Here is a 60,948-nt window from a genome sequence, read left to right on the forward strand (position 1 = left end):
AAAATAAAATACACCAACCAGAGAGAACGAAGTAAAGAGTGGCAAAGAATATTTTACCATCATTGCCCAAGTAAAAAAGATATACCAAGGGGCCGAATTACCACCTAGAAACACAACTTTATTGTACAAAAACACTTCACGGATATTGAATTACATGAGATCAATCAATCAATTTCAATCAATTTTTTTTTATATAGCGCCAAATCACAACAAACAGTTGCCCCAAGGCGCTTTATATTGTAAGGCAAGGCCATACAATAATTATGTAAAACCCCAACGGTCAAAACGACCCCCTGTGAGCAAGCACTTGGCTACAGTGGGAAGGAAAAACTCCCTTTTAACAGGAAGAAACCTCCAGCAGAACCAGGCTCAGGGAGGGGCAGTCTTCTGCTGGGACTGGTTGGGGCTGAGATGCAGCAAGAGGCTGAGCAAATGGTCAAGGATGGCATTTGCCCCCTTACACAACCCATTGCACCACCAAAAAGAACATCAGATCAAGCCAGCCTCACACACCAAAGGAGAAGTCGGAATCAGGCACCAACACAACAAGATTGGACTCAAACACCACCCCCACAAAAAAGAAACCAGGCATTGTCTCACCAAAAAACAAGCCATACACCAATTTGCCCAGAAAACAATATACAGACTCATTTGGACATAGAGCAACTAGAGTTGGAAGAAGAATTGGCAAATAAAATTGAGGAAACGAGAATTGAAATGGATGAGCGCCCTAAATTGATAAAATTAAAGGAGAATAAAAAGTTCAAAAGTATGCTGCAGTCAATCCCAGTTTAGTCAACCTGGGATTGACTAAACTGGTTCCACAAGGAACCACATTATCAGAAATAAATTGTGTAAATTATGGAGTGGCATGGTACATACAAAGTAAATTAGTCCCCCATTATTCGGACAGAACAATCAAAATCAGGAAAAGGAATAGCGTGCTGCGGTGGAAAAAGACATTACAACAGAAAATTAGTCGCCTCAGAGCAGAGATCTCCCTGATGTCGATATTTCTGGGAGGCCAAAGTCATAAAAGGAACCTTCTTCGAAAAGTCTATCGCATTAAAAGAAAATACAATATTGAAGATAAACAACTGGCTGCGAGGCTGGCTGAGCACCAAGCCATAGTGAAAGCATTAACCGCTCAAATTAGAAATAAAGATAAGAAAATAAAGGCCAAACAGATAAACAAGCAGTTTGCAAACAACCCTAGACTAGTCTATAGAAATATGGCAAATGATACAGTAGAAGTACAACAGCCACCTGAGAGAGAAGAAGTTGAGAGGTTCTGGAGACCATTGTTTGAAGACCCTAAACAGCACCAAGAGGCTGAGTGGATTGAAATAATAAAACGGAAAAACAAAGACAAACAGCAAATGCCAGCAATGATCATAACTGAAGAATTGATAAGAAATAAAATTCATGAATATAGTAACTTTAAGGCACCTGGCATTGATAAAGTTCCAAATTTTTGGTTAAAAAGACTGACAGCATTGCACCACCATTATGCCGCGGCTTTCACAAAAATATTGAATGGAAAAGAGGACACACCAGACTGGCTGTCGACTGGGAACACAACCCTACTCCAAAAGACCAAGGAAACGCAGCTTCCCAACAAGTATAGACCCATCTGTTGCTTAACAACAACTTACAAATGGCTGACAGAAATTATAGCCGATGCCGTTTATGAACATTTGGACACTGGTGGCTACCTGGAGAATGAGCAGAAAGGTTGTTTCAGAAAAAGATTAGGAGCTAAAGACCAGTTATTGATAGACAATGCTATCCTGGAGGACTGCAAAAGGAGGAGGCGAAACCTCAGCATGGCTTGGATTGACTACAGAAAGGCATTTGATAATGTCCCACATTCATGGATTGTGAGATGCCTAGAACTTTATAACATCAATAAGGAAGTAAGATCTCTCTTGAAAACACAAATGAATAAGTGGAACACCACCATCACTCTAAACCATACAGAGGGGCAGATAATAATCCCAGACATAAAAGTGAAGCGAGGGATATTCCAGGGAGATAGTCTCTCTCCACTCCTTTTTTGTCTTAGTATTGATCCATTAAGCAAGATCCTCAAGGAATTTGACATCGGGTATGATTTAGATGGAGGTAGAGGAAGAAAACATAAACAGGTGGTGAGCCACCTTCTGTTTTTAGATGACTTGAAGATATTTGCAGATTCAGAGAGGGGACTCAGATTAGTGGAGGCAGTCCATACGTTTTCTAAAGAAATCGGTATGGAATTTGGGCTGGATAAATGCTCTAAATGTACAATCGGAGGTGGTAAGAAGCAGGTCACAGAAAATATACAGTTGGATGAGGGGAACACTATTGAAGAATTGGCTGAGGATTCCACATACAAATATTTGGGAATTGAAGAAAATACTACAATAGAGCATAAAAAAAATGAGAAAGTAACACAAGAATACTTAAACCGCTTAAAGAAGATTTGTAAATCAGAATTGACACCAAAGAACAAGATCACAGCCATAAACCAGTTTGCCTTGCCTGTGGTAAACTATGGCTTTGGCATAGTAGACTGGCCACAGGGTGAGCTTAACAAGTTAGATACTAAAACTAGGAAGATGCTCACCCTGCATAAAATTACATACAGAAACCAATGCATGGATAGAATATATCTCCCCCGTCGAGAAGGCGGCTTAGGTCTTATGGAGATCAATCAGGCTTATAGAGCATCTATAATAAGTATTGGGCAGTACTTAAAGAGTTCTCAAGAAGAAGTTATGAAAAAGGTTATGCAACATCATATTAAGACTATGCCACAACAGACCTCTATTATTAAATTGGCAGAAAACTTTGGAGGAGATCTCTTGCAAGAGAGAGAGAAAGCAATGATCTGACACCTGCAACAACACTAGCAAGACAGGCCAGGGAAAAATACAGCAAAAGAGAACAAAAACATCGAATGAACAGATAGAAACAGCACAAAAGGGCTGGCCGATTCCAAGAAGAACTCGAAAAGGAATACATAGACAAAGAAGGATCTATGCGGTGGCTTACAAATGGAGAACTTGGTTTTGATGGAGAAAGAATTATAGTTGGAGCGCAAGATCAGGGACTACTAACAAATGGCTTCAAAAAATGGCAGGAATTTCACAGAATGATCAATGCCGATTCTGTCATGCAGCTGTTGAGAGTGTAAACCACTTAGTATCAGCATGTCAGATCCTCATGGCAGACGGACATTACACAAGCCGGCATAACAAGATCTGTAAATATCTACATTGGAAAGTATGCAAGGAACTGGAGGTGGAAGTAGAGGGACACGTTTGGGAGTATGAGCCAGCACCAGTCTCATCCAATGGAAAAGTGACTGTCTTTTATGACAGAGATCCTAGCAGGAAGACATATCGAAGGAGGTGCAGTAAAACCTGATATTGTCATTTGGAACAAGCAAGAGAAGACAGCAAAAATTATTGATGTGACAATCCCCAATGACTATGGCCTGAATAGAGCTGAAAGAGAGAAAATCACGAAATACCAAGACCTTAAAAATGGTCTACGAATAACGTGGTCATTGAAAGAAATTGATATCATACCAGTTGTGGTGGGAGCAACAGGGCTTATGAAGAAGAACCTGAAGAAATATCTTGAGGCAATCCCTGGTCACCCAAGTGCCCATGAGGTGCAGATATCCGCAGTTAAAGGAACAGTTACCATCTTGAAGAGAGCCCTCGGATACAATGCCAGTAATGATTAATGATTAGGATGCAACTGTAGACCCCAGGTTTGGGGCCCATTGCACTCTGTAAAAAAGAAATTGAAGAGAAATAAACTTAGGGTGCAACTTTACAGAATCCTGGTTCCTGCCTGTATTCACCTTTCTGTTCTTTGTCTTATACCAATTTCTTTTTTAAAGGAATATATATATATATATATATATATATATATATATATATATATATATAAAAGAAACAATGGCCCAAGGACTGAACCCTGGGGCATCCCACAAGTAGTCTTCAAGAATTCAGAATTTTTCCCACCAATATAGACACAGTAATACCTATTGTATAAGTAGCTAGCTGTCCAGTCATGTGCAGATCCCCTGATCAGGGTTCTAGCTACAGTGGGCGGGGCCGGGCGGTACCGCCTGGTACTGCAAATTACCATCTGGCATTTGATGTGAAATTTCCTCCCGCCCGGCACGGATATTCCAAAAAATAAACCAATTCGATGATATTGCAAGCTTATAGTGTCGTACTTTTGTTTTATTTTGCAATTTTAACCCAATAATTAAAGAAATAACAAATATACAGTTGTGCTCAAACGTTTACATACCCTGGCAGAATTTTTGCTTTTTGGGCCATTTTTAAGAGAATATGAATGACAACACAAATTTTTTTTTTCTTTTCATTTTGCATCGCTACTCTTAGCTTCATAGTGGAGTAGAGCAGAGAAGGATTTTCTTTCACCAAAACAGATCAAATCCAGGCTTGCATCTCAGATGTACCTTCTGGCAATTTGTAGCTAAACTTTCAGGTCTTCTTTTTAAGAAAATCCTCCTCTATACCACTTCATCATGAAGATGGATAACTGGTGATACAAAATGCAAAGCTTGCACTGTGCATAATTTCTCCAACCACAGCCACATAAGCCTATAACTTCTTCTGGGTTGTCTTGGTGGCTTTCTGCATTCTTCTCGTTCTTGCACAGTCAGTCAGTTTTTGAGAACTGTCTACTCCATGCAGATTTACCATAGAGTGCCATATTGTTTGTATTTCTTTGTAACTGATGTAAATAAAGTCAGAAACATATTCAGTGGCAGCTTTACCATCAGAGAGCCTCGTCCACAACTACCACAAAAGACTCCAAGCTGTCATTGATGTTAAAGGGGGCAATACACAGTATTAAGAACAGGGGTATGTAAACTTTTGATCAGGGTCATTTGGGTAGTTCTCTTGTCATTTTGATTTAAAAAGAGTAAACACTGTTTGACAATAAATGGCTTCACCCAACCACTAACCATGAGTGGAAAAAAAGTTTTTGTTATTCATATTCTCTTAAAAATGGCCAAAAATCAAAAATTCTGCCAGGGTATGTAAACTTTTGAGCACAACTGTATTTCTTATTTTCTTTATCTGAAAGCGAGGAGTAGGAGGAGCTGCAGAGAGCATGCATGAAAGAGAGGGGAGGAGGGGGTTCATTCAGCTCTTGTTCAGACAAGACAATTAGTGGTTATATTGTTTTTGTTGTTTTTAAGTCACACTATCCCACTCAAATATGTTGGAAAAAAACTGTCATGACAGAAAACTGCCTGCTTCACTGAATGAAAGAAGAATGCTAGTATATGCCCAACAAATATTCATGTGTTTTGAACCTTTTCAACATTATTTATTTTATTAACTTAGACTTTGACAGAAACATTTTAAAAAGAACTTTGGTTTTACAATTATTGCAACATAAATGTCACTTTTTTGTCTATTATTCTTGCTTTCAATGCATCTAAAGCCACTCAAAATTGGTTAAAACAGGGCTTGCCAATAACATTTAGAGGTATAAAACCTTATAGCTTCAGGGGGTTTTGCCCCCTTGACCCCCGCCAGGGGCCCCTGTACCCCTGGCCATGAGCCGTGATCATGTAATTTACCTAGCACTAAAAGCCAGCCAGTGAAGTTGTGCCATTCTTTCTAAAATTGTATTGCTGCTCACTAAGTATATCATGTTTAGTTATGAAATCATTTAACCACTTTACAAATACCTTTTCCAAAATTTTTGAAAACTGTGGTAAGAGTGAAACTGGCCAATAATTTGACATTTGTCACCAGATTTAAACAGCAGTATCACTTGATATCACTTGATATTTTGAAAGGATATTTCCCAGTTATTAATGCCAAATTACAAATATATGTTAAAGGTTTAACAATACAATCAGTAATATTTTCAGTCAAAAATATATCAAACTTGTCACTGTCAGCTGATTTTCCCCCCTTGAGTTTATGAACTATGTCAATTATTTCATTTTTATCTGTTTCTTTAATGAACATTGAATCCAGAATAGTATTGTTTTACTGTAATCCAAAGAGCACATTTGAGAACATACAATTGAATTTTGCAAATTCTTACCCACATTAACAAAATAATCATTAAAATGATCTGCATCTGTAGCTTTTTCTTTATCAATTTTTCTTTATCATATTTGTCTAATAGATTACAGTTTGTTCATGTAAATGGGGAATCTTCTTCACGGACTAAAGTTAATTATGGAGTTCCACAAGGTTCTGTGCTAGGACCAATTTTATTCACTTTATACATGCTTCCCTTAGGCAGTATTATTAGACGGTATTGCTTAAATTTTCATTGTTACGCAGATGATACCCAGCTTTATCTATCCATGAAACCAGAGGACACACACCAATTAGCTAAACTGCAGGATTGTCTTACAGACATAAAGACATGGATGACCTCTAATTTCCTGCTTTTAAACTCAGATAAAACTGAAGTTATTGTACTTGGCCCCACAAATCTTAGAAGCATGGTCTCTAACCAGATCTTTACTCTGGATGGCATTTCCCTGACCTCTAGTAATACTGTGAGAAATCTTGGAGTCATTTTTGATCAGGATATGTCATTCAAAGCGCATATTAAACAAATATGTAGGACTGCCTTTTTGCATTTACGCAATATCTCTAAAATTAGAAAGGTCTTGTCTCAGAGTGATGCTGAAAAACTAATTCATGCATTTATTTCCTCTAGGCTGGACTATTGTAATTCATTATTATCAGGTTGTCCTAAAAGTTCCCTAAAAAGCCTTCAGTTAATTCAAATGCTGCAGCTAGAGTACTGACGGGGACTAGCAGGAGAGAGCATATCTCACCCGTGTTGGCCTCTCTTCATTGGCTTCCTGTTAATTCTAGAATAGAATTTAAAATTCTTCTTCTTACTTATAAGGTTTTGAATAATCAGGTCCCATCTTATCTTAGGGACCTCGTAGTACCATATTACCCATTAGAGCGCTTCGCTCTCAGACTGCAGGCTTACTTGTAGTTCCTAGGGTTTGTAAGAGTAGAATGGGAGGCAGAGCCTTCAGCTTTCAGGCTCCTCTCCTGTGGAACCAGCTCCCAATTCAGATCAGGGAGACAGATACCCTCTCTACTTTTAAGATTAGGCTTAAAACTTTCCTTTTCGCTAAGGCTTATAGTTAGGGCTGGATCAGGTGACCCTGGACTATCCCTTGGTTATGCTGCTTTAGACGTAGACTGTGGGGGGGTTCCCATGATGCACTGTTTCTTTCTCTTTTTGCTCTGTATGCATCACTCCGCATTTAATCATTAGTGATCGATCTCTGCCCCCTTCCACAGCATGTCTTTTTCCTGGTTCTTTCCCTCAGCCCCAACCAGTCTCAGCAGAAGACTGCCCCTCCCTGAGCCTGGTTCTGCTGGAGGTTTCTTCCTGTTAAAAGGGAGTTTTTCCTTCCCACTGTAGCCAAGTGCTTGCTCACAGGGGGTCGTTTTGACCGTTGGGGTTTTTCATAATTATTGTATGGCCTTGCCTTACAATATAAAGCGCCTTGGGGCAACTGTTTGTTGTGATTTGGCGCTATATAAAAAAAAGTTGATTGATTGATTGATTGATCAATTGTCAGTATTTGTATAAAATAAGGAGGATATTCTTTAACAAATTTTTTCTTATTTATGATTTCATTTAAAACTAAAAACTTATTTGTTTTATTTTTCCAATAAATCAGTATAATACTGTCTTTTACAAGATTGCATAATGCTAGTTAGTTTGTTTTTGTATGTCTTATATCGTTTCTTAACTTCATTTGTTCTGAGTTTTAAAAACTGCTTATATAATTTTGTTTTCTTTTTACATGCATTCTGAAGCCCATGGTGATCCATGATTTATCAATGTTTTGCTTATTTACAACTTTTGATACAAAAGGGCAATGTTTATCCTATAAACTGAAAATAATAGAAATGAATTATTTGTAAGATTGATCTATATCCTCAATATAAGTGTCACTCCAGTTTTGATGCATTAAATCCATTCTAAGAGTTTCCATAGTTTCCTCTGTTATTTTCCTTGTGAAATTTGTAATTTCAGTATGGTCAATTTTATCAACAAATTAATTGGAATGAAATAAAACAGCAAATTATCACTGATATCACTGAGTTGTCCACCTATTATATTTTGCACAGTAACATTTGTCAATATATTGTCAATAAGTGTTGATACACTCAACAAAATATAAATGCAACACTTTGGTTTTGCTCCCATTTTGTATGAGATGAACTCAAAGATCTAAAACTTTTTCCACATACACAATATCACCATTTCCCTCAAATATTGTTCACAAACCAGTCTAAATCTGTGATAGTGAGCACTTCTCCTTTGCTGAGATAATCCATCCCACCTCACAGGTGTGCCATATCAAGATGCTGATTAGACACCATGATTAGTGCACAGGTGTGCCTTAGACTGCCCACAATAAAAGGCCACTCTGAAAGGTGCAGTTTTATCACACAGCACAATGCCACAGATGTTGCAAGATTTGAGGGAGCGTGCAATTGGCATGCTGACAGCAGGAATGTCAACCAGAGCTGTTGCTCATGTATTGAATGTTCATTTCTCTACCATAAGCCGTCTCCAAAGGCGTTTCAGAGAATTTGGCAGTACATCCAACAAGCCTCACAACCGCAGACCACGTGTAACCACACCAGCCCAGGACCTCCACATCCAGCATGTTCACCTCCAAGATCGTCTGAGACCAGCCACTCGGACAGCTGCTGAAACAATCGGTTTGCATAACTAAAGAATTTCTGCACAAACTGTCAGAAAACGTCTCAGGGAAGCTCATCTGCATGCTCGTCGTCCTCATCGGGGTCTAGACCTGACTCCAGTTCGTCGTCGTAACTGACTTGAGTGGGCAAATGCTCACATTCGCTGGCGTTTGGCACGTTGGAGAGGTGTTCTCTTCACGGATGAATCCCGGTTCACACTGTCCAGGGCAGATGGCAGACAGCGTGTGTGGCGTCGTGTGGGTGAGCGGTTTTCTGATGTCAGTGTTGTGGATCGAGTGGCCCATGGTGGCGGTGGGGTTATGGTATGGACAGGCGTCTGTTATGGACGAAGAACACAGGTGCATTTTATTGATGGCATTTTGAATGCACAGAGATACCGTGATGATATCCTGAGGCCCATTGTTGTGCCATACATCCAAGAACATCACCTCATGTTGCAGCAGGATAATGCACGGCCCCATGTTGCAAGGATCTGTACACAATTCTTGGAAGCTGAAAATGTCCCAGTTCTTGCATGGCCGGCATACTCACCGGACATGTCACCATTGAAACATGTTTGGGATGCTCTGGACCGGCGTATACGACAGCGTGTACCAGTTCCTGCCAATATCCAGCAACTTCGCACAGCCATTGAAGAGGAGTGGACCAACATTCCACAGGCCACAATTGACAACCTGATCAACTCTATGTGAAGGAGATGTGTTGCACTGCATGAGGCAAATGGTGGTCACACCAGATACTGACTGGTATCCCCCCCAATAAAACAAAACTGCACCTTTCAGAGTGGCCTTTTATTGTGGACAGTCTAAGGCACACCTGTGCACTAATCATGGTGTCTAATCAGCATCTTGATATGGCACACCTGTGAGGTGGGATGGATTATCTCAGCAAAGAAGAAGTGCTCACTATCACAGATTTAGACTGGTTTATGAACAATATTTGAGGGAAATGGTGATATTGTGTATGTGGAAAAAGTTTTAGATCTTTGAGTTCATCTCATACAAAATGGGAGCAAAACCAAAAGTGTTGCGTTTATATTTTTGTTGAGTATATATCCCTAGTTATCGTAGTTGGATGTAATGAGTGCACACAATCCCATACAAAACACAGAATTTAATGTCTATGTTGCGGATATGAACAATCGAAGCTCTTCAGCATCTCATCATATCATTTAGATCCTTCAGACGTTTGAGTAAATGCTTCTGGGGAGCATTAGCATGGCTAAAAACCTAGAGCTTGTGGGGGGCTTCGCATCTCAGATGTACTTTCTGGCAAATTGTAGCACGCGCAAACACACACATTAAATATGCCACCTGGTGGAAGGATATGGTGTCACATCTAAGAATACATTTTGAAAAACAAAAGAAACCCCTGAATATCATTGATTTTGAACAATATTTGCTGAGCCAGAGCTATCAATGATAAATTATTTCAAAGTGTTTTACATAAACAAAAAATGTATAATTTGACTTTTTAAACGTCCACCTGTAGACTAATTCCACGAATTATTAGCACATTAAACAAAAGCATTGCATCTTGAGACTGAAGAGCATCAGCTGGTACATTAGACTCAATAATTCCCAGAAGATACAAGGGTGCACCTCCAAGAACATTACAAGAAGCTTTAAAAACTGGCTGAACTGAGCTCTGGGTGAACTGGATAATCTCATCACCTGGCAGCTATGTTGGGTGTTCTCGGCTGTTCCACCTTTTCACGCTAACTTCGCCTTTTCTTCTTCTTCCGGTTTACTGTGGACCTCTGTGCTTCTGGAGCTGTTCAAAAACACATTTGAGGGTCACAGCGTGAAGTTTGATCTGTTCAGAGAAGAGTTTCCAGGGGGTTCAGCTAACTAGCTTTTGCCACGGAAGCTAACAGAAGAGAGTCCTTCTTCGTTGGATTTTAATGATGGTGACGAACTTATCGTTGAATTACTGCCACCTACTGGACCTATGGACAGAGATTCGCAGAGATGACAAAAAAGAAACAACAACAAAAAAACAACTATATTTTCTCCTTTAGTCCTGTAATTTAAAGATGTTGAACTGTTTGGTTCTTCAATGTGCTCTTCACACTGCTGTCATTGTCAGAGTGCAGCAAATCAATAAATGAATGTGACGTCACTCCTGTGAGCTGTTTTCCTGCCAGTCAAACAAACTGAAGGCTGTGTGTGAGTTTGTTCCTCCATTATGTTAAGACACGTTAGTCCGGTCTTTATGTGATGCAGCGTCAACAGGTTATGGAGCCAGGAAGGCGTTTGGAAGCTGATGGAACCGATTATGTTACGATGGAGATCCTTTCAAAAAGCTGTTAATGAGAGCATTACAGATGATATTATTCATGCAGGGACGGTTGTCACCACACTGAGGAAGGTCGAAGAGACTTTAAGTGATGGTTTATTGATTGTGATGATTGTGAGCCAGACACATTTACTTAATTCTTCATCCCCATTAACCAAAGTGATGAAATATTGTCCTTTACCGAGTTTTAAAGTTAAGGAGCTCTGAGAGCACAGAAGAGTGCAGGCTCAGGTGATGACAGCGTGATAAAGGTAAGAGGAAGACTCGGCTGTGATGTGAAGCTGACCTGTTACTAATGCAGCCAGAAGGGACATAAAGACAAAGGGTGTCCTGGTAGTGGTGAGTGCAAAGAACAGAGACTGTGCTGCAGTTTTTGGAAAAATTCCACACGCAAAGATGGGGAGAAGGTAGATGAAACACGCGGTGGATGAGGAAGACCACATGTTCACATTGAAGGTGGGCCAGTGGGTGAAGCTCCCATCAGTGGACTGACAGAACGAGGGTTCATGGTCAACACCGGAGCCACGTCGCAAAATTCAAGACTTCTGATTCAAGTTTCAAGCCACAAAAGCATATATTGGAGCTGGCTGATGGACAGAGGACCAGCAGCATTGTGTTGAAGAGGGGTGCAGCCAATGTTCACTTGATTGACAACAGAGGTCATGCGGTGGACACAATACTGATGATACTTCTAGAGGTGTTGTACATCCTATCATGTCACCCAAGACATCTTCTCCATCAAGGCAGCAGCCGGCCAAGGAGTGACCATCATCTTCAAGGAGGGACAGAATGAACTCATCCATAAGGATGGTCTGACATTTGACATTCAGGTGTCTGATTGACTTAACTATTTAAACACCATTCAGCCTACAGATGAAAGTGATGTTGATCAATGTCATGGATGTTACCATCTTCAAACATGGCACCAAATATTAGGTCACTAACTATGAGGACAAGTTAAAGTTGGAAAGTTTCACACAGGGTGAAAATTAAAGGTAAAACTGATGATCAGTTTTACCTTTAATTTTCACCCTGTGTGAAACAGGGGTCATTGGTCAGAAGCAGTCTGAACGGAACTGGAATAGAATGTTGCAAGATTTTCAATGTGAAAATGGTTCCAGCTTGGGACTCAGACGAGGGCGGTCGCATCTCCTCCACTCTCCCTTATGCTCTCTGCTTTAACCTTCAAGTCCCTACTTCACCAGACTGTGAATTCCTCAAATTATATTGGATACTGGATCTATTGGACTACTATTGGATTACCCATGGAATTGAGCAGCTTTTCTCTGAACGCTATTGACACCATCTTTTCTACAAGAAGGTCAGAACCGGGGGATCCTACCTGCCCAGATGGAACACATCCTGTGGGCTATGTTCTCGACTCCTGGGGGTCTTGGCGTATTGCATGCTTGGCGCCTTTCTCAGTTGAGGATGTCGAGGATTTACTTATATTTGGTCTTATGGTAGCAGGGCTGGTACTCTCTGGCTTATGTGCTGCCCTGATCTGTCGGAAAATTGGCAAGACGGCGGCATCAAGAACCACGGCCCCTCGCTTGTCCGTCATGATTAACGAGGTGGGCAAGGCATTGCATTCTCAGACTGCGATGACTCTTGAACTCAGACGCAAGTTGGATGACACCTTGGAGCAGATGTGTGCCTTGCAGATGAAGTTGAATATTTCAGAGGCCGGGGGGGATTCTTAATTCATAATTGGGGATATTCTTAATTCATAATTGGGATTTAGCTTGTTCAAGTGGAACTGTAAAAAGTGTTTTTCACTGCTCAAACCACAACATTACAGGCTTATCAAGCCTGAAGGACAAATTGCCCGACTGTTTTCCTCCAGAGGAATGTCTTCTGGCCTTGGTGATTATTTGGCTCCTTCTCATCTCAACCTACAAAGACAATAACTGTTTTTCAGAGGACTGAAGCATGCTCCACTCCCCCCCCCCCCCCCCCCCCCACACACACACACACTCTGGCTTCTGCTCACGTCACACCCTTTCCCTTCTGCGGGTGCGGCGTGGTTTTAGCTGCAGCTGGTCCCCGTTTCCCCCTCCCCCCCTCCCCACCACCAACCTAACGGCGGCGCAACTCAGGGTTGCTGCGCGACCTTTACCCACTTGCCTCAATTCGGATAACGGACTTCTTCAAATTTAGTGCACATAAACAATGTCAAATGTGTATGTGCAGTCTTTAATTCAGATGTGTGCCATTATTACGGTGAACAAGTAATAATTGTGAACTAATTGCTGTCTGAGGTAACTAGGGTGTAAATGTAATTTCTCCATTGTGAGATCAATAAAGTATATCTCATCTCATGAGGATAATCTTAAATGTGAAGTGTAAGTCCAGAGCAGGAACAGAGAACCAGATGAAAGAGTAAATGTCACACTTGTACATAGAAATTTGTTAGGACCTACAGAGCCAGCAGCAAAGGGTGGTTTCAGGTACACATTAGCACTCACTGATCACTATTCGGGAGCTACTTTTGTCTATTTTTTTGAAAGCTAAGTGTGACAGTTAAAGCTACAGAGTGTTCATTGCTGATGGAGCAGCATCTTATGGAAAAATCAAGTGCATCAGATCAGATAAAGGCACAGAGTTTACATCTCCAGAGTTTCAGTCACTGCTTTGTCAAAACTCCATTCGACATGAGAGCTCAGCTCCTTACTGTCCCCAACAAAATGGGACAGGCAAGAAGCCTGACCTTTTCAATGATGAGAACATTAGTGTTGTGCCCACAAACATAAGAAAAAGCTGGACTCAAAATGTGAAAAGGCTTATTTTTGTGTGTTATGACAAAAAAAAGCTCTGCATATCTTGTCTTCTTCCAGACGCATTTGTGAAAACTGAAAGCCACCTACCAAAAACTGACCTCATAACACCAACCACACAGGAGCCTAAAGCAGAGATGAGTGACACGGACACAACTACAGGGGAGGGTGAGAGTCATCACAATCCACGCTATCCAAGAAAGGAGGGGAGGAAGGAGGAAACTGATTCTCTGGAGAAAAATGACAACTTCACTCTGACCACACTGCCAGAGGGTACAAGCAGTGGGGGGCTGATGGGTTGACACAGTCAAAGAAAATCCAGATGAGACAAACACATACAAAGCCATGCAGGTATCTGGCCAAAGGTTATAGTCAAGTTGCTGGGATTACTGAGACCATGTCACCAACTGCTATATGATGTCTGTACGCTGTCTAGTGCAGCTTACAGCACAACATGATTTAGACTTGCATCAAATGGATGTTAAATCCACATATCTGCACGCACCCATTGACTGTGAGGTGTATATGAAACAGCCTGAAGGATTTGAAATCCAGTCAGAGACAGCTAAATAAAAACTAGCAAACTAGTAAACTTAATACGTAAATCATTGTTCGGTCAGAAGCAGTCTGAACAGAATTAGAATTGGCGGCTACATCCGCGGCTAGCAGCGGCTACATTCAGGCCCGCGGTATCGGCAGAGGTGGTTCATCGAGGCCCGCGGCATCGGCAGAGGCGGTTCATCCAGGCCCGCGGCATCGGCGGAGGTGGTTTATCCAGGCCCGCGGCATCAGTGGAGGCGGTTCATCCAGGCCCGCTGCATCGGCGGAGGCGGTTCATCCAGGCCCGCGGCATCAGTGGAGGCGGTTCATCCAGGCCCGCGGCATTGGCAGGCCCGCGGCATCGGCGGAGGCGGTTCATCCAGGCCCGCGGCATCGGCGGAGGCGGTTCATCCAGGCCCGCGGCATCGGCAGGCCCGCGGCATCGGCGGAGGCGGTTCATCCAGGCCCGCGGCATCGGCGGAGGCGGTTCATCCAGGCCCGCGGCATAGGAGGAGGCGGTTCATCCAGGCCCGCGGCATCAGTGGAGGCGGTTCATCCAGGCCCGCGGCATTGGCAGAGGTGGTTCATTCAGGCCCGTGGCATCAGTGGAGGTGGTTCATCCAGGCCCGCGGCATCGGTGGGGGTGATATATCCAGGTCCGCGGCATCGGCTACATCCGAGGCTGGCGGCGGCGGCATCTGAGGCTGGAGGCGATTACATCTGAGGTTGCCTACGGCTACATTCGTGGCTAGCGGTAGCTACGACCGTGGCTGGAGCGGCTGTGAACGAGGTTAGCAACGGGGAGGGTTGGTGTGCGGCGACCGGACCTGTGGTGGTGGAGTCTACGGGTGAGAATTGTTTTTGTAATCAATAGTGGCCATACTGAGCCACGATAGTCGGCATGGCACCACCCAGGAAAACAGATAAACTCAAGGAAGATATAGAGGAGAAAAAGACCTCATTAAACCGTATATCAAAAGACATGTCTAATTTAGACAAGCTGATGGTGGAGATTAAAGAACTCCAAAATCCGGTTAAAGAGAAGGACAAGATCATTAAGAAACTTGAGCAACGTGTAGATGAACTTGAACAATTCACTAGAAAAGATGATGTTATAATATCTGGACTAGAAACAAAACATAGGACATATGCAAGGGTGGTGGATTCTGGTGGAGCTAGTGGGGAGGATGCACCACCTGAAGAACGACAATCATTGGAACAAGAAGTTACAAACTTTTTATATCAAAAAGGTGTTGTCATCCATCAAGACACGATATCAGACTGTTATACTATTCCAACTAAAGATAGAAAAAATAAACTAACATTGTTATACGATTTACAAGCAGAAAATATAAAAATGAGTTATTAAGACAGGCAAAGAATTTGAAAGGAACGAGTGTCTATATAAATGAGCATCTAACGAAAAAAATGCAGATATTGCTAGGGGAGCAAGACTACTAAGAAAACAGAAACACATTGTTGCTACATGGGTCTGGAATTGTAGGGTGTGGATTAGAGTAAAAGAAGGAACAAATGGTATACAAATCAAAACATGGAGGACCTTACGAAATACAGACCTGAATAGACAATCAAATATGACGTCTGTTGATAACTGGACCAACAAAAAATCAGATCAAACATGGAAACAGATGATAAAATATATGACATAGACACTAATATTGATGAAAGTATATTTGACTTAAAAACGATTGGTTGTGAGTATTATACGGTAGAACAGCTGAATAGTGAAAAAATTGCAGAAGATACCCTGTCACTCATACATATAAACAGCTGAAGCTTGTATTGTAAAATGTCACAAATAAAAGATTATTTAAATCAGTTTAAAAATAGATTTAGTATTGTTGCAATCACTGAATCTTGGCTTAAAGATGATCTCATGGATGAAGTTCAAATGGAGGGATATGAGCTGTATTTTGTAAACAGAAGATATAAAAAAGGCGGTGGTATTGCTCTGTATGTAAAAACAGATCTGATGTGTACAATTGTTGAAGAAATGACAATTATGAATGATGTCATAGAAATTGTAACAGTGGAACTTGTACATGAAACATCTAAGAATATTCTAATCAGTTGTGTATACAGAGCACCAGATTCTTGTGTTGTGAAATTTACAGATAAAATAGAATTATTCCATCAAATTAAAAACAAAACGCTTTTTATGTGTGGGGACTTTAACATTAACATAGAAAGCTCCAGTTGCCAAAGATTAAGTGATTTTGTGAACTCAGTGTATACTTTGGGGTTATTCCCCTTGATAACAAAACCAACCAGAATTACATCGCAAAGTGCAACGGTAATCGACATTATATTTACAAACAGAACAGATGAAATTATCAAGAATGGGATCTTCATGACAGATATTAGCGATCATTTACCAATTTTTTCAATATTTAAATATAAAAATAGGTACAACAAAAAACTGTTATAAACTTTAAAAGAGATAAGTCAGTAAAATTGTAAATTAATAGAAATTAGTAAGAAAAGAGTAAATAAACCATGGCTGACAAAGGGAATAAAAAATGCTTGTGCAAAGAAAAACTATTTATACAGGTGCTTTTTAAAATTGCAAACAAAGGAATCAGAACATAAATACAAAAAAATATAAAAATAAACTGTTATCAATAATTAGGAAACAAAAAAAGATTATTACAGTGAACAATTAAATAAGAGTAAAGATAATATGAGGGTAACATGGGGATTTATAAAAAGTGTGATTGATAGTGATGGAGTGAAAGCAACTATTCCAAATTACTTTGTTAAGGAAAATAAAGAGATATATGACATAAAAGAAGTTGCAAATGGGTTTAATGATTATTTTTCAAATGCAGGATCAAGTCTGGTGGGAAATAAACCAACAATAGAAGATAAATTACATACACTGGTAAATACGGTCAATAGTATTTTCCTGGACAATGTGGAAAAAGATGAAATAAGAAATATTGTAAAAAAAACTGTGTAAGCAAAAGATCAACTGACCATGAAGATTTAGACATGATGACTGTAAAAAGTATAACAGAAACTATTATTGAACCATTTACTTATATTTGTAATCTGTCTCTGTCAACTGGGATTTTTCCAGATGAAATGAAAATTACTAAAGTAGTCCCATTATATAAAAATGGAGACAAGCATAATTTTTCTAATTACAGGCCAGTATCATTGCTTCCACAGTTTTCTAAAATTATGGAAAAAGTGTTTGTGACAAGATTGGATAAATTTATTGAGAAACATCATATTTTAAATAATGCTCAGTATGGATTTAGAACAAAACATTCGACAGCTATGGCAATTATGGAACTAATAGAGAAAATATCAACAACAATAGATAATAAGGATTATTTTGTAAGTATTTTTATTGACCTGAAAAAGGCTTTTGATGTTATAGACCACTCAAGATTGCTTCACAAGTTACAACAATATGGAATAAGAGGTGTTGCACATCAGTGGGTAAAAAGCTACTTAGAAAATAGAAAACAGTTTGTTCAGATAAATAATACCAAATCAGAATTGTGTAACATTATTTATGGAGTACCACAAGGATCGGTACTTGGACCCAAACTGTTTATTTTGTATATCAATGATTTTGTGAATGTATCCAATGTGCTTGGCAGCATTTTATTTGCTGATGATACAACACTGTTTTACTCTGGATCAGATATACAGGAAGTAGCACAAGTGATAAATACACAGTTGGAAAAAGTTAAACATTGGTTTGATATAAACAGATTGTCACTAAATATTAATAAGACAAATTTTATATTGTTTAATGATAGAGCGAAAAAAAATAATGTGTCATTACAAATAGATGGAATGGATATACAAAGGGTAAAAGAAACGAAATTTTTAGGAGTCATGATTGATGAAGATCTTACATGGAAGTCACACATAAATTACATAAAAGGAAAAATAGCAAAAGCCTTTGTTTTGCATAAAGTAAAATATTCATTAAATAGTTATGGTTTATTAACATTGTACAATTCATTGATTGTCCCATATTTAACTTATTGTGTAGAAATCTGGGGATCAACATATACAACCTATATACAACCTTTATTTATTTTGCAGAAAAGAGCTTTAAAAGTGATTAACAGTGGTTTTAGAGATCCATCTAATCCATTGTTTATTAAGTATAGGGTACTTAAATTTCATGATTTAGTCGATTTGAAAATATTACAAACAATGTCCCAAGTTAATAAAAATACTTTACCAACAAACATTCAAAATATGTTTGAAAAAAGAGTAAGTAGTTATAAATTGGAAGGAATAGAAGTCTTTAAAAAACCAAGATTTAGAACCAAAGTAAGGGAAAGGAGTATTGCAGTAAATGGTGTAAAATTATGGAACAATCTTAATAAAGAAATTAAAGAATTAAGGTTGCTTAAATTATTTAAAAGATGTATTAAGTAAGTATGAAACTATGAAATAAGTCAGTGGGCTGCAAGAAAGTAAAAAAAAAGGTAATCTGTTAATGTTTGGAGTGTCTTAAGTTTAAAATGTAACCTGTCAGAGATGTAATCTATTAATTAATGGTCATAATTATGAAATGGGTCAGTGCTATGTGACAAGTTAAAGAAATGCAATCTGTTAAATAATGTTGACTATGATGCTGGATATTGAAAGATTGTATTGTTAAAAGGGGCAGAAATCATAAGACTTGTTCTTTCTGCTCCTTTTCATTCTGGTGTTGTGGTGCTTTATTTTTGCTTTTCTGTTTTTCTTTTAAATGAATGAAATAAATATTAAAGAAAGAAAGAAAGGAATAGAATGTTGCAGGATTTTTAATGTGAAAATGGTTTAATTTAAAATCCAGTTGATCACTGTGTTTACAGTAAACAAACTGAAGGTCAGAGGGTAATATTGATCATTTGGGTCGATGATCTTATCATTGCAGCGAGTGACAAACAGTCAGAAATGTGAAAGAGATGTTAGGAGCCAAGTTAAAATGAAAGATCTTAGTAAACTTAAACACTTCTAGACACTGATTTCACACAAAGAGAAGGTGAAAATAAAATGATTCAGACAAGATGTTACAAAGATCTTTGATATGACCAACTGCAAAACAAGGTCAACCCCGTGTGAAAACAAACTGAAATTTGACAGTGAAGAGGAAACTACTGATCCAAAGAGACACCATTAAGTTGTTGGCAGCTTGTTTATGTCCTCACAAGTACAAGACCAGGGACCCGTTCCATAAAACAGGATTACCAAATAAACCAGGTTTATTTGGTAAATAAAATAATAAATAAACCTGTTCCATGAAACAGGATTACCAAATAAACCAGTTTTATTTGGTAATCCTGTTTTATGGAACGGGACCCTGATCTGAGTTGGGTTGAAAGTTCTCACATTTATCTGAACCAAAAGAAAAACGTGTGCGGTATGTAAAGGGAACTGTAAACCAGGAATTGTTACAAAAGAAGTGATGTAAATCTCAAACTTGTAGCATATAGTGAAGCTCACTGGGCAGCAGATCATGACAGGTGGACTACAACTGCTCTTTTGTCCTTTCATTTAATCTGAGACAGGACCTGTCATATCCTGGAAGTCAAAGAAACAACCTACAGTTGCTGTATGTCATCAGAGATGCCAACATATTGATATCAATCAAGTATCAATTTATTCGATCTGCACTGCAGTCAGTGAAGGGAACATATTGAATATTGTCCAACAGTAGTCACACAGTAAAATCACCAGTGTTAAACTAATACTGACAGTGTTAAATTAACACTGCCAGTAAACAAAGTTCTACTCTGGCCAGAGTGGGACTATATGTTCACTCTCAGTGTTAATTTAACACTGGTGATTTTACTGTGCATGATGGCACACTAAGTCTGCAACTAAAGTCAGGATTGCTAAATTTCTGTGTTTTGTGCTTGGTGTAAAGGGTTAAACGTGGAAAACAATCTCAGAAGAACATGGTCAGTGCTGGAGCAAGTGAGGGTGTTGAACTGATGGGTTCTTCAATGTGCTCTTCACACTGCTGTCATTGACAGAGTGCAGCAGATAATCAATAAATGACTGTGACTTTGCTCCTGTGAGCAGTTTTCCTGCCACTCAAACAAATTGAAGTCTGTGTGTGAGTTTTCTCCTCCATTATGTTAAGACACGGTATTCTAGTGATGCAACGTCGATGTCCATACCTCCCATTCCAGTAGGCAGCGGTAATGTCACAAGTTGGTTTGCCAACCATCATAAGAAGACAACGAAGAAGAAGTGTTTCCTGTTGTCTTTCGAGGCTAAAGCTAGCTAGCTGGAGACACTGGAAACTCTTCTGGGTACAGATCAAACTTCATTGTGTGATTCTGGAATATGTTTTTTGAAGACCCGCAGAAGCACAAAGGTCGACAGTAAACCGGAACAGGAAGAAAAGGCGAAGTTGGCGCGAAAAGGTGGAACAGCTAAGAAGGTTGCTGAAACAGCGGCTAACTGCTGCTAATGCCAAGATATTTGAGTTGGTAGAAATAAACACATCGCAGAGCAGCAATAAGAACGAGTGGATTTAAAGAAGAGAAGAAACTTGCCAACGTGCTGGATGCTGTTTTCAAGCCTGAACTTCGCTGATCCAGAGCAGGTTTGTCCACTAAACTTTATTTCAGACCAACTCCAGTACATCGAAATGATAGCTGTTGGTTTGTGTCGGAGTTATTATAGAGTGAACACCAAATATCAGGAAAAATAAATAAGACAAACTGTGCTTTATGATGATAAATGAAGGACACTTCAGCTTGGTGATGTGCTGATGATTCCCTCATCAAAATGGAACTATGCACACAGTTCATAAAATCTGAACCTCATGTATCAGCATCATGACTCCAAACTGCTGAAATCAGATCACAAGTTGACATTAAGGATTTAAATTATAATGATGCAAACTTCTCAATATAAAAAGCATCATTACCTCTGCCAACAAAGTTGGGTGGAGGTAATGTTTTTGCCTTTTTTTTTTTTGTGAACAGGCTGGAATCCAGAATTTTTCATATACTGTTATAAAATATTTACTGAAGATTCACCTCACAGAACGACCGCAGTGTGTGAGGGCTAGGGACTGTGTCTTTGACATGGTCAGCTGCAGCACGGGGGCCCCACAAGGAACAGTCTTGGCTCTGTTTCTCTTCACCCTCTACACCAGGGGTGGGCAATTAATTTTTACAAGGGGCCACATAGGGAACCTGAATTATGTCCAAGGGCCACACCATCAATAACTCGGCTGTCTCCCATTACAAATTTTACAAAAAAATTACCTATTTAACAGCTTTTATAGGTCATTTTTATTATTGTAATAATATGTAAATATTTAAATATACCTAAATAAACCTCTAATGATTTGCAACACACAAGCTTGACATTTTTAATATATGTAATAATAATCACAGACCTCATGAGGGCCAGACAGAGACATGCAAAGGGCCGCATGTGGCCCCCGGGCCGCAGTTTGCCCAGGTCTGCTCTACACTGTAGACTTCATGTACAACTCTGTCACCTGTCAACTGCAGTAGTTCTGCAGTTTATTTATTCCACATCGCACCACTGATGTGGAATAAATAAAAAAAAATACAATATATACCACCCATGGGATTCATACCTGCACTTTACTGATTGCCAGTTCGAAACTTTACCACTGAGCTACCGTCACTGGCCTGTAAACAGTGCAGGGAAAATGCCTGAAATCAACAAAGAGATGGACGTACACTCAACAAAAATATAAATGCAACACTTTTGGTTTTGCTCCCATTTTGTATGAGATGAACTCAAAGATCTAAAACTTTTTCCATATACACAATATCACCATTTCTCTCAAATATTGTTCACAAACCAGTCTAAATCTGTGATAGTGAGCACTTCTCCTTTGCTGAGATAATCCATCCCACCTCACAGGTGTGCCATATCAAGATGCTGATTAGACACCATGATTAGTGCACAGGTGTGCCTTAGACTGCCCACAATAAAAGGCCACTCTGAAAGGTGCAGTTTTATCGCACAGCACAATGTCACAGATGTCGCAAGATTTGAGGGAGCGTGCAATTGGCATGCTGACAGCAGGAATGTCAACCAGAGCTGTTGCTCGTGTATTGAATGTTCATGTCTCTACCATAAGCCGTCTCCAAAGGCGTTTCAGAGAATTTGGCAGTACACCCAACCAGCCTCACAACCGCAGACCACGTGTAACCACACCAGCCCAGCCACATCCAGCATGTTCACCTCCAAAATCGTCTGAGACCAGCCACTCGGACAGCTGCTGAAACAATCGGTTTGCATAACCAAAGAATTTCTGCACAAACTGTCAGAAACCGTCTCAGGGAAGCTCATCTGCATGCTCGTCGTCCTCATCGGGGTCTCGACCTGACTCCAGTTCGTCGTCGTAACCGACTTGAGTGGGCAAATGCTCACATTCGCTGGCGTTTGGCACGTTGGAGAGGTGTTCTCTTCACGGATGATGCAAAGGAGATATGTTGCACTGCATGAGGCAAATGGTGGTCACACCAGATACTGACTGGTATCCCCCCCCATTAAAACAAAACTGCACCTTTCAGAGTGGCCTTTTATTGTGGGCAGTCTAAGGCACACCTGTGCACTAATCATGGTGTCTAATCAGCATCTTGGTAAAGCACACCTGTGAGGTGGGATGGATTATCTCAGCAAAGGAGAAGTGCTCACTATCACAGATTTCGACTGGTTTGTGAACAATATTTGAGGGAAATGGTGATATTGTGTATGTGGAAAAAGTTTTAGATCTTTGAGTTCATCTCATACAAAATGGGAGCAAAACCAAAAGTGTTGCGTTTATATTTTTGTTGAGTATATTTAAAAAAAACCAAAAACATACACCATAAATAAAACAGCATTTTATATTGAATCCCTCTTATCAAGTGGGCAATAAAAATATGATCCGTCTGTTCCTCTGTAGATGACCCATGGTCACAGACATACAGTCATGAAATGACATGAATGAGAAGCAGTTCGCTCTGATCATGTCCACATCTGCTGGTGCGTGTCCAGCCAGCCTGTGTGCGTGTCCTGCCCGACACCTGTGTCTTGTGGACGGCACGCCAGAAGTGACACTGCGTCATATGGAACAGAGCTCACATGGGTGACACAAAAGTCAGATTGCCCGGTGCGTGCTCTGATCTGACATTTCAGCCTTGGGGGTAGCCTGTCAGTGGACTGCAGTGAGGGAGTGTGCACACACTTGTTGCAGCCCACAGCACGATACACTTGTATACAAATGTTTGGGCACCCCTGATAATTTTCATGATTTTCCTGTTGTTTGGATCAGAGATTTCAGTTAAATATATCATATAGCAGATGAACACACTGATACTTGAGAAGTGAAATGAAGTTTCTAGTATTTACAGAAAGTGTGTGATAATTATTTAAACAAAATTAGGCAGGTGCATAAATTTGTGGACCCTTGTCATTTTATATATTTGAATACATTTAGCACTAATTATTGTAACACAAAATTGCTTTGGTAAGCTCATTGACCCTTGACCTCCTTACACAGGTGAATCCAATCATGAGAAAGGGTATTTAAGGTGGCCATTTGCAAATGTTTCCCCTCTTTGCATCTCTTCTAATGAGTGGCAACATGGGAGACTCTAAACACCTCTCAAATTATATAGACTATACAGTGCACTTTGCACAAAGAGATGTTGTATGATGCTGTAATGCAGAAGAAGCCTTTTTCTGCGTACACGCCACAAACAGAGTTGCTTTAGGTATGCTAAAACACATTTGGACAAGCCAGCTTCATTATGGAATAAGGTGCTGTGGACTGATGAAACTAAAATTGAGTTATTTGGACATAACAAGGGGCGGGCGGTATGCATGGCTGAAAAAGAACACAGCATTCCAAGAAAAATGCTTGCTACCTACAGTAAAATTTGGAGGCGGTTCCATCATGCTGTGGGGCTGTGTGGCCAGTGCAGGTACTGGGAATCTTGTTAAACTTGATGGTCCCATGGATTCCAGTCAGTATCAGCAGATTCTTGAGAACAATGTTCATGAATCAGTGACAAAGTTGAAGCTGCGCCGGGGTTGGATCTTTCAACAAGACAATGACCCTAACCACTGCTCAAAATCTACTAAGGCAGTATTATTGAAAATCTGTGGTGTGATTTTTAAGCGGGATCTCCATGCTCAGAAATCAACAAACCTGAGATGTTTTGTAAAGAAGAATGGTCCAAAATACCTTCAAGCAGAATCCAGACTCTCATTGGAAGCTATAGGTGTACGAGGCATTCGAGGCAGGGACGATTTTACACGTTTTGCGCACGATTCCTGCTTCATGCGTACTTCGACCAAACTTCGCACTATGTGTGAAGGAGCCCTAACTAATACCTGGAAGGTGCTTTCCACATGACCAGTGAAAGGGCAATATTGACACTCCCCAGCTGGGAAGTGGCGGGAGTGTTGGTCAGGCCGAAAGACATGACCAAGTACTAAAGGGACCGAGAAGTGTTGCATGCCATTTTCCACTCATCCCTCTCCCTGACATGTAGCAGATAGTAGGTGTTTCTGAGATCCAGTTTGGTAAAAATAGAGGACCCATGCAGGGAACAGAACGGGGGAGCAGGTACTGGTTGCAGACCGTAATAGTGTTCAGACCCTGGAAATCGATGCAGGGACGCAGCGTGCCATCCTTCTTCCCTACAAAGAAGAAACCTACCCCTAGAGGAGATAACGAGGGACGGATCAACCCAGCAGATTAGGAGTCCCGGATATAGGTCTCCATTGATTCCCTCTCCGGGCATGAGAGATTATAAAGACGACTGGTGGGATACTTATAACCCGGAAGTAAATTGATGGTGCAATCGTTGGGCCGGTGAGGAGGAAGGACCTGAGCATAATCTTTGCTGAACACATCAGTGATTTCATGATACTTGGGGGGTGGGACTAACGACTAATCAGGGGGTGTACTGTCCAACTCCTTATCTGTCATGCCAGGTGGAACAGAAGATCAAAGGCACCCACTATGGCAGGTCTTGCTCCACTGGGTGATTGGCCAAGTCAGCCAGTCAATCTGGGAGTTAGGTTTGACAACCCAAGGGTGCCCTAAAACCAACGGGGACATGGAAGAGAACACAAAAAAACTGAATCACCTCACTATGATTACCCGACACCACTAATGTGACCAACTCAGTTTGATGAGTGATGGCCGGTAAGGGTGTGCCATCTAAAGCATGCACAGACAAAGGTGAAGGAAGTGTTTGGATAGGAATACAAACCTCCTTTATTATTCCACAATCTAGGAAATTCCCCTCAGCCCCGGTGTCCATGAGCGCGGGGAGAGCTAAGGAATGATTATTAAACAGCAGAGTACCCAGGATTTGGGTGCATCCAGAATTGCCACTGTGAATGTGCTCTGGCTCAACCGTAGCCTGGGGTCTACAGCTGAGTGTTGAATTTTGGCTGAACGGGGCAGGTGCTTTGCACATGACCAGTGGAAGGGCAATATTGACACTCCTCAGCATCCTGTCTCCGCTGGCTTTCTTGTGGGAACAATTTGGCCATGACAAGCTGCATGGGTTCGTCAGCAGGAGGAGCTGGAGGACTGAGGAGAAAATTACCCATGGAGCTCAGGAAAGGAAGACCTGGTCCGTGTCACAGAGGGATCCGAGTGGGAGTGATTCGGTCAGCCCTCTGACCTTTCTTCCGCCGACGCTCCCTTAACCGGTTGTCAATACCAGTGATGAAAGATTTCTGGAAATGACAGGAAATATGAGTTTTTACTCATGTTTGGAACATTTCCGGGTTAATTTTGAGATTCCATTCAGTTCCACGCCCAAACAGGTGGTGGAGGTAATGCTCTGTGTTGGTTTACAAGCCGCCAATGAGCTCCAAAGAAGAAGGGTTATTTTTGTTTTGGCTTTGGGGAGTTTATCAAGTCATATTTTTGGGGACAAATATATTTGGGTGGTTCTCCTAACTGTTTACTTTGTTGTGAGCTGCATTTTTTCCAATAATCATGCATTAAGTGGAGCTAACAGGTGAAGCTAAAAATGCTAACGCCATTAGTATTCAGATGAGAGTTTAACTCTGTCTGTGAGTCATACCCACAAGATTAATGAGTTTCTTGTGTTAAAAAAAAGAAAAAAAAAGCTTGTCTTGCTGATGGCCACAAGTTTGAGGAAAGAAGAACCGGGGCTGTGAATCCTCTGGAATGACATGAACTGAGTGCCATAAACATATGTTAGTTCATATTACAAGGGCAATTTCCCAATGAGGGAGGTATATATTTTTTTATTATTATTATTTTCACTGTTTTCAGCCACAGCATGCTTGCCACCTACTGCTGACACTCCCATGCTCCGATTGGTTTGTGCTGACACTGCACACTCAACCCATGCATTAGTCTCACTCATCTACTAGACTTAAAAATGTACACATTACTTTTCATGCTATTTTATTTGTCTAAAAACAAATGCACAAGGTTGCTTACAATATTAATCAAGAAATTATCTCAACAACAACAACAGATAAGTTATCATTTTAATTTACTGATGAACATCAAAGATTTCTAAAGAATATTTTTTTAAATTAAAACTATTTGTTACAAGTTTTCTAATGTAAGAACAGTTTAAGTTCAAAAAGTACAGTAGTCAGAAATTAATCTTGATGTAAACACACATTTGTAATGATTTTAAGGTGGCCAAAAATTTGAAAACATTATCTATAGCGCCAAAGCTTCTGCCAAAACTACGAAAACTCGGAAGTGAGTGAAGGTTGAACAAGTTAATGCATTAATTGGCCATGAATACTCCTATTGTTCCATTTGACTGGATACTGAGAATTATTATTTTTGAGTTATTTGAATGGTCACTTTTTGGGGGGGGGGATTTCACATTTTTTGGATTCAAGACCGGTAGCACAATATAAGTTGGGTGAAAAGACTTGGGTGGAAAAACTGACCTGACCCAACAAAAAATTAAAATTTTTGGTTTGTTAATAGACCTGAAAATGCACTAGAATGCATCTGAGACTTCAGATTATTCTCGGGGAGAACTCCCAGACCCCCGTGAGGGGCTTCAGGCCTTCGGCCCTTGCCAAAATTTTCAGGTTCTTTTTCCATGGTCCACTTTCATCACTGCAATATGGATGGTAAGTGAAATTAATTCGTCCAGAGTCTCTGGTTCATCCCGTGCCACCAGCTCATCTGTTAACACCTCAGATAACCTGCTTTCCAATGAGTTATCTGAGGTTGGAATGCAGTGCCGCGCCATTCCAATCAGCCTCCATGCCCAGGATGCCGAAGTTGATGGCCACAGACAAGAGCCACTGGGAGACGTAATTCCCGGGAGAAAATGGAAAACGAATCGATAATGGGAGAGTCCGTACTCCAGAGGGCGGTAGCCCATTTGAGGGCCTCCCCCCAGAGCTGGTTAATAATGTAATATATTTTGCTCGAGTCCATGGTATACTGAAAGGGATGCTGAGAAGAAACCAGGGAGCACTGCATTACGAAAGATGAACACGTATTTACATCTCTTGAGTAGGGTTCAGGGTTACAAATAAATGCTTCAGAACTAAACGGAGGACAGGAAACTGAGGACTAGATTAACTGAACGGGAGGGGCTACTAGAGCAGGGAGACGCCGAAACTGACTGATCGAGTTTTGGAATGTGGACATGCAAGTGTGTTGGAAACTGTTGGGTGAGTTCCTCTACTTGTGCTGTCAGGGCCTTGAGCTGCTGCTGTTGCTGCCTAGGAAAGTGCCCTGGATACTGAGAGCCTGCTGGATTTGGCCATCACCTGTGGAGTCCATGACGTTGGCCAGAAACTCCTGTTAGGGATAAAATCCACCTGAGAGATGAACTCCAAATGTGGAGGCTGAACAAACAAGAAAAAACAGGATTTATTGTACAATTGATATGTGCAACAATCAAAACCAAAGGTGCTGGAGGTCTGAGGAAATGCAGACTCAGGCCAGAACTATAGGAACCAGGTGCCGCAATCCGCAGGACCAAGGATCCTTCCGACCAGAAGAGTGGAGTGAGTCTCAGGAACCAGAACCAGGAAGCTGTGTTTTGATGATGGGAGTACCGGTGCCAGGTGGCCACCTGTGGAGCCATGGACAGCGTGGAGTTGCTTAGGGATGGAGGACAGAGAGGTGAGTGAGCGTGCAGCCGCACGCAACACACAGTAACAGGTTGCTGAGCGGTACAAGGCCAGAAATGCTAAAAATAGAAATATGTAAGGTAAAATTTTGTGGAATTGGAAACTAGTGTTGGCTGAAGTGTGCACTCTGAGCGCCATGCTCCAGTTTATCAAACTTTGTTCACTTTGTTGTAGAAACACTGACCATCAAAATGCAGCACTCTGATAACCAGGCTTCTTCAAGCTTCAGTCAAATTGGGCACCGCAGTCTCATTTGAACCCCTGTTTGATTTGACCACTTCTGGGGACAGCCTGCACAAACACAACATCACTTCTAATGGGAAAAAATGGTGTACTGTTTAGTTTTTGGCTGCAGTCACTGAAGCTGTTGCAAAAACTGCAGATTTTTTTTCTGGTTCCTAGTGGTTTTTCTGGCTCCCAGGAATACTAGGCAAATGCGAGAGGTTGTGTTAGTGAGATTTAATGGGAATAATGACACTGGGGCTGTCCCTGGAAGTACGTCATATGCGCTATCATTTAACCCCTTTATGGTCCACCCTCAAACAAGACTACGGTTCCCTATTATGTATCGTAATAAAGATCAACATTCACCAATATGGGAGAAAAAAATTTGAGACTTTTCTGCCATATGACTCAGCCTGAACCAAGGCTTTGAGGCAACTAAACATATAAAAGATATCTAAATGAAAGCTAAACTAAATTTTGTGTTAAAATTAAAGTTATAAATTTGTTGCCTTAATATTTGGCAAATGTCCCATTGTAAATTAAATTGTCCCATTACTTTACTTTGGGGACGATATCTCAATGTCTTCTTTTCTGTTCCTGATTGCTAACTGTCTAAGTTCAGAACAGTTAATCTTATTTTAATACCATCTTAGTTAAACTTAAACATCTTATGAACATCTCTTTCTCTTTCTCTCTAATCAGCTGGTTGCAGCAGGTACTTAAGGAAAACGTGCACGTCGGGTGATCTCTGTGATCAGAGTTGGTGACTCCTGCTTTAGGCCATCTGTCCCAGCACAGGGACATATCAGTGTTGTCTCACACTTGTGATTGGGCAGCAGAGCAGGAGCAGATGAATAAATTGGCCTGTTTTTAGTCTTTCCTCCACTTGGTCGTTGACTCGCTTTCTTTTGTGTGTTTTAAAGTCTTTCTACAAACATGTCTGAAGTCCAGAAACTGGGGGACATGTTGAAACTGCAGCTAACATCTGCTGACGAAGGAATGATCGCAGACCAGGAAGAAGAAATGTGTCATTTAAAAGAAGAGAACAAAAGAGGTAAAGGGCTGGATCCTGTTTTTAATCCTCCAAATCTCTTCTACAGAACTGGTTTGTTCACTCAGCTTTGTTTGTGTTACTGATACATTATAACATGTTGTTGTAACGGCCAAATATTTTACTCATCGGGTATTCCTCCAGTGATTCTGTGAATATTTACAACAGGATGAGGAGGATTTTGATGGAAGATGCGTGTAAAATTTCTCATATTCCTTAAAATCTCTGGATAATTTCTTACTGAAGGAAAGTGACGTCACCACCCTCAATGTTTTGACTCCCTTTACCCAAAATCAGCAGGGACATTGAATTTAGAAATGAACAAAGGTAACTGAAGGTTCTGATTCTGGTGGCAGTGATTTACGTATTCTGGCACATAGAGGTTTGGTTTATTTTGATCCAACACTTGGCACTAAAAGGTCAACATCAGTAACCTGTTGTACACAGGTAAGAGCAACTCTGGTTATGAGCAGATGAAGAATAATTATCTTTGCTCCCAGAATTTATTCATCACTGCAATATTAATTCAAGTCAACATGATTTCAATGGAGAAAATCCATTATTTTTCTACAGCTTCCATCAACAACCCAAACTACGGAACTTTTCCTTGGTAACTTGGTAGCATTAATAGCTGGCTTTGCTATCAGGCATGCCATGTTGACCCGAATAATATAAATGTGGAAGTGTGCGGAAATGTGGGTGTGCAAAAGAGAGAGGAGAAAGAGAGGTCCCAGAAACAGAACTACAAGTATCTTTGGTTTTGTGATAGCTGTCCGTTTATCCTGTAACAAAAGCTGACTCAATTCATTGAAACTCGAGCAGTTCTTTGTTGAAGTCCCATTTATGGGCCTGTCACAACTTGAGAATTTAATGAGCGTATGCCGACGTATGAAAAATTTGGTAAATATGCTGGTGTACTTTAAATAAGATATGGGTAAATTTTGTATAAACTTAAGAGCACAATGAAGCAGACTGGTATACGTCATAATACGGCAAGGTCATCGAAATATTTTGTGCATGCACAAAGTTTTCAACATATGCAGGCATATGGCTCATAGCATTCCACATGCACATGCTATAAGTTGTAGGTAAGTTTTGCAGTCGTTGACATATTCACACTTGTAAGTTACTCATAAGTCAAAATGCGTTGATAATGTTGAGTGTACCCAAAGCTTATTTCTAACCTATAAGTAACAGGCTTTGAACCCATATGCAACTTATATTGAACTTATCTCCACCGTATATTGACATATGTAGATGTGTTTGATGTGTTCTGGATGACCGCAGAACTTTCTCAATGTGTTTATTATAACTTACAATAAATAACTTGTATATATACTCTTATATACCGTATACTGGCGTACTGGCAGCGTTTAGGGGAATTGGCATGTGAAAATAGGGTTCACAGGAGGAACCCATCAGTACTCTCAATTTTCCATGGTGAGCAGATGTTCATGTGATCCAAGAGATAAGAGGATCTGGCAAGGCTGAGACGAGATACCTACTAGCTGCCGTCCAACATCAGCATGACCTCATTGATTCGATACTACAAGCTGCGTGCCAATAGAGCCAGGAGAAGAAGAGATGAAAGGAGGAGAAGGAACTGGGTGAGCAGCCTTATGACATGTGATTGTTGGTAATACGCTGCTGCACGCTATGGATAAGTTAGAGTATCATTGGGCATAAGTTGTGATCACCGGCAACACGCTAAGCATTCGTTGGTATAAGTTATTGAAACGTTCTTGATAAATTTCTAATGCATTATTTATACGTCCAGCTCGTTATGAGTATGCTATGTATGCGCCCGAAATGGAAAAACATTGACAGTTCAGCGTATGCCAGTGTTTTAGTGAAATTTTGATACATTGGCATACGCTGGCTAAATTGTCAAGGTGTGACAGGGCCTTTAAAGAGTCAGGTGATCCTGAGATCTGGATTTCAATGTCCAGGTCTGGTTTGGGACGACTGTTTGAGACGTGTAAAATATCACGCAGGTGGGAGTCACCGAGTCTTGACTACAATTGGTTCTTCTTGAAGTTTATGACTGAAAATGTCTGTTCACACAAATACGAGGTCTGTTAGAAAACTAACCGACCTTTTTATTTTTTGCAAAAACTATATGGATTTGAATCGTGCGCTTGCATCAGCCAAGCTTGAACCTTCGTGCGCATGCGTGAGTTTTTTCACGCCTGTCGGTTGTGTCAGTCGCCTGTGAGCACGCCTTGTGGGAGGAGTGGTCCAACCTCCTCGGCGGATTTTCATTGTCAGGAATTTGGCTGATCGACTGCCGCTTTACCGCATCAAACTTTTTTCAGAAACTGTGAGAGACAGCCAGTTGGAAACCATTCGGAAAATTCAGATGGCTTTCGGTGAAGATCTTATGGGGATCACACAGATTAAGGAGTGTTACAGCGCACAATGGCGGGGGGGCTCCGAGCGGCGATCGACAGGCTTAAACGACCAGATCATTTCCAAAGTGAAGGCTGTGTTGATCCGGGACGTCGTCTGACTACTACAGAAATGGCAGAAGATGTGGACATAGCACTTTTTCGGCACATTCCACTGTTACAGGAGTTTTTGTCATGGAAAGAGAAGCGGAGGAATTTGCCACGGAGCCGCTAATGGCGCGGGACAAAAGCACCTCCGTGTTGGTCTCACAGGACATGTTCTAACATGCCCAGCTCTTGCACCATTTGGAAGATTCAGACGGCTTTCGGTGGCTTTTCAGTCGTGTGACTATCCGAGAAATTGTGGACGAGCTGGACATGCCACAACATGTCCTGTGAGGCTTCATCACGGCGTTGCTTTTTTGTTGTGCGCCTCCGTCCCGACGCGCGAATTCCTCCGTACGTATTTTCATGACAAAAAACTCCTGTAACAGTGGAATGTGCCGTTCATTTCCAAAGTGAACGCTTTGTTGATCCGGGACGTCGTCTGACTACCAGAGAAATGGTAGAAGAGTTGGACATCAGCACTTTTTTGGCAGTATTTAACCCCACCTGTGTTCTTGTTGCTTGGGGGTCCGTTTTATGTTGATGGCTTTCTGTCCTCCATATCCTGAGATCACTACTGTGTGTGTTCAGGCACTTTGGTTTTTGTACTTTGGTTTAGGAATTCACCGTTGGTGAGGAAGAGAAATCCCTCAGTGTATTTTGTTTCTCTGTTGGACTGATTCCTTTTAAAGTAAGCTACTCCTCAGTTTAATTCTGTTTTCTTTCTGTTGGACCCTTTTGGTGAAGGAAGAGACTCCTCAGTTTAATTCTTTCTTTCTGTTGGAACTAAGTCTTTCATGAAGAAAGATGCTCCCCAGTTTGGTCTTAATGTTGAGACTCACTGGGCGTGAAGAGGCACTCCTCAGCTCCCTGTCTTCATGTGGAAATCCAGCTATTTAGAAGACCTCCCTTGGTTGCCCTTCACCTTGAGAAGGGAGATTGAACTCACCTTAGTTGTCCCCGTTCTTCCTGCCTCTCCATTGACAGTGTATGTGTTCACCTTCCCTCAATAAACTGTTATCATTGGTTATACACCTTCATTGTCTGGACTGACTTGTTTTTGGGGTTCACTTAATCTGTTTGGTCACCTGTGAGACAAAATAAATGATGTGCCGTTGCGTTGTCGACGTGGGAAATTGTCTCGTCTTTTTCTATCATCACAATTTCCACAGAACACTGTTATCTGGATGAGTATTCATTTAGCTACTTTATTTTTAATTTAAATTAACAAAGAAACTGAATCCTCTGCAATAACTCTCACTGAGGTTGTTACAGTTGCAGCCAAAGATACACTTTTTACTTAGAAAAAAAAATCACTTTCTAAGATTATATCTTGTTCAGATATACCTGAGAAGACGGATTTTTTTTTTTTTTTGAAGCAACAGTTATGTGTCAAGAATCTACCAGAATGCACAAAAATACACCATTTAAAATAAGTAAATAAATAAAAAATTCAGGTAAGCATGCCCCCAGACCCGCCAGAGGACCTTGCACCTTTGGCATGCATCTGTCCAACACCAAAAAAGTTTCAGTCAAAAAATTTTTTTCTCACCAGCACTTATGCCTTCTGGGAGGTTCTCCTCTCTCCACAAAGGAATCCTGGAGCTCTGACAGAGTGACCATGCAGGTTCTTGGTCACCTCTCTGACTAAGGCCCTTCTTCCCCAATCGCTCAGTTTAGATGTGCAGCCAGCTCTAGGAAGAGTCCGGGTGGATCCAAACTTCTTGAATTTACAGATGATGAAGGCCACTGTGCTCATTGGGGACCTTCTGTCATGGTCTGTCTTTGTCTGCCTCCCAGTCCTGTCTGTTTTTAATTTTGAGTGTAGTTTGTGAGTTTTTCCCCCAGATGGCACACTCAGAGCTGAGGAACACCTGCTGCTCATCACCGCCACACACCTGACGTACATGAGCGGCTCATCAGCGGCGGGCTACTTAAACCCAGGCTTTCAGCTTATTGATGGCCGGATTCTTGGTTTTCTATGCCATGAAGCCTGGTCATGAAGCCAGGTCCATGACTGGTTTCATTCTCCTGCAATAAACTAACAATGACAGAGTCATCTGCATATTTTAAGGTTGTCATCCTCATACATGCTCTGACATATATTTGTGTACAAGATAAAAAGCAAGTGGGACAAAATGCACCCTTGTGGTGAACCATTCAACAACACCGCTTGGTTAGATAAGACACTATTAAATCTGACCCGCTGCATCCGCTCAGTTAAAAAGTCAAGAATCCAGCCAGCAAGAATATTACTTAAATGAAATTGATCTAAAAGCCTAAGGATTAAAATATGTGGCTGGATTGTATTAAAAACAGAAGAGAAATCAATAAATAAATGTCTAGCATGACATCCATTGCCCTCCAAATGTTTAAAAATTAGAGTGAATGTGGCATTCTGCACTCCTCCTGTGAGCCCTGTAAGCAAACTACAGAGAATCCAGTACATGCTCAGTCTTTCTCAGGATCTCTGACCGCACAAATTTTTCAAAAACCTTCATGAGAGTCAACGTTAAAGCCACTGGTCAAAAATCATTGAGGGATATAGGGCGGCTAGATTTTGGAACAGGAACAACCACGGCATTTTTCCAGACACTAGGGACATGTAACAATAAAGACTAATTAAAGATTTAATGAAACACTGATCTCAGCCCCTTGGCACAGTGTTTAAGGACATATCCACATACAGTAGTGTTCAGAATAATAGTAGTGCTGTGTGACTAAAAAGATTAATCCAGGTTTTGAGTATATTTCTTATTGTTACATGGGAAACAAGGTACCAATAGATTCAGTAGATTCTCAATTATCCAACAAGACCAAGCATTCATGATATGCACACTCTTAAGGCTATGAAATTGGGCTATTAGTAAAAAAAAGTAGAAAAGGGGGTGTTCACAATAATAGTAGTGTGGCATTCAGTCAGTGAGTTTGTCAATTTTGTGGAACAAACAGGTGTGAATCAGGTGAAGAGGACATGCCCTTGAATTGGGTGTTTCAACACCCATTTCACCCAAATTGGTGTTTTCAAGACAGTGACTCCAAGCACACTAGTAAACCAGCAAAATCTTGGTTCCAAACCAACAAAATTAATGCCTTGCAGATGTGAAGAAATCATGAAAAACTGTGGTTATACAACTAAATACTAGTTTAGTGATTCACAGGATTGCTAAAAAGCAGTTTGGACATAATAGTTTTGAGTTTGTAGCGCCAACAGCAGATGCTACTATTATTGTGAACACCCCCTTTTCTACTTTTTTTTTTTTTTACTAATAACCCAATTTCATGGCCTTAAGAGTGTGCATATCATGAATGCTTGGTCTTGTTGGATTTGTGAGAATCTACTGAATCTACTGGTGCCTTGTTTCCCATGTAACAATAAAAAAATATACTCAAAACCTGGATTAATCTTTTTAGTCACATAGCACTACTACTATTCTGAACACTACTGTATATTGTCTGGTCCACAACTCTTATTGGTCTTAAAACACCTAAATTCTCTCTCAACTTCATTTTGATTGATGTTACAGTGCTTATGGTCTAGAAGGGGAGAATGTGTCAAAGTACTAAAAGAAAGAAAGGAATTCAAATAGCTAATCATGGCAGGAGGGATGAAGGTTACATTAACTGGAGAACAAAAAGAAGTAAATGAGAGAATCAGCTTGGTTATTACTTGAAATTGTTGACGTTCTAATAAGCCGTCTATGTGTGGTCCACATAACTTGCAAGTGGTAAGATGGCTGCCATTTTGCTTCAACGGTTTGTACAGAGTGTATGGGCCAATGATCTATCCAGTGTTATATACAGATCAGTGGGTTGCTGCAAGACACTGTTCTTAAGCTAAAAGTAGCATGTGTACATTGCATACTTTTAGAGCTATCAAGTTTTTAAAAGAAGAATTTTGCGGCATGTCTGTGTCACGGAGCAACACCAGACAGAGGGAAGACGTCGAGAAAGGTGCTTTGAAAAAGTTTGATAAGGAATCAAAATCTGTGGAATTGGCGCTGGTTTGAATTTAGTCGTCTTCATGAACACATCCAAAAGATAAAAGAAACGGGAAAAGGGAACTACATTTTATCCCATCAGTATACGTAAGAATTTTTCTCCCTGGAAAATAAACATTGTGCTGTTCAAACCTGATTTCAGACAAGATGATTTATTATTTTTTATTGTGACTTTCTTTCATTGGAAAAAAGACTCCCTGCTAATTTTCCTCAGATTTCACAATTTTCATTTCACAGCCCTGAATAACTTACTGCCGTTGGGTCAAATGCACCACTCTACTGCTTTATTTTAATGAGTGTTATATGAACATTTATTGTTTCTTTACAGACATGCAGCCGTTGTTGGTGATTAAAGAAGAATTTCTTCCTGAACACCAGGAATGGAATCTGAGTGTTGACCAGGAGGACATTGAAGAAGAAGAGAAGCTGTGGATAAGTCAGCAGGGAGAGCAGCTTCAGCAGCTGGAGGAGGCAGATCTGACCAAGTTTGGTTTCACTCCCGTCCTTGTGAAGAGTGAAAATGATGATGAAAAACCAGAGTCATCGCGGCTTCATCAAAGCCGAAGTGATGAGAGTACAGAGGCTGAGCCTGCAGCCAGCAGTTCATCTGTACATAGAACACTGACAGCAGAAGCTGATGGAGAGGACGATGGAGAACCACAACCAGCCAACAACTCAGGTCCAAACACTCATTTACAACCAGATACCAGTGGCAGGAGTTCAGACAGTTCTGGAACTGAGACTGATGACAGCGACGACTGGAAACAGATCAGAAAATTTAAATCAAGTTTAAACTGTAGAAAAAATATCGATATTGTTAGTTCAAGCAATTGCAACATTGCTGAGAATCAATTTAAATTCTCTAAATGTGGAAAAGCATCTGGTCACATGAACAACTCAGAGCAACAAAAAGGGAGGCAAGCAAGCGGAAACCCATTTAGCTGTTTTGATCAGGGTACAAGACAGAAACAGGACACTCTCCACAAACACATTAGAATACATAGAGAACAAAAACAACTTGTCTGTTCTGAATGTGGTAAAAGATTCGGACCAAAGAGCAAGTTGAACACACACATGATAATTCATACAGGTCAAAAACAATTTGGCTGTTCTGAATGTGGTCAAAGATTTGGACTAAAGGGCAACCTGACCAGACACATGATGATTCATACAGGACAAAAACCATTTGCCTGTTCTGAATGTGGTCAAACATTTGGACGAAAGAGCCACCTGAACACACACATGATAATTCATACAGGACAAAAACCATTTGGCTGTTCTGAATGTGGTCAAAGATTTGGAGAGAAGAGCCACTTGAACAGACACATGATAATTCATACAGGACAAAAACCATTTTCCTGTTCTGAATGTGGTCAAAGATTTGCACAAAAGTGCACTCTAATTAAACACATGATTATTCATACGGGACAAAAACCATTTGGCTGTTCTGAGTGCGGTAAAAGATTTAGACGAACCAGCAACTTGAATAGACACTTGAGAATTCATACAACTTCTACCAGTGCTGCAGAGAGATGTCTCTCCTCTGCCAGCACTCAGCTGGATAGCCCACCAGGTCACCAAAGTACTGATGCTGGACCGCAGCAACAACAGCCTCAAAGGTCTAAAAGAAACGACCCAAACTACAACACTGTAAATTGGTCCACTGAGGAGAAGATAAAGATCTGACACTGCCTTACACAAGATATGACAATTGGGGCAGGGGGAAAAAAAAGACAGTATTTGAGGAAAGGATAAAGAATTGGCTCTATCAGCAGAGAAGAAAGAAGACACCACAACCGCAAAACTACACTCAAGTGCCTCTTAAATACCAAAACATTTAATAGCAGAAAAAAAAAGTTATAAAGGAAGAAGCCCAAGAAAAAGCGATGAATGATCACCAGTAGCTAGAGGAAGGGAAACAGGTAGAGTTTGAAAGGAGTCAGTGGAATAGGAAGGAAGAGTGGGTACTGCTCTTAAAAAATAGAGCAGAATATGCCAAAGTGAAAATACACCAGCCAGAAAGCAAGATGTAGAGAATTGCGGAAGATATTCCACCACCACTGCCCAAGTAAGAAAGACATGCCAAGAGGGCAACTCACCACCCAAAGACAATTTTGTCACACAAAAAACACTTCACAGATGAGGAAATACAAGCAAAGCAAGATGACATTGAACAAATGATCAAGGACAACGTATGTCCTCTCACACGGACCATTGCATCACCAAAAATAACCCTCATCAGCCAAACACATATTTGGTAAAGAACTCCAAAACCACTCAGCTTCTCACAAAAGAAGTAGGAGTTATTCACCACCCCAAATAAATCATGTGTCACTCACCACCCCAACCACAAAACAATACACAGGTGTATTCAGACCCAAAGCAGTGGGAATTAGACGAAGAATTAGCCAACAATATTGAGGAAACAAGAAAAATGGATATGTAGGAGTAACCTAAACTGATCAAATTGAAGGAGGATCAGTGGTTGGCACAGCTAACCAAAAAGTTAACTTCGATAACAGCTAATCAGCTAACTGAAAAGTTATCTTTTATAAAGCTAAACCAATAAACCACCGAAAAATGTATCAGAAGCTACAGCTAACCGATAACTTTCAGTAAACTACTAACAAGCTGATTTTGAGTTTTAACACCACGATCGCGTCTGGTAGTATCAAAGTCGACCACAAACCCAAATAATAAGTCAGCACTTTTGTCTTTATGTGCCTTGGCCACTGCTGGAAGATCATGTTTACTACATATTTTGCTGCAGTGAAGCAGTTGAGAGGAACCACACACAAACACACACACACATTATTCCTTAACATGTTATAGCTGTGCCATCGTGAGGCAGAGGTCTTGAAAAATAAAGCCGTTTTGACTTATGGTTTTGATTTAAAATCAGATTAATTTGGATAGAATAACTCCATTAATGTGAATTCTGTCATTTGTACAAATTTAAAATATAACACACACACTCATCTTCAACCGCTTAGTCCAATTAAGGGTCGCGGGTGGAGCCAATCCCAGCAGTCGTAGAGCACAAGGTGGGGTACTCCCAGGACAGGAGGCCAGTCTGTCATAGGGTCACAAACAAACAAACACATTTACACCCACTCGCACACCTAAGGACAATTTAAAGATTCCAGTCCACCTAACCCGCATGCCTTTGGATGTGGGAGGAAACCCACACAAACACGAGGAGAACATGCAAACTCCACACAGAAAGGCCACACACGGGAATTGAACCCATGACCTTCTCGCTGTGAGGCAACAGTGCTAACCACTAAGCCACCATGCTGCCCTAAAATATAACACGTATCTTTTAATTTTAAATAATGCACTAATTCTGAAGTTTTGTAGCAAACACAGACAGATGCCAATGGGATTATGGGTAAATGAGCCTCCACTAACACTGAGTCGTTGACTCATTCATTCTATGTAAAAACCAACACGTTAATGTGACGTGTGTGTTGGTGTTTACATATAAATGTGCTTTTGTAAACTATGCCATTTTATTCATATGTAAAAAAAAAAAAAAAAAAAAAAAAAGCCATTTACAAAAGCCAAAAGTCAAGTTGTGATTAGACAACCATCTGATATAACCGGGGTCAAAATGCATAGAACACTGCCATCTACTGATGCCCAGATGCTCAGACCCTAACCCATAATCCTTTGTGTACCAGTTTTTTTTTTTTCCTTTGGAGCGCCAGAGAGTTGCTGTGGTTTAAACAACAGAATCCACGATGACAATTGTAAATGAACATTATACAACCAAAATGTACATTTTTATTTCTTTAGCTGCAGCAAGAGGCAGCAACAACTCTCAGGCACGCAAAGGATTATGGGATATCTCAATACTTAGGGTGAATACTGCCATGAACACTACTGGCCAGTAGATGGCAGTAGAGACCGTAGAGCAACCAGGAAGCGATTCCAATTGAAATAATGGAGAAGCAACCTAAAGTGCTTCTGGTGTTTTTACATAAAACAAACACAATAACAACGTCTGTAAACCCAGAGAATATATTCACGAGAGTTTTAGGGACAATATAGAAAGAGTTTAATGCTGTTGTCTGTGTGGAGCCTGATCAGAGCGTCTCAAATGCATTTCTCCTGTCGTGACTGTACTGAGAGTACCCATAATGCACCTGGACACAACATGTCCACACTAAAACCTTCAAAATTAGTGCAGTACTTTAAAACTAAAACATATAGCTGATATTTTCACTTTATAAAACTTCAGAAGTCATGTTAATTTAAATAACTTGTCCGAAATTACTTCACCTGCAAAAATATGTTAGCGATCGGACCAAAGTTTATCGAAAGTTAATTGGCCCGATGATGGTTTTCAAAGTTATCTGAAAAGCAGCTGAGATAAACAGCTGGAAAGACATGATAGAAGTGCAGCAGCCATATCAAAGGAGGTGCAATAAAACCTGATATTTGGAATAAGCAAGAAAAAACAGCCAAAATAATTGATGGAACAGTCCCCAATGACTATGGTCACAATAGAGCTGAAAGGGGGGGATCACAAAAATACCAAGACCTTAAAAATGACCTGTGAACAACATGGTCATTGAAAGAAATAGATGTAAGTTGTGGTGGGGCACCCGGCCTTATGAAGAAGAACCTGAAGAATACTTTAAGGCAATCCCTATTCACCCAAGTGCCCATGATGTGCTGTTGTCAACAATTAAGGGAATGGTCACCATCTTGAAGACAGCCTTCAGATACAGTGCCAGCAGTGTTTAGGGTGCAAATATAGACCCTAGGTCTGGGGCCCATCGCATTATATTAAAAAGAAATCGAACTGGAATTTAATAAAAACTACAGTAGCCATCAGTGTATCAGAAGATTTGGACTAAAAGGTTGTGTGAAGGTGTGATGTGTTTGGATGTTCATGGTTGTTAACTTGTCAGCAAGGTGTTGCAGTAGTCAAGGTGTGAAATGGCATCTGTGTCTGAAGTCCTGCTGTATGCTGATGATTCTGTGATTGTTGAAATTTTAAATTTTAGCGGAAAATATGGAGCTAATCCTAACTGAAATTCACCCAAATGTTTTTTTTTTAACTTCATCTAAACACTTTTCACAATTAATCTTTGTGGAAATATGAATATGAAAAGTAATTTTTCTTTCATGTTTGATGGCTTTTGATTCAGATTGTTTGATTCATTTAAACAGTGTTCACAATTCTTTCTCACAAAATTTTCAATTTTGTTGCAAGCAAATACTGTTTGTTTGTAAAACAATAAAATTCACCCAAAATGCTTCTTTTCCTCCAGTCACAGCTGGAGAACACGTACTGTGTTTTGAAGGACATGCCCTTACAACTCTACGCTGTGAGGCGCGTGCTGTCCTCACATGGAAATACATAAAAACGGAATGCCTTTGCCACGGGCTGGAGTGGCCGCTCAGTGCGCACACTGGCAGGCTGTGCCAGGTGCAATGGACCGTCTGATAATGTGAACACTCAGCTGCTGATCTGAATGTCACATCATGCACGTCAGCTCTGGTCCATAATGACGTGGTGTCTATCCTTCAGTGCGCTGCCCGCTGGACACACCAGGCCAGCAGATGTGGACATAAGTGCGTACTGCTTCATTCATGTCATTTTATGACTGTACGTCTATGACCATGGGTCATCTACAGAGGAACAGAAGGTTCATACTTGTATTGCCCATTCGATAATAGGGATTCAGTAAATTGCGGTATTTTTTAATGGTGTGTGGTTTTTATTTATTTATTTATTCTCCACAGCAGCGGCACGATGTGGTGCAACACGTACTGTTCGACCATGTGTCCCTCCCGACAGCAGGTGGAATGTTTCGTGGTTCCCCATCTCGTTTTTGGTTCACGGATTTTCTTCTGGTTTCTGCGTTTTACGTGTTATGTGTGAAGGGGCCCTAAAATGGGACAAAAACTGTTTAAGGACATTTATTTCTGAATGTGAAATATAGTTTAGTTTTTGTTTGAATTAATAAATTGATTATCCTGCTGTTTGCTGTATTTCTTGTTTGTTGGTTCACTTTCAGGTAATATACTGAGTTATATTTGTACTCCGTCCCTTGGGCATGAACATATTTGGGTGATTCTTGGACTACGGGCACTTAGTATGTCCTTTGATCATATTGTATGAAAAACAGAAAAAAGGGGAAATTTCACACTTTTATAGTTATCTTTACAATGAAAGTGTGTTAGAAATTTGTTCTAGTAGTCTATGATGACTTTTTCACCTTTTTTCAGCATCATTATATGCAAATATTGCCATTTTGTGCTTGTCCCACACCCAGACTTTTGATCTTCATTGATAAAAATGAATGGTAAAAAAACATTTTTTCTAATGTTTTAAAATATCTCTGAATAAAATATCAGTAAAATAATCAAAACATCATTGGGGTATTCAATGTCATACAACTGTTGTGATTTTTTTTAAACAAAATATAGTTGTCCCACACTATTGCCATAATTTCCACCACAGCACTGTAATGTCCCTTTAAACAGTTTGTATGAAAGATTGTTTGGGTAGTTTCTATGGAGATAAACAGTGACATCAGAGCACATGTATATAGCACCAAATCACAACAAACAGTTGCCCCAAGGCACTTTATATTGTAAGGCAATGGTGTGGTGAAAATTACATTTACAAGGCCAATAGTGCTCGTAGTTAAAGAATCACCCTATTATGGACGGTCTTTGGTAGAACACAACTAAATCATCACTTTTAAAGCCAGATTTCTTTAGACAGGTTAGGGGTTGGATATATGAACATTTTCAAGTACCAAAGTTATCTCGAGTTTAATTGACATCAATGATCAAGAAATAGAATATAATATATATTATACAAATAATGAATGTTTATGAGCTCAATGGTATGAATATTTCATGAGGTGAAAGCTGGAACATACCATTCAACGAGGCGTTGGAGCAGTTTTGTCACAGATGAATCCTGCTGATAAGAGGCTGCATCCCTGTGCCTTTTTTTTATCCAAGCAGCTTACTGCTGTGGAATGCAATTACAACATTGGAGGCCGGGAACTGTTAGCGGTTAAGGTGGCCTTGGAGGAGTGGCGCCATTGGCTGGAGGGGGAAGAAATGTCGTTTCTGGTCTGGACACAGCATGAAAACCTAGAATACCTCCGCACCGGGAAACGTTTAAATGCACGACAGGCTAGATGGGCTATATTTTTTAGCCATTTTAACTTCGTTTTGTCTTAGCAACCGGGTTCCAAAAACGGCAAATCAGACACGCTATCTAGGCAAGGGGATGCCGCGAACGTGGCCACTGAGCCCAGTGTCATTCTTGCTTTGTGTCAGCCATCACGTGGGACATCCGCCACAAGTAATACGCCTAAACCTCCGGGATGCCCGGTAGGGAAACTGTATGTTCCGGATACCCTTAGGGGAGAGGTTATTAAAGGGAGTCATGACAGTCGCTTCTCTTGCCACCCATGCATCAAAAAGACCGCGTACATGGTACAACAAATGTACTGGTGGCCTCATGTGCTCCGAGATATTATGGAATATGTTAATGCCTGTAAAACTTGCGACATGCATAATTCATCCACCTGTGGGTGAGCTCCTTCCATTATCAATCCCAACACACCCGTGGTCACATATTACAGTAGATTTTGTGACTGGCCTTCCGCCCTCGAAAGGGAACACTTTAGGGTGATTCTTAGACTACGGGCACTTATTATGTCCTTTGATCATATTGTGTGAAAAACAGAAAAAAAGGGGAAATTTCACAGTTTTATAGTTATCTTTACAATGAAAGTGTGTTAAGAAATTTGTTCTAGTAGTCTATGATGACTTTTTCACCTTTTTCAGCATCATTATATGCAAATATTGCCGTTTTGTGCTTGTCCCACACCCAGACTTTTGATCTTCAATGATAAAAATGAATGGTAAAAAAACATTTTTTCTAATGTTTTAAAATATCTCTGAATAAAATATCAGTAAAATAATCAAAACATAATTGGGGTATTCAATGTCATACAACTGTTGTGATTTTTTTAAACAAAATGTAGTGGTCCCACACTATTGCCGTAATTTCCACCACAACACTGTAATGTCCATTTAAACAGTTTGTATGAAAGATTGTTTGGGTAGTTTCTATGGAGATAAACAGTGACATCAGAGCACATGTATATAGCACCAAATCACAACAAACAGTTGCCCCAAGGCACTTTATATTGTAAGGCAATGGTGTGGTGAAAATTACATTTACAAGGCCAATAGTGCTCGTAGTTAAAGAATCACCCTATTATGGACGGTCTTTGGTAGAACACAACTAAATCATCACTTTTAAAGCCAGATTTCTTTAGACAGGTTAGGGGTTGGATATATGAACATTTTCAAGTACCAAAGTTATCTCGAGTTTAATTGACATCAATGATCAAGAAATAGAATATAATATATATTATACAAATAATGAATGTTTATGAGCTCAATGGTATGAATATTTCATGAGGTGAAAGCTGGAACATACCATTCAACGAGGCGTTGGAGCAGTTTTGTCACAGATGAATCCTGCTGATAAGAGGCTGCATCCCTGTGCCTTTTTTTTATCCAAGCAGCTTACTGCTGTGGAATGCAATTACAACATTGGAGGCCGGGAACTGTTAGCGGTTAAGGTGGCCTTGGAGGAGTGGCGCCATTGGCTGGAGGGGGAAGAAATGTCGTTTCTGGTCTGGACACAGCATGAAAACCTAGAATACCTCCGCACCGGGAAACGTTTAAATGCACGACAGGCTAGATGGGCTATATTTTTTAGCCATTTTAACTTCGTTTTGTCTTAGCAACCGGGTTCCAAAAAACGGCAAATCAGACACGCTATCTAGGCAAGGGGATGCCGCGAACGTGGCCACTGAGCCCAGTGTCATTCTTGCTTTGTGTCAGCCATCACGTGGGACATCCGCCACACGTAATACGCCTAAACCTCCGGGATGCCCGGTAGGGAAACTGTATGTTCCGGATACCCTTAGGGGAGAGGTTATTAAAGGGAGTCATGACAGTCGCTTCTCTTGCCACCCATGCATCAAAAAGACCGCGTACATGGTACAACAAATGTACTGGTGGCCTCATGTGCTCCGAGATATTATGGAATATGTTAATGCCTGTAAAACTTGCGACATGCATAATTCATCCACCTGTGGGTGAGCTCCTTCCATTATCAATCCCAACACACCCGTGGTCACATATTACAGTAGATTTTGTGACTGGCCTTCCGCCCTCGAAAGGGAACACTTTAGGGTGATTCTTAGACTACGGGCACTTATTATGTCCTTTGATCATATTGTGTGAAAAACAGAAAAAAAGGGGAAATTTCACAGTTTTATAGTTATCTTTACAATGAAAGTGTGTTAAGAAATTTGTTCTAGTAGTCTATGATGACTTTTTCACCTTTTTCAGCATCATTATATGCAAATATTGCCGTTTTGTGCTTGTCCCACACCCAGACTTTTGATCTTCAATGATAAAAATGAATGGTAAAAAAACATTTTTTCTAATGTTTTAAAATATCTCTGAATAAAATATCAGTAAAATAATCAAAACATAATTGGGGTATTCAATGTCATACAACTGTTGTGATTTTTTTAAACAAAATGTAGTGGTCCCACACTATTGCCGTAATTTCCACCACAACACTGTAATGTCCATTTAAACAGTTTGTATGAAAGATTGTTTGGGTAGTTTCTATGGAGATAAACAGTGACATCAGAGCACATGTATATAGCGCCAAATCACAACAAACAGTTGCCCCAAGGCACTTTATATTGTAAGGCAATGGTGTGGTGGAAATTACATTTACAAGGCCAATAGTGCCTGTAGTTAAAGAATCACCCAAAAGCCAAATGTTGAGAATATTGTAAACAATGGGAGATGTCTGTCAGAATTTTAATGTTGACAATATCACCTTCCTTACAAGATAAGGGTTAATGTATCAAACAAAAATAGTGTGTAACTGTAAAATTTAAGCAAAGTAATTGTTTCCACTTTGAGTGCCCCACCTGAAAAAAGCTGCCCGTAACCTGTTGACGTTGCATCATAAAAGCACTGGAATACTGTCTTAATATAACTGAGTAACAAACTCGCTCACAGCCTTCAGTTTCCGTGACTGGCAGGAAAACTGCTTACAGGAGCAAAGTCAATCATTCACTGATTATCTGCTGCACTCTGACAATGGCAGCAGTGTGAAGAGCACATTCAAGAATCCAACAGTTAAACATTCTTGAAGTACAGGACTGGCAGAATAGTTGTTTGTTTGTTTGGTTTTTTGTTTTTTTTTTTGCATTCATTTATTCATCTCTGCAAATGTTGTCCATCTTCCCGTCCATCAGGGGGCGGTAATTCAACTATAATATCGTCAATCCCATTCAACCGAAACGAAGAACTTTCCTGTTGGAGCCAAAGGCTAAAGCTATTTAGCTGGAGACGTTGGAAACTCTTCTTGGAACAGATAAAAAGTCGCTCTGTGATTCTTGAGTATGTTTTTGAAGAGCTCCAGAAGCACAGAAGTCAACAGTAAACCGGAAAAGGCGAAGTTAGTGCGAGAAGGTGGAACAGCGGCTTACTGCTGCTAATGCCGAGATATTTGAGTTGGTAGAAATAAACACATCGCAGAGCAGCAAGAAGAAACTAGTGGATTTAAAGAAAAGAAAATAGTCAACGTGCTGGATGCTGTTTTCAAGTCTGAAGTTCGCTGATCCAGAGCAGGTTTGTCCACTAAACTTTATTTCAGACAAACTCCACCACATCGAAATGATAGCTGTTAATGTCAGGAAAATAAGACAAACTGCTTTATGATGATAAATGAAGGTCAGTTCATCTTGGTGATGGACTGATGAAGCCGATCAATCGATTCTATCAATTACAGTTTTTCCTCAATTTATACACACACAAAAAAGTAACTAGGCACCCAATTCATAAAATCTGAAACTCATGTATCAACATATTGACTCAAAACTGCTTAACTCTGAGCACAACACCATGGTTTCACTCAAAGATTCTAAATCACAGTGATGGAAACCTCTGAACATAAAAAACATCATTTATCAAACTTTTGTTCACTTTGTTGAAGAAACACTTTAAATCGCAGCACCCTGATAACCAGTTATAGTCAGAAGATTTAATTTATCCCAAAGGAATCTGCTGATGTTCAAACTGCACAGATAGAGATATAAGTTGACATGAAGAGCAGGATACTGGATAAGAAAAATAACCGTCATAACTTCTTTCAGCTCAGGGTTGTCACAGTGGATCTGATATGTATCTGCATGTTGATTTGGCACAAGTTTTACACTGGATGCCCTTCCTGACACAACTCCACATGATATGGTGAATGGGCATGGGTGGTGTTGAACCTGTGACCTTCTGGTTTGGAAGCAAGCACACTAACACCCCCCACCCCGGCTGCCCTATAATAAAAATAACCATATTAGATGAACATAATATAGATCTGTCTGGATAAGAGGACTTTAAAAACCTCTTTAACACTGAGGGTGAATTATCACACCTGATAGTGTTGATAGTATCACACATACAAATGATTTATTGCATATTTTGAGAGTGGAAGAGTTCTTGGACATGTGATCAGCTGCAGACATGTTATTTTTGGACATTTGAGGAGCATAAAAAGGACTGATGAGACGCAGTGAGACAGAGAGGGAACAGCAGTTATGCTTATGAGTTTCACAGGGAGGAGTTATAGAGTCTAATGGCTCATTTTGAGGCTACATGGCCCACCGCTAGGCTACATACACTGCATTTTATTGCTGTAGGATTTTTCTGTGATCTATGGCTGTTTTTCTGCTACTGAATGTACTTTACTGTTCAGTGTACTGTACTGTATGTACATCTATCTCTGCCAGATCTATATCAGGGGGAGTCTCCCTGATGTTTGGCACAAAATCAGAGCTTCAAAGTTTTATTCCTCGTCTCTGACACTGGTACCAAATCATTGTTAAAATACAAAATGCTTTGAGAGTGTTACTACAACATGACATTATTTTAATTTGACATCGATTTTTCAATCTGACATGGTTTCTTCAGGCTTCAGTTACATTATGTATCAATATGGGGGAAAAATGATTATATTCTTTGTCATATGGCCCAGCTGAATGGAGGCTTTAAGTTATTTTTCAACAAACCTAGAAAATTAAATTCACTTAATAAGGCTTTGACGATTGAGGCAACATTTGAAAACTAATCAAAATGTTTTGCTAAAAAATGAATGCTGTAAATTTGTTGGAACAAAATTTAGCAATTGTCCCATATTTTGGCACAAAATAGGGACAATGTTTCTTTGTCTTTTCTCTTCCTGATCACTGATCGTGTAAGTTCAGAACACATTGATATTTTAACAAAGATATTATGGACACAAATTAGTAACGAGTAATCTAATGCGTTAATCTTTCCAAATCAGTAATCACATTAAAGTTACTTCTCCAAGTCACTGTGCGTTACTATTATTTTGCATTGTGGGTCGATAGCAGCATTAAACTTGGTCCGTGTGCAGGGGGTCGGGGTTCGACTGAACTGCCCACTTTAAGCGAGCTGTGAGCTTTTCATCCGCGGTTTTCTGCAGCAGCTACGACTTGTCCTCACCTCTTAAAGCACGGTGACAACAGCACACCTGCACTGAGCTTTACAAAGACATTTTTATGCTTTTTTTCTCCTTTATTTAGAATTCTGAGCTGAGCCGCTCTGTATCTGCTTGTTAAAAACAGCTGATCCTCCATGACGCGTCAACAACTAACACTATTTCCCACTCAAATGCACCTAAACTCTCTTTCTGAGGACCACATGATGTGAAAACGCAATAAAACTTTCTTATCTGTAAATCTGGTCATGTTTTCTGCATAAATAAATGTTATCCATTCTTTGTGCTCAAATGCCAAATCAGAGGCGAATCCAGACGGAATGGGGGCGTGGGGCAAGGATGCCCCCACCATAACACCCCTAGATTAAAGGTCCAGTTTTGAAGCCTTTTTTGCTACAACTACTAATACTACTTATAATAATAATAATTTCGACAAGTAAAATGTTTAGAGAGAATTTAAATGTTAGAAAAATGTTAGAAAGAATTTAATAGTTACATTTATAAACAATATAGGTTAGAAATTGCAAGTTTTACTGTTAAAGTGCTGTCAACAGTTAAATATGAGGTCAAGAAAGAGGTCTTTATTTTACTTTTTATAAAACAAGTATTTATTTTCATTGAAGTCAAGAAAGGGTGACTATAAAGTGAGTTTTGGCAAACTGGTGCCAAGCAAGATTCTAGCGCCTGTTCTTTTTGCCCTCTACCTCCACACACTGAGTCACATCTTTAAAAATCATGGCTTACAATATCATTTTTACGCAGATGACTGCCAGATTTACCTGCCACTCAAAAAACTTGCTTCTGCCCCTTTGGCGCCTCTTTTGAATTGTTTGAGTGACGTCAAGGCTTGGTTGGCCAACAACTTTTTAAGTCTAAATGAGGATAAAACAGAGGTCATTTTATTTGGAAAGATTGACCCCCTCTCGGACCTGGGCCCTCTTAAACAGTACATGAAACAGTCTGTCACCAACCTCGGCATCATTATTGACAAAGATTTTAAATTTGACAAGCAGGTAAACGCCGTTGTCAAATCTGGATTTTATCATTTGCGTCCTTTATCCGAAGTTAAACCTTTTTTATCTTTCAATGCCTTTGAACAAGTCGTGCATGCTTTTGTGTCCTCTCGTTTAGACTACTGTAATGCACTTTTTATCGGCATCAGCCAAAATGCACTTTCTCGCTTACAGTTGATCCAGAATTCTGCTGCGCGTCTTTTAACTGGGAGCAGAAGGCGAGAGCACATTACTCCACTTCTGGTGTCTCTGCACTGGCTTCCAGTTCATTTTAGAGTTGATTTTAGGATTTTATTGTTTTTTTTTTAAAGCTTTGAATGGACTGGCCCCAACGTACATTTCGGACCTCATCCGAATTTATCAGCCTCCCCGTGTTTTGTGACCTGAGGGCCAGTTCCAGCTTGTGGTGCCTGTGACAAGACTTAAAACCACGGGAGACAGGGCTTTTTCTGTGGTGGGCCCTCAGCTGTGGAATGATTTGCCCCTTAATATCCGAACAGCCCCCACTGTAGAGTGTTTTAAGTCTTGTCTAAAGACCCATTTTTATGCTTTGGCTTTTAGCACCGCGTGAGTGTGTGGTCCTGTGTGTGTTTTTTTTTTTTGTTTTGGTTTTTTTTGTGTACAGCACTTTGGAAACTGTGTTTGTGAAATGTGCTATATAAATAAAGGGTATGGTATGGTATGGTATGGTGGTTGGCTCTCACTGCGGTATTGTATCACTTCCTGTTCCGGAGCACAGCGGTGCTTTGCTGTATCTGTTAGCTGTTTAATCTGTGTAGTTCAATTGATCTAGATAAAGATAACGATTTGTTTGACAGTGTAATCTTCACGTGCCTTAACTAAAGCACTCCCTCTGCTGAATCACCTCTAAATTATTTACACATTATTCACTTTGTGTGTTTTTAGGAATCCGCTAGCTTAGCGCAGCTACTAGCTCTTAGCCGGTTTAGCATGGCGGCTGTTGTGAAAGTGTAGGGACACGGACCCACAACAGGGAGCGTAAATGAACGGACAATGGAATAAGCCAAAATACAACAATTTAATGTTGTGAATGTGCACAACAGAACAACAGACAACACAATTTAGAACAGCAGTCAATAATTCAAGGTGACGTGTGGGCAGGCTCGAGGATAGAAGACGCCTGTCCAGAGAAGAGCCGGATCCCACACGCTTTCCACTGCCAGCGGATCTGGAGCACCCCGGAGCCACCAAGCGCTGAGTCCCCAGGTGGCCACTGCCTCCGGCTGTCAGATCTGGTACTGCTGGCAGGAAGAACAGACAGGTGATGGTGGGTGCGTGAACACCCAGCAAACAGTCAGAAGAGGGTGGGAAACACCTCCACCTCTTAATCACAATATTCCAGAATTAAGTGCAGATCCTGTTGGTATACTTAGTAGTCCCCAACCGAGGAGCGGAGTACGCCAACTCCCCAACACACGACTACTCCTTACGTACAAACAGGTTCGTCTGTAAAAGTAATGTTACACACAGAAGCAAAGACGTTACTACTGTTGTGTTTACTCAGGCTGAGCGGTTTACCTGATAGGTAGACGATTTCTCGGCAGCGAGGTGAAGATGCTGCCCGGCTTTTATGGTGAAGTGGTTTGAGGTGAAGATGAGTGACAGCTGGTGCTGTTGATGAGTGACAGCTGTCACTCCCGGTTGCTCCGGCGCCCTCTCGTGCCTGAAGCCCGCACTTCAGGCAGGGCGCCCTCTGGTGGTGGGCCAGCAGTACCTCCTCTTCAGCGGCCCACACAACAGGCGCTCGACCAGGCTTGTCCGGGTGACGGGTGTAGAAGTCGGCCAGGAGGGCCGGGACCAGGATGAAGCTCCTCTTCACCCACGAGCGCTCTTCGGGTCCATAACCCTCCCAGTCCACCAGATACTGGAAACCCCGGCCCCGTCGATGGACGTCCAGGAGCCTACGCACAGTCCAAGCAGGCTCCCCATCGATGATCCGGACAGGAGGCGGCGCCAGTCCGGGAGTGCAGAGAGAAGAGGTGTGGTACGGCTTGATGCGGGAGACATGGAAGACTGGGTGAATCCGCAGTGAAGCTGGCAGCTTCAGCTTCACTGTGGCCGGGCTGAGGACCTTGAGGATGGAGAATGGGCCAATGTAACGGTCTTTCAGTTTTTGGGGTTCCACCTGTAACGGGATGTCCTTTGTTGACAGCCAAACCTACTGCCCGGGCTGGTATGCAGGGGCCGGGGAACGCCGGCAGTCTGCATGGGCCTTGGCCCTCATCCGGGCTTTGAGTAGGGCAGAGCGGGCAGTGTGCCACACCCAATGGCACCTCCTCAGATGGGCCTGGACCGAGGGCACCCCGACCTCTCCCTCCACAAGCGGAAACAATGGGGGCTGGTACCCCAAACATACTTCAAATGGGGAGAGGCCGGTGGCAGATGAAACTTGACTGTTGTGTGCATACTCAATCCAGGCCAGATGGTTGCTCCAGGCTGTTGGGTGCGCGGAGGTCACGCAGCGGAGGGCCTGCTCCAATTCCTGGTTGGCCCGCTCTGCCTGTCCGTTCGTCTGGGGATGGTACCTGGACGAGAGGCTCCCAGTGGCCCCCAGTTCTCTACAAAAACTCCTCCAGACTTGCGAGGAGAACTGGGGACCACGGTCTGAGACGATGTCAGATGGAATCCCATGCAGACGTACAACATGGTGGACCAGGAGGTCTGCAGTCTTCTGGGCCGTCGGGAGCTTCGGGAGGGCCACAAAGTGGGCCGCCTTGGAGAACCGGTCCACTATGGTGAAGACGGTGGTCATGCCCTGGGACGGCGGGAGGCCCGTGACGAAGTCCAGGCCGATGTGGGACCAGGGGCGGTGAGGAACAGGTAAAGGCTGGAGGAGTCCCTGTGCCTGTTGGTGGTCTGCTTTTCCCCTGGCGCAGGTGGTGCAGGCCTGGACGTACTCCCAGATGTCGACTTCCATCGACGCCCACCAGTAGTGCTGCCGGACCACTGCCACGGTTCTTCGCACCCCTGGGTGACAGGAGAGCTTGGAACCATGACAGAAGTCCAGGACTGCAGCTCTGGCTTCTGGGGGGATGTAAAGTCTGTTCTTTGGGCCGGTCCCCGGGTCTGGGTTCCGTGCCAGGGCCTCCCGGACGGTCTTCTCCACGTCCCAGATGAGGGTGGCCACGATAGTGGACTTGGGGATGATGGATTCCGGTGGATCTGACAGCTCGGCCTTGACTTCCTCTTCGTGGACCCGGGACAGGGCGTCAGATCGCTGGTTCTTGGTCCGGGGGCAGTAGGTGATCCGGAAGTCAAAACGCCCGAAGAACAGTGACCAGCGGGCTTGCCTGGGGTTCAGACGCTTGGCAGTCCGGATGTACTCCAGGTTCCGATGGTCCGTGAAAACCATGAATGGTACCGTTGCTCCCTCCAACAGGTGTCTCCACTCCTCAAGAGCCTCTTTCACCGCTAGGAGTTCCTGATTGCCGACGTCATAGTTCCGCTCTGCCGGGGTCAACCTACGGGAAAAATAGGCACAAGGGTGGAGAATCTTATCGGACTCCCTGCTCTGGGATAGCACGGCTCCTATCCCTGAGTCAGAGGCATCCACTTCGACTACAAACTGGCGACTGGGATCGGGCTGCACCAGAACGGGTGCAGTCGAGAACTGGCGTTTCAACTCCCAAAACGCGGCTTCGCACCAATCCGACCAGGTGAAGGGGACTTTAGTGGAGGTTAGGGCCGTCAGGGGGTTAACTACCTGGCTATAGCCCTTTATGAACCTCCGGTAGAAATTTGCAAAGCCGAGGAACTGCTGCAATTTCCTACAGCTTGTCGGTTGGGGCCAATCTCTCACCGCCGCAACCTTGGTTGGATCAGGGGCGACGGAGTTGGAGGAGATTATGAACCCCAGGAAGGACAAAGAAGTGCAGTGGAACTCGCATTTCTCGCCCTTCACAAACAGCCGGTTCTCCAACAACCGCTGCAGGACCTGACGTACATGCTGCACATGAGTCTCAGGATCCGGGGAGAAGATGAGGATATCATCCAGGTATACGAAGACAAACCGGTGCAGGAAGTCCCACAATACGTCATTAACCAACGCTTGGAACGTCGCGGGCGCATTGGTGAGGCCGAACAGCATGACCAGGTACTCAAAGTGACCTAACGGGGTGTTAAACGCCGTCCTCCACTCGTCTCCCTTCCGGATCCGAACCAGGTGATACACATTCCTAAGATCCAACTTGGTGAAAATTTGGGCTCCATGCAAGGGCGTGAACACTGAATCTAACAGAGGCAGCGGGTATCGATTGCGAACCGTGACTTCGTTCAGCCCTCTGTAGTCAATGCATGGACGGAGTCCGCCGTCCTTCTTGCCCACAAAAAAGAAACCTGCACCCATCGGGGAGGTGGAGTTCCGGATCAACTCGGCAGCTAAGGAGTCCCGGATGTAGGTCTCCATTGATTCGCGCTCAGGACGTGAGAGATTGTACAACCTGCTGGACGGGTACTCAGTGCCCGGGATCAAATCAATGGCAGAATCATACGGACGGTGTGGGGGAAGAGTGAGTGCCAGATCTTTGCTGAAGACGTCAGCAAGATCATGGTACTCCTCAGGCACCGCCGACAGATTGGGGGGAACTTCAACCTCCTCGTTAGCTGTCACACCGGGTGGAACCGAGGATCCTAAGCATTCCCGGTGGCAGGTTTCGCTCCACTGCATCACTACCCCAGACGGCCAATCAATCCGGGGATTGTGCTTAACCATCCATGGAAATCCCAAAATCACTCGGGAGGTAGAGGGTGTTACATAGAACACAATCTCCTCTCTGTGATTCCCAGACACCACCAAAGTCACGGGTGGTGTCTGGTGTGTGATTAACGGGAGAAGGGTGCCATCTAGTGCCCGTACCTTCAGTGGTGAAGGTAGAGCCACTAGAGGGAGCCCTACCTCCCTAGCCCATTTGCTATCCAGCAGATTTCCTTCCGACCCCGTGTCCACCAGTGCTGGGGCGTGAAGGGTAAGATCCCGACTCAGGATCGTCACTGGGATGCGTGCGGATCTACGGGATTTCCCCACGTGAATGTTATGGCCCACCCTTAACCCAGTCTCTAAGGGCGGGCGTTGAAGTTTAACCTCTTGGGGCAGTTTCTTTGTATGTGCTCACTCGAGCCACAAAAAACATTCTCCGCGAGCCAGCCTCCGTTGTCTGTCATTTGATTTTACTTTAGCCCTGCTCGTGTCCATAGCTTCGTCAGCAGGGGGAGCTGTTGCCACATGGAGCTCTCCGACTGTGGAGCGTGGGGACGGCGGCACCCTTTCGGACCCGGAAGGAAGAGGGACGGCTCGCGCCCGGCCACGCCCTTCGCCCCGCTCCCTACGGTGTTCTTCTAACCGGTTGTCTAACCGTATGACCAGGTCGATAAGCCCGTCAAAATACTGCGGCTCATCCTTAGCCAGCAGGTGCTCCTTCAGGACCGGAGACAGTCCGTTTATGAAGGCGGCGCAGAGTGCAACGTTATTCCAGCCGGACCTCGCAGCCGCAATGCGGAAGTCGACTGCATACTCGGCTGCACTCATAAGCTCATAACATAATCTACCCAGCTGGCATCGGACGCGTACATGATGGGACGCTGTGCAAAGACGAGCGAACACTGCATCAAGAAGTCTGCGCACGTCTCTACACAACCTCCGTACGGTTCCGGAGGGCTTATGTATGCTTCAGGGGAAGGGGGGGGGGGGGTTCGTTGAATCACCACTGGAATGTCTGTATTCAGTGCTCGGTCAGCAGGAGGAGGTGCTGCAGCAGCGCCCTGTGTGCGCGCTTCGACCTGGGCGGTGAGAGTCTCCATCCTCCGATTAAGTATAACGTTCTGCTCCGTCACCAAGTCCAACCAAGCAGTGAAGGCGGTTAAGATTTGCTTCAGCTCACCTAACACGCCTCCTGCCAATGCCTGTGCACCCTGTGTTTCCATTGGTGGTTCACTCGATAGTTGACGCCTCTCGGGATCCATGACGCTGGCCGAGAAATCCTGTTGTGAAAGTGTAGGGACACGGACCCACAACAGGGGGCGTAAATGAACGGACAATGGAATAAGCCAAAATACAACAATTTAATGTTGTGAATGTGCACAACAGACAACACAATTTAGAACAGCAGTCAATAATTCAAGGTGACGTGTGGGCAGGCTCGAGGATAGAAGACGCCTGTCCAGAGAAGAGCCGGATCCCACACGCTTTCCACTGCCAGCGGATCTGGAGCACCCCGGAGCCACCAAGCGCTGAGTCCCCAGGTGGCCACTGCCTCCGGCTGTCAGATCTGGTACTGCTGTCAGGAAGAACAGACAGGTGATGGTGGGTGCATGAACACCCAGCAAACAGTCAGAAGAGGGTGGGAAACACCTCCACCTCTTAATCACAATATTCCAGAATTAAGTGCAGATCCTGTTGGTATACTTAGTAGTCCCCAACCGAGGAGCGGAGTACGCCAACTCCCCAACACACGACTACTCCTTACGTACAAACAGGTTCGTCTGCAAAAGTAATGTTACACACAGAGGCAGAGACGTTACTACTGTTGTGTTTACTCAGGCTGAGCGGTTTATCTGACAGGTAGATGATTTCTCGGCAGCGAGGTGAAGATGTTGCCCGGCTTTTATGGTGAAGTGGTTTGAGGTGAAGATGAGTGACAGCTGGTGCTGTTGATGAGTGACAGCTGTCACTCTCGGTTGCTCTGGCGCCCTCTCGTGCCTGAAGCCCGCACTTCAAGCAGGGCGCCCTCTGGTGGTGGGCCAGCAGTACCTCCTCTTCAGCGGCCCACACAACAGCAGTTTCTCCTGTCTCTCCCGCACTTTTCTGCTCTGGGTGTGAAATGTTTAGTTATTCCTCGGCCTCCTTTAGCAGTAATGGTACTTGTAATAAGTGTAGCTTTGGAGGCCAGGCTGGGCAAATTGGAGATTCGGCTCTGCACCTTGGAAAATCCTACAGCTAGCCAGGCCCCTGTAGTTGGTGCGGACCAAGGTAGCTTAGCCGCCGTTAGCTGTCCTCCAGCAGATCCCGAGCAGCCGGGAAAGCAGGCTGGCTGGGTGACTGTGAGGAGGAAGTGTAGTCCTAAACAGAAGCCCCCTATACACCACCAACCTGTTCACATCTCTAACCGTTTTTCCCCACTCAGCGACACGCCTGCCGTGGAACAAACTCTGGTTATTGGCAACTCTGTTTTGAGAAATGTGAAGTTAGCAACACCAGCAACCATAGTCAATTGTCTTCCGGGGGCCAGAGCAAGCGACATTGAAGGAAATTTGAAACTGCTGGCTAAGGCTAAGCGTAAATTTGGTAAGATTGTAATTCACGTTGGCAGTAATGACACCCGGTTACGCCAATCGGAGGTCACTAAAATTAACAATGAATCGGTGTGTAACTTTGCAAAAACAATGTCGGACTCTGTAGTTTTCTCTGGGCCCCTCCCCAATCAGACCGGGAGTGACATGCCGCATGTTCTCCTTGAATTGCTGGCTGTCTGAGTGGTGTCCAAAAAATGAGGTGGGCTTCATAGATAATTGGCAAAGCTTCTGGGGAAAACCTGGTCTTGTTAGGAGAGACAGCATCCATCCCACTTTGGATGGAGCAGCTCTCATTTCTAGAAATCTGGCCAATTTTATTAAACCCTCCAAACCGTGACTATCCAGGGTTGGGACCAGGAAGCAGAGTTGTAGTCTTACATACCTCTCTGCAGCTTCTCTCCCCCTGCCATCCCTCCAATACCCCATCCCCGTAGAGACGGTGCCTGCTCCCAGACCACCAACAACCAGTAAAAATCTATTTAAGCATAAAAATTCAAAAAGAAAAATAATATAGCACCTTCAACTGCACCACAGACTAAAACAGTTAAATGTGGTTTATTAAACATTAGGTCTCTCTCTTCTAAGTCCCTGTTAGTAAATGATATAATAATTGATCAACACATTGATTTATTCTGCCTTACAGAAACCTGGTTACAGCAGGATGAATATGTTAGTTTAAATGAGTCAACACCCCCGAGTCACAATAACTGTCAGAATGCTCGTAGCACTGGCCGAGGGGGAGGATTAGCAGCAGTCTTCCACTCCAGCTTATTAATTAATCAAAAACCCAGACAGAGCTTTAATTCATTTGAAAGCTTGACTCTTAGTCTTGTCCATCCAAATTGGAAGTCTCAAAAACCAGTTTTATTTGTTGTTATCTATCGTCCACCTGGTTGTTACTGTGAGTTTCTCTGTGAATTTTCAGACCTTTTGTCTGACTTAGTGCTTAGCTCAGATAAGATAATTATAGTGGGCGATTTTAACATCCACATAGATGCTGAGAATGACAGCCTCAGCACTGCATTTAATCTATTATTAGACTCAATTGGCTTTGCTCAAAATGTAAACGAGTCCACCCACCACTTAAACCATACTTTAGATCTTGTTCTGACTTATGGTATGGAAATTGAAGACTTAACAGTATTCACTGAAAACCCCCTTCTGTCTGATCCTTTCTTAATAACATTTACATTTACTTTAATGGACTACCCAGCAGTGGGGAATAAGTTTCATTACAGTAGAAGTCTTTCGGAAAGCGCTCTAACTAGGTTTAAGGATATGATTCTTTCATTGTTATGTTCGCCAATGCCATATACCAACACAGTGCAGAGTAGCTACCTAAACTCTGTGAGTAAGATAGATTATCTCGTCAATAGCTTTACATCCTCATTGAGCACAACTTTGGATGCTGTCGCTCCTCTGAAAAAGAGAGCCTTAAATCAGAAGTGCCTGACTCCGTGGTATAACTCACAAACTCGCAGCTTAAAGCAGATAACCCATAAGTTGGAGAGGAAATGGCGTCTCACTAATTTAGCAGATCTTCACTTATCCTGGAAAAAGAGTCTGTTGCTCTATAAAAAAGCCCTCCGTAAAGCTAGGACATCTTACTACTCATCACTAATTGAAGAAAATAAGAACAACCCCAGGTTTCTTTTCAGCACTGTAGCCAGGCTGACAAAGAGTCAGAGCTCTATTGCGCCGAGTATTCCTTTAACTTTAACTAGTAATGACTTCATGACTTTCTTTGCTAATAAAATTTTAACTGTTAGAGAAAAAAATTACTCATAACCATCCCAAAGTCATATCGTTATCTTTGTCTGCTTTCAGTAATGCTGGTATTTGGTTAGACTCTTTCTCTCTGATTGTTCTGTCTGAGTTATTTTCATTAGTTACTTCCTCCAAACCATCAACATGTCTATTAGACCCCATTCCTACCAGGCTGCTCAAGGAAGCCCTACCATTAATTAATGCTTCAATCTTAAATATGATCAATCTATCTTTATTAGTTAGCTATGTACCACAGGCTTTTAAGGTGGCAGTAATTAAACCATTACTTAAAAAGCCATCACTTGACCCAGCTATCTTAGCTAATTATAGGCCAATCTCCAACCTTCCTTTTCTCTCAAAAATTCTTGAAAGGGTAGTTGTAAAACAGCTAACTGATCATCTGCAGAGGAATGGTCTATTTGAAGAGTTTCAGTCAGGTTTTAGAATTCATCATAGTACAGAAACAGCATTAGTGAAGGTTACAAATTATCTTCTTATGGCCTTAGACAGTGGACTCATCTCTCTGCTTGTCCTGTTAGACCTCAGTGCTGCTTTTGATGCTGTTGACCATAAAATGTTATTACAGAGATTAGAGCATGCCATAGGTATTAAAGGCACTGCGCTGCAGTGGTTTGAATCATATTTATCTAATAGATTACAATTTGTTCATATAAATGGGGAGTCTTCTTCACAGACTAAGGTTAATTATGGAGTTCCACAAGGTTCTGTGCTAGGACCAATTTTATTCACTTTATACATGCTTCCCTTAGGCAGTATTATTAGAAAGCATTGCTTAAATTTTCATTGTTACGCAGATGATACCCAGCTTTATCTATCCATGAAGCCAGAGGACACACACCAATTAGTTAACCTGCAGGAATGTCTTACAGACAAAGACATGGATGACCTCTAATTTCCTGCTTTTACATTCAGATTTACATTGTAATTCATTATTATCAGGTTGTCCTAAAAGTTCCCTGAAAAGCCTTCAGTTAATTCAAAATGCTGCAGCTAGAGTATTGACGGGGACTAGAAGGAGAGAGCATATTTCACCCATATTGGCCTCTCTTCATTGGCTTCCTGTTAATTCTAGAATAGAATATAAAATTCTGCTTCTTACTTATAAGGTTTTGAATAATCAGGTCCCATCTTATCTTAGGGACCTCATAGTACCATATCACCCCAATAGAGCGCTTCGCTCTCAGACTGCAGGCTTACTTGTAGTTCCTAGGGTTTTTAAGAGTAGAATGGGAGGCAGAGCCTTCAGCTTTCAGGCTCCTCTCCTGTGGAACCAGCTCCCAATTTGGATCAGGGAGACAGACACCCTCTCTACTTTTAAGATTAGGCTTAAAACTTTCCTTTTTTGCTAAAGCTTATAGTTAGGGCTGGATCAGGTGACCCTGAAGCATCCCATAGATATGCTGCTCTAGACCTAGACTGCTGGGGGGTTCCCATGATGCACTGAATGTTTCTTTCTCTTTTTGCTCTGTATGCACCACTCTGCATTTAATCATTAGTGATTGATCTCTGCTCTCTTCCACAGCATGTCTTTTTCCTGATTCTCTCCCCTCAGCTCTAACCAGTCCCAGCAGAAGACTGCCCCTCCCTGAGCCTGGTTCTGCTGGAGGTTTCTTCCTGTTAAAAGGGAGTTTTTCCTTCCCACTGTCGCCAAGTGCTTGCTCACAGGGGGTCGTTTTGACCGTTGGGGTTTTTCTGTAATTATTGTATGGCTTGTGCCTTACAATATAAAGCGCCTTGGGGCAACTGTTTGTTGTGATTTGGCGCTATATAAATAAAATTGATTTGATTTGATTGTCATGTTGAGGTGGCAGAGGGTTGTTGTTGTCGGCAGCTGGGGAAAGTAACTAGTAATCTAACTTAGTTACTTTTACAATTGAGTAATCAGTAAAGTAACTAAGTTACTTTTTCAAGGAGTAATCAGTAATTGGATTACTTTTTCAA

The 60,948-nt window shown here is 41.9% G+C and overlaps 2 long non-coding RNA genes across 2 annotated transcripts; both read left to right on the top strand.

Annotated features, from left to right (window-relative positions):
* The first annotated feature begins 9,663 nt into the window (after nucleotides 1-9,663).
* Nucleotides 9,664-37,418, top strand: LOC117521635. Its single transcript, XR_004564005.1, has 3 exons — nucleotides 9,664-9,675; nucleotides 19,323-19,326; nucleotides 37,260-37,418. It is a non-coding gene; the product is annotated as an uncharacterized LOC117521635 (long non-coding RNA).
* LOC117521625 lies at nucleotides 20,929-36,685 on the top strand. Its single transcript, XR_004563996.1, has 3 exons — nucleotides 20,929-20,984; nucleotides 29,677-29,807; nucleotides 36,626-36,685. It is a non-coding gene; the product is annotated as an uncharacterized LOC117521625 (long non-coding RNA).
* Nucleotides 37,419-60,948: the final 23,530 nt, after the last annotated feature.

Source organism: Thalassophryne amazonica, chromosome 12 (assembly GCF_902500255.1).
Source record: "Thalassophryne amazonica chromosome 12, fThaAma1.1, whole genome shotgun sequence".
NCBI classification, from domain to species: Eukaryota; Metazoa; Chordata; class Actinopteri; order Batrachoidiformes; family Batrachoididae; genus Thalassophryne; species Thalassophryne amazonica.